Source organism: Leucoraja erinacea, unplaced genomic scaffold (genome assembly GCF_028641065.1).
Source record: "Leucoraja erinacea ecotype New England unplaced genomic scaffold, Leri_hhj_1 Leri_105S, whole genome shotgun sequence".
NCBI lineage: Eukaryota > Metazoa > Chordata > Chondrichthyes > Rajiformes > Rajidae > Leucoraja > Leucoraja erinaceus.
The window spans coordinates 168,680-240,768 of record NW_026575297.1 but is presented as its reverse complement, the minus strand read 5'-3'; the positions used below and the strand labels follow the sequence as shown (position 1 = coordinate 240,768).

Here is a 72,089-nt window from a genome sequence, read left to right as displayed (position 1 = left end):
ACTGCAAATGGTGGCTTGGGTGTTTTGACTTGAAGTTGAATGTCACTACTTACTGCAAATGGTTGCTTGGGTGCTTTGCTTGAAGTTGAAAGGCACTACCTACTGCAAATAGTGGCTTGGGTGCTTTGGCTTGAGGTTGAAATGCACTATTTACTGCAAATGGTGGCTTGGGAGCTTTGGTTTAAAGTTGAAATGCACTAATTACTGCAAATGGTGGCTTGGGAGCTTTGGTTTAAAGTTCAAAGGCACTACTTCAAATGGTGGCTTGGGAGCTTTGGCTTGAAGTTTAAAAAAATCACAATTCTCTCTGCTGCCCCTGCTGGAGGGAAGGGGAGAGACTATATAACCAGGAAGTGGTGTGCCTCACTCAGTCTCTCCAAGATGGATGAAGCCAAGGGTCATGTCTCTCTGAGCACTGAATAACACTGAACAAATGTTTACACAACTGTGAGTACCCGTAATGTGGTTTGAAAATTAAAATATGGTTTGTTTGAAGTAAAATGGCATTGCCTGCAAATGGTTGTTTGGGTGCTTTGGCTTGAAGTTGAAAGGCACTACTTACTGCAAATGGTGGGTTGGGAGCTTTGGCTTGAAGTTGAAAGGCACTACTTACTGCTAATGGTGGCTTGGGTGCTTTGCTTGAGTTGAATGGCACCACTTACTGCAAATGGTGGTTTGGGTGTTTTGGCTTGACGTTGAAAGGCACTACTTACTGCAAAAGGCCATTCCTAGTGAACACATCTATATTACTAAATCTCTGATCTTGACCGCTTTTGGCCCACTGTGCTGCAGTTTCCGACAGAAAGGCACTACTTACTGCAAGTGGTGGCTTGGGTGCTTCAGCTTGAAGTTGAAAGGCACTACTTACTGCAAATGGTGGCGTGGGTGCTTTGGCTAAGTTGAAAGGCACTACTTACTGCAAATGGTGGCTTGGGTGTTTTGGCTGGAAGTGGAAAGGCACTACTTACTGCAAATGGTGGCTTTGGAGCTTTGGCTTGAAGTTGAAAGGCATTTCTTACTGCAAATGGTGGCTTGGCTGCTTTGGCTTGAAAGGTTTTGCTTGAAGTTGAAAATTGTGGCTTGGGTGCAAATGGTTTGGCGGTGAAAGGCATTATTTACTTCAAATGGTGGCATAAAGTTGAAAGGCACTACTTACTGCAAATGGTGCAAATGCTTTGGCTTGGGAAAGGCACTACTGTGGTGGCTTGAGTGGCTTGAAGTTGAAAGGCACGACTACTTACTGCAAGTGGTGGCTTGGGTGCTTCAGCTTGAAGTTGAAAGGCACTACTTACTGCAAATGGTGGTGTGGGTGCTTTGGCTAAGTTGAAAGGCACTACTTACTGCACTTGGCTTGGGTGCAAATGGTGGCGACTTATTGAAAAATGGTGGTGGTTTTGCTTGAAGTGAAAGGCACTACTTACTGCAAATGGTGGCTTTGTGCTTTCGCTTGAAGTGAAAGGCACTACTTACTGCAAATGGTGGTTTGGAGCTTTGGCTTGAAGTTGAAAGGCACTTCTTACTGCAAATGGGGGATTGGGTGTTTTGGCTTGAAGTTGAAAGGCACTACTTACTGCAAATGGTGGCTTGGGTGTTTTGCTTGAAGTTGAAAGGCACTACTTACTGCAAATGGTGGCTTGGGTGCTGTGGCTTGAGGTTGAAGTTGAAATGCACTATTTATTGCAAATGGTGGCTTGCGTGCTTTGGCTTGAAGTTGAAAGGCACTACTTCCTGCAAGTGGTGGCTTGGGTGCTTCAGCTTGAATTGAAAGGCACTACTTACTGCAAATGGTGGCTTGGGTGATTTGGCTTTAAGTTGAAAGGCACTTCTTACTGCAAATGATGGTTTGGGTGTTTTGGCTGGAAGTGGAAAGGCACTACTTCCTGCAAATGGTGGCATGAAGTTGAAAATTACTTACTGCAAATGGTGGCTTGGGTGCTTTGGCTTTGAAAGGTTGAAAGGCACTACTTACTTACTGCAAATGGTGGCTTGGGTGCTTTGTTTGGCTTGAAGTTGAAAGACACTACTTACTGCAAATGGTGGCTTGGGTGCTTTGGCTTGAGGTTGAAAGGCACTACTTATTGGAAATGGTGGCTTGGGTGCTTTGCTTGAAGGTGAAAGGCACTACTTACTGCAAATGGTGGCATGAAGTTGAAATGCACTACTTACTGGAAATGGTGGCTTGGGTGCTTTGGTTTGAAGTTGAAAGCCAATACTTACTGCAAATGGCAGCTTTGGTGCTTTGGCTTGAAGTTAAAAGGCAAATTCACGTACTTCCTTTTTGCACTCTATATTGATTTTAGATAAAACACTACCACTTACGGCTGTTATTTTTGGCCATCTTACTCAGTCCCCCCTCCGCTGAGCAGGTGCAGAGTATTCTTCCCATCAATGAAAAATAAAAGAGTTATTAGTGTTTAAAAATGTTTGAGAATCGGTCTCCTGTCAATCACCCCCTGAAAGCCACACCTTTTCTGGTGGGTGGGGGAGGGTTATAAAATCTGGAAGTGTGGGTGTGGCTCAGTCTCTGCATGATGGGGGAGGGAGAGGTCATGACTCTGTCTGAGCTGTGAATCAACTGAACACACTGAATGTCTACTGAACTGAGTATGGTGTTTTGTGTGGTTTTATGGTGGTTTCACCCTGCATGAAATGTTAAGAAGCTGCATTTGAATTTGGTGACCTTGCACCCTGCTCATAGTGGTAAGAAACTGCACTTGAATTTGGTGGCCTTGCACCCTGCTTGAAGTGGTTGGAAACTGCACTTGAATTCGGTGGCCTTGCGCCCTGCTCATAGTGGTAAGAAACTGCACTTGAATTTGGTGGCCTTGCACCCTTCTTGTAATGGTAGGAACATGGATTTGAATTTGGTGGCCTTGCACCCTGCTTTAAATGGAATTTCAAGGAATAGTCATGAGTCAACTGCCAGCCCACCAGCCGTGAGTGAGCTGCCCAAGACCCAACCAGCACCATACCCCACCCCCCCCCCCCCCCCCCCCCCCCCCCTTCACTTGCCACTAAGATTGGAATTGGTGGAGAGGTGGGAATATTGCGTCGGGGGACCAGTCCTACCGTGTGAACATGGGACCCAACTGGTCCCACTTAGTCTAGTGGCCTATGTATTTCATCTCACTTACCCTGAATTTGCATTTTTGAGGGATAAGCGTAAGGTTGATGACCTTGGCGCAATCCAGGACCTTTGTCGCGTTAGCATTGTGTACTTTGATAGTTCGTTCAGCAACGAGGATGTCTTCCACTACAATGGAGCATGGGTAACTTGCAAACAACTGCTCCATAGTTCGTTGAAATACTTCACTAGCAGAGCTTATGTCAAAAGGCATGCAAATAAAACTGTATCGCCCGAATGGTGAGCTGAAGGTAGTTAACTTAGAAGAGTTGCGTTCCAGTGAAATCTGGCAGAATGAACTCTTGGCATTTAGTACTATGAATACAGTTGCTTCAGCCAGCTGCACTACAATCTCGTCCACAGTGCGCATGGGATAGTGAGGTCATTTAATGGACGTGTTTACGTACTTGGGATTGACACCTGGGATCCCTGGGATTATAGTTTCAATATAATTATGGAGAAGGTCAGAACTGGACCAAGGGTTCAGATTTTTGATTGGAGAAAGGCTAACTTTGAGGAGTTGCGAAAGGGTTTAAAAGGAGTGAATTGGGACATTTTGTTTTATGGGAAGAATATAGCAGAGAAATGGGGGACATTTAAAGGATTTAAAAGGAGTGAACTGGGACATTTTGTTCTATGGGAACGATGTAGAAGAGAAATGGAGGACATTTAAAGGGGACATTTTAAGAGTACAGAATCTTTATGTTCCTGTTCGGTTGAAAGGAAACAGTAAAAATTGGAAAGAGCCCTGGTTTTCAAGGGAAATTGGACATCTTGTTCGGAAAAAGAGGGAGATCTACAATAATTATAGGCAGCATGAAGTAAATGAGGTGCTGAGGAATATAAGGCATGTAAAAAGAATCTTAAGAAAGAAATTAGAAAAGATAAAAGAAGATATGAGGTTGCTTGGGTAAGGTGAAAGTAAATCCAAAGGGTTTCTACAGCTATATTAGAGCAAAAGGATAACGAGGGATAAAATTGGTCCATTGGAGAGACAGAGTGGACAGCTATCTGCAGAGCCAAAAGAGATGGGGGAGATATTGAACATTTTTTTTTCTTCGGTATTCACCAAGGAGAAGGATATTGAATTATGTGAGGTTAGGGAAACTAGTAGAGTAGCTATGGATGTTATGAGGTTCAAAGTAAAAGAAGTACTGACACTTTTGAAAAATATAAAAGTGGATAAGTCTCCAGGTCCTGACAGGATATTCCCTAGGACATTGAGGGAAGTTAGTGTAGAAATAGCTGGGGCTATGACAGAAAGATTTCAAATGTCATTAGAAACGGGAATAGTCCCCGAGGATTAGCGTACTGCGCATGTTGTTCCATTGTTTAAAAAGGGTTCTAAGAGTAAACCTAGCAATTATAGACCTGTTAGTTTGACTTCAGTGGTGGGTAAATTAATGGAAAAGATACTTGGAGATAATATATATAAGCATCTGGATAAACAGGGTCTGATTAGGAACAGTGAACATGGATTTGTGCCTGGAAGGTCATGTTTGACTAATCTTCTTGAATTTTTTGAAGAGGTTACTAGGGAAATTGACGAATGTAAAGCAATGGATGTTGTCTATATGGACTTTAGTAAGGCCTTTGACAAGGTTCCTCATGGAGCGTTGGTTAAGAAGGTTCAACTGATGGGTATAAATGCAGGAATAGCAAGATGGATTCAACAGTGGCTGAATGGGAGAAGCCAGAGGGTAATGGTGGATGGCTGTTTATCGGGTTGGAGGCAGGTGACTAGTGGGGTGCCTCAGGGATCTGTGTTGGGTCCTTTATTGTTTGTCATGTACATCAATGATCTGGATGAAGGTGTGGTAAATTGGAATAGTGAGTATGCAGATGGTACCAAGATAGGGGGTGTTGTGGATAATGAAGAGGATTTCCAAAGTCTACGGAGTGATTTAGGCCATTTGGAAAAATGGGCTGAAAGATGGCAGATGGAGTTTAATGCTGATAAATGTGAGGTGCTACACCTTGGCAGGACAAATCAAAATAGGACGTACATGGTAAATTGTAGGGAATTGAAGAATACAGTTGAACAGAGGGATCTGGGAATAACCGTGCATAGTTCCTTGAAGGTGGAATCTCATATAGATAGGGTGATAAAGAAAGCTATGCTAGCCTTTATAAATCAGAACATTGAGTATAGAAGCTGTGATGTAATGTTAAAGTTGTACAAGGCATTGGTGAGACCAAATCTGGAGTATGGTGTACAATTTTGATCGCCCAATTATAGGAAGGATGTCAACAAAATAGAGAGAGTACAGAGGAGATTTACTAGAATGTTGCCTGGGTTTCAACAACTAAGTTACAGAGATAGGTTGAATAAGTTAGGTCTTTATTCTCTGGAGCGCAGAAGGTTAAGGGGAGACTTGATAGAGGTCTTTAAAATGATGAGAGGGATAGACAGAGTTGATGTGGACAAGCTTTTCCCTTTGAGAATAGGGAAGATTCAAACAAGAGGACATGACTTCAGAATTAAGGGACAGAAGTTTAGGGATAACATGAGGGGGAACTTCTTTACTCAGAGAGTGGTAGCGGTGTGGAATGAGCTTCCAGTGGAAGTGGTGGAGGCAGGTTCGTTGGTATCATTTAAAAATAAATTGGATAGGCATATGGATGAGAAGGGAATGGAGGGTTATGGTATGAGTGCAGGCAGGTGGGACTAAGGGAAAAAAGTTGTTCGGCACGGACTTGTAGGGCCGAGATGGCCTGTTTCCGTGCTGTAATTGTTATATGGTTATATGGTTATAAAGGTGAAATTTTAAAGTACAGAATCGTCATGTCCCTGTTCGATTGAAAGGAAAGAGTAATAATTGGAAAGAGCCATGGTTTTCAAGGGAAATTGGATACTTGGTTTGGAAATAGAGAGAGATCTACAATAATTATAGGCAGCATGGAGTAAATGAGGTGCTTGAGGAGTATAAAGAATGTAAAAAGAATCTTAAGAAAGAAATTAGAAAAGCTAAAAGAAGATATCTGTATCTGAGATGGCCTGTTTCCATGTTGTAATTGTTGTGAACCGGAAGTGGCGGCGCGGCTCTGGCTGCAGCGGCTCATTGGCAGTCCTGTTTGTTTTGTGTTTTCACGGGGTGTGCAGTCTCTCCCTGCGGGGGAATGCGACTTTTCTGTCGTATTCCCCTTCTCTGCCTCCGTCGGCGCTGAGGCCTAATGGAGCTGGCGACCTCGAGGCTCCGGAGGCAGAGACCATCTAGACTCGCCCTGAGTTCGCTCCCGTGAGGGCGGTCTGGCACAGGAGAGGAGAGGCCAGCCCGAGATGGAACGAGGCTCCCGTTGGAGCGGCCGAGCTCGGGGAGGTGCGGCGCTCGCAGCCTGAGGGAGGTTCGGAGCCCATGTCGGGGCGGCCCAGCCGAAGGGAGGAGCAACGCCCGAGTTGGGGCGGCCCGGCCCGGGGAAGAAGCAACGCTCGAGTCGGGGCGGCCCGGCCCGGGGAAGAAGCAACGCCCGAGTCGGGGCGGCGCGGCCCGGGGGAGGTTCGGTGCCCGTGTCGGGGTGGCCCGGCCGAAGGGAGGAGCAATGCCCATGTCGGGGCGGCCCGGCCCGGGGTAGGTTCGGCGCCCATGTCGGGGCCGGCCCGGCCCGAGGCTGAAGTCGAGTCGACAGATACTCACGCGAGGGTGGCTGGGACGGTGTTCTGGCGGCGGTGGCCTGAGTCCGGGGTTCGGCGGCGGGCCAGTGGCTGCATCTGCAGGTCTGGGTGGGCGGCAGCTACGACCACCCCGGGCCGCGGTGTTGAGCCGCGGGACTGTTATAACATCGCCCGGGGGGGGTATCGCCTCAGCGCAGAGGGAGAAGAGGAGGGAAGAGACTGCAGACCAAAGACTTTTCCCTCCATCACAGTGAGGAGATGTTGGGTGGTCTCACTGTGGTGGATGTTAATATGTGTTTATTGTTGTTTTTTATTGTATGTATGACTGCTTAAATTTCGTTCAGACTACGGTCTGAATGACAAACAAAAGGCTATTCTATTCTGTTATATGGTTATATGAGGTCGCCATGGCAAGTAAGGTGAAAGCAAATCCAAAGGGTTTCTATAGCTATATTAATAGCAAAAGGATAACGATGAATAAAGTTGGTCCATTAGAGAGTCAGAGTGGACAGCTATCTGCAGAGCCAAAAGAAATGGGGGAGATATTGAACAATTTATTTTCTTCGGTATTCACTGTTTCGGCCGCCAAAATTAAATACCTCAAAGGCCAATAACATAATACAAAACCAGGTTCAAATGGAAAAATTATTTATTTTTCACTAACAAAAAGAACTAAACCTGGATCAAACAAACAAAAAGGGGTCGGATGGGCTAGTAAACAAAAGATAAAGGGTGCTCTGGCCGACCACTTAATGGGCCGTCGGACCAGAGACTCTAAACCTGCCTCAGTGTGAAAATAAACCTGAAACAAAACCACGAAAACAATAATGCCTGTCCCATCCTTCCCAAGCAAAATAAGTTAATACAGAATGAAGAGTTACATAAAGAACACTATGCAATCAAACAATCAACCAACTGCTGCCACCAGGCCACTAAACCAGCCACCCTCGCGTGAGTATCTGTCGACTCGACTGCTGCCACCAGTCTGAGGGGGAAGAGAGAGTCAGAGAGAGAGACTGCCAGTCACATGGTCTTTTTAAGCTGAGGCTCCATCATCAGGCTCACGTGATGCAGCTTGAGCCAGGAGCCTCCAATCAGGTCAGGAGCAGCCAGGCAGCAGGAGCTACTAATGGTAATCAGAGAAACGGGTTAGTACATAATTAACACCAGCAGAGGGAGCGCATAACACCCCCACCCTAAGTTACTGAATATGTTTCTGAAAATAAAATAAAGCCCACCACCAAATTTCAGAAGCTATTTAGTAGCTCAGACATCACTGGCGCGACAATGTGTCAGCCAAGACATTATCCTTGCCACGGATATGCCTGACTTCCAGATTGTAGCCTTGCAACTGTAAACTCCAGCTCATTAACTGTCGGTTTTTATTTCTCATCCTATTTAAGAACACCAGCGGATTGTGATCTGTGTATACGACGACGGGAACATTCGATGAACCAACATAGACCTCAAAATGATCTAGAGCCACTTACATCGCAAGAGTTTCTTTTTCGATGGTAGAGTACCATTTCTGATGGAGATTAAACTTTTTAGAAAAGTCTGAAACTGGATGTTCCACCCCATCAGAACCACCTTGGAGAAGAACTCCACCAACTCCACTGTCACTAGCATCAACTGCCAACTTAAACGACTGCGCTCAAAATCGGGTGCTGCAAGCACGGGTGCGCACACAAGAAGGCTCTTTGTTTTGTTCAAAAACAGTTTGATACACATCGGACCACTCAAAAATGACTCGGACTTAACAGATCCGTTAAAGGAGCAGCCACCACAGAGAAATTTGGACAGAACCCTCTATAGTGCCCCACCATTGCCAGTTAACGACGGAGCTCAGTCCTAGAGGTAGGAGCTGGAAACGCGACAATATGCTCTATCTTTGCCTGGAGAGTGAGAACCTGACCCCGGCCCACCACTTTACCAAGATACGTTACCGTGGCCTGGCCAAATTCACACTTTCCAAGATTGATGGTCAAGTTTGCATGAGCGAGTCGTTTGAATACCTCTGTCAAGTGGTCGATCCACGACCTGGAGCACACAACCAAATCATCAAGGTATGCCTCACAATAAGACAAACCAGACAACACTACGTTTACCAACCGTTGAAATGTTGCCGGCGCTTTACGCATACCATAAGCCATGACAGTATATTGAAGGAAATCATCAGGTGTAACAAATGCAGAGATTTATTTCGCACGCTCAGTTAGAGGGACTTGCCAATAACCCTTCAATAAATCCAATTTTGTGACAAAAGAGGCACTACCGACACGATCCACGCAATCCTCCATACGTTGGAGAGGATAACAATCGGTTTTGGTTACGCTATTAACCTTACGAAAGCCAGTACAGAACCGGTCATCACCATTAGCCTTAGGAGCCAACAGACAAGGAAAGCTCCATGAACTACAGCTAGGCTCGGCAATGCCATGCTGCAGCATATAGTCAACCTGACTCTTTAGACGGCGGCGCTTGTCTGGATTGATACGATATGGGTGTTGCTTAATTGACTTAGTATCAGCCACATCAATGTCATGTTTTAGAATGGAAGTTTGAGACGGCACATCAGAAAACGGCGACTTATTTGACTCAACCAAAGCAATCAGATCTCTCAGATGACTCTCAGTCAAATGAGACAAACGCAATGGAAGTGTTTTCAACACCTCAGAATTGGACAGTTTACCATGCGTCACAGCCACAGACAAACGTGCCTCACCCACTTCAGCACCAGTGTCAGGGGGCAGCACCATCGCAGTCAAAACAGGCTTGGACGATAGTGTGGGACACACCGTCTTCGATTCAAAACACACAGCCTTTTTCTCGTGATATCGTTTGAGCATGTTTACATGGCAAAGCTGATTTTTACGCCTCCGATCAGGAGTGGCAATTAGGTAATCTCGCTCACCCAGATAAGGGCCGCTATAACGAGCCTACAGACTAGACCCAGGAATGGGCAACAATACCAAAACTTTGTCACCTGGTAAAAAGTCTCTGGTCTTAGCGTTCTTATCGAACCATTCTTTCATTTTTCTCTGGGCAGTTTCAAGATTTTCCATAGCCAATTCACATGCCCGCCGCAGTCTAAATCTAAAGTTACTGACGTGTTCCAAAACATTTTGTTTAGTTTCTTCCTGTAACCACTTTTCTTTTAGGACTCTTAAAGGACCACGTACTGTATGGGCAAAAACTAAGTCAGCAGGACTAAAACCCAAAGATTCCTGCACGACCTCTGGTACTGCAAACATCACCAGATGAACGCCATCATCCCAGTCCTTCTCAAATTCCAGACAGTACGTACGCAACATAGACTTTAATGTCTGATGGAAACGCTCGAGAGTGCCCTGGCTCTTAGGATGATAAGCGCTTGAATGACAATGTTTGATGTCTAGTTGTTTCAACACTTGAGCAAATACTTTAGACATAAAGTTTGATCCCTGGTCACTTTGTATCACCTTAGGTAGACCAAACAAGGAAAAAAACTTAGTAAGAGCTTTCACTATAGTGGGAGCAGTTATCTTCCGTAATGGAATCACCTCTGGAAAACTGGTAGATGCACACATTATGGTTAACAAAAATTTGTTGCCAGCTTTCGTTTGAGGCAGTGGACCCACACAGTCTATCATAATACGTTCAAAAGGTTCACCAACTACAGGTATCTGGCACAAGGGTGCAGGAATGATAGTCTGGTTTGGTTTACCTGCTATTTGGCATGCATGACAACGCTTGCAATGCTGCACTACATCCCTCTTTAACCCAGGCCAAAAGAAATGTCGTAATATACGGTTGTATGTTTTATTAACTCCTAAATGGCCAGCAAGAGGATTATCATGAGCCAAAGTAAATATTTCATTCTGATACCTATGTGGCACTACAATCTGCTTAGCAACGCTCCAGTCATCCTGACCAGGTGCATCAATGGAGACCATTTACACATTAGCAAGTTATCCCTCAGAAAATATCCATTTGACAAGGAATCCACTTCCACCTCTGACACTGCGCTGTCAATCAAAGCAGACAAATCGGCATCACATTTCTGCTCAGCAACCAACTGGTTACATGACAACGACACCGGTTTAGTCTCAGACATTTCACCAACTTGTGATGCAGACACACCCTGCGCAACACAGGATCCACCATCCTGATCCACAAGGAGACACTCACTCAAGTCAATTTCATCATCAAATCTAGCTTGGTTTCTAGCCATAGCGCGAGTGACAGCACATGATGCAAAAACGTTTGGATGCTGCTCAGCAAGTTTATCTGGACACTGCAACATAGGAACAGGCGTCACTTCAGGAGTGACCAAAACTTTTCCCCCGCCCAAATCATTACCCAGAATCAACGACACTCCCTTTATGGGAAAACGTGGCCGTATCCCCACAGCTACTCGACCCAAAACAAGCTCAGACTCAAGGTTAACAGTATGCAATGGCACTCCCATGCCCTCCATACCAAACCCTACAACTGGGACACTAGAACCAACAGATGATTCAGCTGAAAATGGTAGCACATCTTCCAAAATGAAGGACTGAGAGGCAGCAGTATCACGCAAGATTGTCACAGGAACTTTACTGTCCCCATCCTCCATAGACACAAAACCCCTCATGACAAAAGGAGAAAAATCCACCAAATCATCAGTGTCAGGCACCATAGGGATTGCATGTGCCTTCTGTGTGTTGACCAAAACCACCAGCTTCGCTTTTTTCTTTCTAAGAATGGGACACGTTTTACAAATGTGCCCTCTCTCCTTACAGTAGAAACACATTGGACTGTCCTTAGCCCCCAAATCACTGTCAGTTTTATCAGGTTTGACTTCCCACTGCTTTGAAGTGCTGCTATCAACTGGCACAGAAAAAGATGTTATACTGTTACCAGCAACACCAGCATGATCAACTGGTCTCCCACTAAAACCAAAGGATCGCTCCCCAAAAACTGCCTTATGAGTGAGCACATATTCATCCGCCAATACAGCGGCCTTAGACACGTCTGAGACTTTCTGCTCATTAAGATATGTTGTCACTCTTTCAGGAAGACAGTTTTTAAAATCCTCCATTATCATCAAGGACTTTAACTGGGCAAAATCTTTTACCCCCTGAGAAGCGCACCAGCGTTCAAACAGAGCCTCCTTTTCACGAGCAAATTCAACATATGTTTGGTTATCATATTTTCTGAAACGCCGGAATTTTTGGTGGTACGCTTCGGGAACCAACTCATACGCTCTGAGGACGGTAGATTTTACAATTTCATAGTCAAGGCTATTGTCTACAGACAATGACGAATATACCTCACGCGCTTTGCCAACAAGAACGCATTGCAACAGCAATGTCCACACGCCCTTAGGCCATTTCAGTGATATAGTCACACGCTCAAACACAGTGACATATTTATCAACATCTTTTTCACTGAACGGTGAAACCAAACGTATATTTCTGCTCACATCAAACTCATGCGTTCTTAGAGCAGATACCCGACAAAGTACAGCTGATGCTAGCGGGAGCCGATTTCAGCAACCCACAGCGGCTCGCAGAAAGAGCCGACGAACTGTGGGCGCACAGACAGCGGGACGTTTACGCTGTCGCCCGCCCCCTGGTTACACAACGGGTGCAGTGAGCCAAGAAGAAGAGATCCAGCCCTGTGTCGAAGAGGAACCGCCACGGCCAGTGGTCTACAGTCAACGCAGATGGTGCTACTACCACCAACGATACGGGTCCGAAGCCCGAAGATGTCGGAGCCCTTGTTCGTTTCTGGGAAACGTGCCGGCCGATCGAAAATGAAGGCGAACGCGATCGGCCCCAACGTATGCCTCTTCGTCCGCGATTGCCTTTCCAGTCAACTTTAGTGGAATCCGGTGCTCATGCAAGTATCCTGCCTCCAAGTGCCCATGACGTTCTTGCTGATAAGGTGGGACCCGTCCTCTCGGCTGTCAACGGGAGTGATATTCGCACCTATGGTACACGGACCGCAAATCTAAATTTCGGCTCCCACCAGTACAGATGGAAGTTTATCGTTGCTGACATCACCCAACCGATCCTGCGGGCCGATTTCTTGCACGCGTTCTCCCTGTTAGTCAACGTGCGATGTGGTTGCATGGACCCTGTGTCGGGACCCACGCCCCGCCAAGCAGCGCAACCCATCAACGCCCCTACAGCAACTCGCTGAGGTAGCTGTGATCAAGCAATTTTTCGCAGCGCTGCTCGCTGACTTTCCAAGGTTGCTCATGCCCCGGTTCGACAGGGCCGCGCCCCGTCATGGCATGGTCCACCACATTCCCACTGAGGGGCCACCGGTACACACCAGCGCGCGCCGTCTCCCGCCCGATAAACTGCGCATCGCATGAGCCGAGTGCCAACTTATGAAGGACATGGGGATTGTACGGCGGTCGGATAGCCCTTGGCCTTCCCCATTACACATGGTGCCCAAAGCATCTGGGGCTGGAGACCTTGCGGTGATTACAGGTGTTTGAACGCAGTTTGAACAACAGCCGATCCATTCCTGAACATCCAGGATTTCTCGGCCCATCTGGAAGGTGAAACTATCTTCTCAAAGGTCGACCTTATCCATGGGTATAATCAAATCCAGGTGCAACCCAACGACGTCCCTAAAACGGCCACCATTACCCCTTTTCGATCTGTTCGAATGGCTCAGAATGCCTTTTGGCTTGAAGAACGCTGCTCAGGCGGTCCAAAGGCCAATGGATCAGGTCGGCCGCGGTTTGCCATTTATCTTCATATACCTGGATGATATCCTCATCGTCAGCAGCTCGCCGGCGGAGCAGGCCAAGCACATCCGCCTGCTTTTTAAATGGCTGCACAAACACGGGTTAGTGATCAACCATGAGAAGGGTCAGTTTGGATTGCGCTACATTTCTTTCTTAGGTCATAGCATCGCCTCTCACGGTGCGCAGCCACTGCCCGAGAAAGTCGACACTATCCGTCACTTCCCCAAGCCTCTATCGGTCAAGCGTCTACAGGAGTTTATCGGGATGATTAACTTCTACCACCGAATCGTCCCGTCTGCGGCCGCCATTGTGCGGCCATTGTTTAAATGCCTGGCCGGTAAGCCTAAGGACCTGGCCTGGTCCAAGGAGGCACAGAAGGCGTTCAAGGGTGCAAAGGCAGCATTGGCCAACTCCACCATGCTTGAACACCCTAGGGCGTCAGCCCAAATGGCCCTCACCATTGACGCTTCAGACGTCGTGGTAGGCGCCGTCCTCAAGCAGTGCGTAGGTAATCGCTGGGTGCCACTGGCATTCTTCAGCAGGCAACTGCGAGCCCCTGAAGTTAAATACAGCGCTTTCGACAGGGAGCTCCTTGTACTTTACCTAGCAATCCGCCATTTTCGTTATTTCCTGGAAGAGCATGCGTTCACCAATCACGTCACTAACATTCGCTTTGACCAAGGTGACTGACTCTTGGTCTGCCCGACAACAACGGCACCTCGCCTACATTTCCGAATTCACGTCTGACATTCGGCATGTGGCAGGGAAGTTAAATGTCGTGGCCAACGCATTGTCCCGTCCTATGCTGCCCGAAGTTTCAGCGTTTAGTCTTGATGCTGATTACCAGGTGCTGGCAGCCGCCCAACGGGTATGGAGATTTATTGCAATGCTGAATCAGGACTGAAGCTGGTTGATGTGCCATGTGGCGCCTCCGGCGTGCAAGTCCTTTGTGATATTTCCACTGGTAAAGCCCGTCCTATTGTCCCGGTCGCTTGGCGGCGTCGGATTTTCGACACCATCCACAGCCTGGCGCACCCGTCCATTCGCGCAACCTCTGCCTTGGTCGCGGCGAAGTTCATCTGGCACGGGTTAAGGAAGCAAGTTGCTGCATGGGCTCGTTCCTGTATCCCATGCCAGACCTCCAAAGTGCAGAGACATGTGCACCCGCCGGTCCAGGATTTTGCCATCCCAGACGGCAGGTTCCTGCACATCCATGTAGACCTGGTAGGTCCCTTGCCTTGTTCTCGTGGGGCTACCCACTTACTGACTATCGTAGACAGGTATACTAGGTGGGCGGAGGCAATCCCGTTGGCGGATACCTCTGCTGATACCTCTGCGCGAGGGCATGGTATCCCAGTGGTTGCTCGTTTCGGGGTCCACTCACATATTACCACCGATAGAAGGGCCCAGTGCACGTCCTCCCTGTGGTGTTGTATGGCGCAGCTGTACGGCGCAAAGCTGCACCAGACTACCGCTTATCACCCAGAGTTTAATGGGTTGGTTGAGCGGTTCCATCGGCACCTTAAGTCGGCGTTAAAGGCCCGACTTACCGGTCGTGATTGGGTCAACCAGTTACCTTGGGTCCTCCTTGGCATCAGGACAACGCCTAAGGAGGACCTCAAAGCCTCTTCGGCTGAGTTGGTTTATGGCTCGGCTTTGCAGGTTCCCGGGGATCAGTGGCGTAGGGTGGGTTTTGAGCGCCCGGGGGCAGTTTAAAGTTTTGCGGCTCCTCGTTAGCGGAGGGGGGGGGGGGGAGAAGGGGAAGGAACACGTTTTTGGTCTCTTCCTTCGGGGGATGAGACTTCTTTTGTCGTATCCCCCGTCTCCACCTGCACCGAGGCCTAATGGCGGAGCTGGCGGCCTCGGAGCTGGGGCAGAGGCAGCGGCGGCTGGGACAGCGGCAGCGGCGACCATAACACGGAGCGGGGACAGCGACAGCGGCTGCTGGCCTCGGTGCTGGGGCGGCGGCAGCGGCCGCCCGGCATCAGAATTGGGACGGCGGCAGTGGCAGCGGCGGCCTGGCCACGGAGCTGGGGCGGCGACAGCGGTGGCCTGGCCTCGGAGCTGAGACGGCGGCAGCAGCAGCGACAGTGGCGGCCTGGCCTCGGAGCTGGGGCGGCGGCAGCGTCGGCCTGGCCTGGCCTCGGATCTGGGGCGGCTGCAGCGGTGGCCTGGCCCGCGCTGTTTTTATACTCACAGCTCCAGGTAACCCCTCCTCGCTCCAACGGCTCCCCGGGCCTCTTAATTTTATTTAAAAAAAATTTCCAACAATTTTTTGCGCCCCTAAAAATTTAGCGCCCGGGGCAACCGGCCCACTGCCCACCCCCCCCCCCCCCACCCCCCCACGCTACGCCACTGCCGGGGATTTCTTGCCTGTCCCTCCGGACCAGGAGGTTTCCACCTCAGTTGTTGGTGGACCTTCGTGAGCAGGCACGCGCTTTGGTCCCGGTTCCCACTCCCCGGCATGGTTCGTCTTCGTTATATGTTCCTACTATGTTACGGGATTGTGCTTATGTTTTTTCTCCATATAGCCGCTCATCGCTTGCCGTTACAGAGGGTGTACGAGGGTCCGTACAGGGTCCTCAGTACTGGTGTTTCGACGTTCACATTGGACATGGGTGGTAAGGAGGAGTTTGTCTCCGTGAGCCGCCTTAAGACTGCCCAAGTTGAGGAGGATAGCCCAGTGACACTGGCTACTCCACGGCGTGGAGGACGTCTACCTGCTGTTTTGCCGCCCTCTGCACCTGTTACCTCCAGTCGCATTTTTTCCGGTCCCCTTTGTTACGCCCGTCCTACGGACCTCGGACTATGCGTTCCGGTCGTACCGTTCGTTTACCCGTGCGTTTCCATACCGCGGATTCTGGGGGGGGGGTGGTTTAGCGGCGCCTGCTAGCGCATGCATATATCGAATCCGGCATTCGGAAGCCGCGGTCATGTGACTCGGGAGGGGCTGTTGTTTTCGCGCGGGTTTTCCCTAGCGCGTGTTAGTTCATCGCTAACCACCAAAGATCCTAGATATGTATGCATATAAATGTATCCATATGTATGCGTGTATTTGTATGTGTGCATATGTATGTGTATACATATGTATGTATGTGTATATATGTATGTGTGTATATATGTATGTGTATATATATGTGTGTATAAATATATATATATATATGCATATATATATTATTACTATATAATTATATATATAATTGCCTTTATGGTTTATGTATATCATCTTACAAGACAAATAAATTAATAGTGATTATTTAAATCAAAGTTGCTTCTGATCCATGAGAATAAACTTAATTATCTCTAACTTGCCTCTCACACACAGACACACATTCATATAAATATATAAAATATGTATACGTTAAATTTAATTTTGTGCAGTGTGTGTTAAAGCAATACAATGCAAGGGAAACTACGCAAAGGAGGGGGCTGTTCCCGCTACAAGATACTCGAGGATCTTTGCTTTGGATCAAAGATTATAGCGGAGCTCTATAATCTTTGCTTTGGATCACAGCGGGTGGCATACCGGAAGTCGCGTGTCGCATTGAAAAATGGCGGCCGTGACGTTCCGTCACGTACTACACGCCAGTCCATTGGATTTCGGAGGAGTGGTCTATCTTGGTCCTCTAGGATCTTTGCTAACCACCATTGTGGGCAGATGTGTCTGATAAGCCTGTATGCTGCTGCAACTTGAACTTTCGAATAAAGATCTGTTGAAAACTTCAGTAGTCGTTTCTCAGACCACTAAAAGAGGGATGAATTTGAAAGGAGACTAGACTAAGTGCAGACCCGTTGGGTCTGTCCCCCAATGTGCGGTTAGGGGGGGGGGGGGGGGCGGAATGCGGTGTCACACACATTAACCACCACCCACACACACTAGCTACCCCCCCCCCCCCCACACGACCTATCTACTGACGCATAGCCCCCAACTCGCAGGCGCGTCTAGGGGGGGGGGGGGGGGGGGGGGGGGGGGGGGGGGGGCAGAGGGAGAAGGGGGGAGAGGGAGGAGGGGGAGAGGGAGGAGTTAGGGAGAGGGAGGGGTTAGGGAGAGGGAGGGGGAAGGGAGGGAGGGGCGGAGAGGGAGGAAGGGGAGAGAGGGAAAGGGGAGGAGAGAGTGAGGCGAGAGAGGGAGGGCGAGAGAGGGAGGGGGACATGGGGGGGGGGGGGGCAGAGGGGAGGGGGTGAAACAGGGAGGAGGGGGACAGGAAGGAGGGGGACAGGAAAGGGGGGGGGGGGGTAAGAGGGAGGGTGGGAACGGCCTCGCGGGGCTGGTCCCGAGATCGCGCGGGGCTCCAAAAGTCATGTACTCTCCGAAAATCCCACGCGCCAACGGCCTGTCGGCCCCGCAGGCACATTGAGGGTGTGTTGACGTCGTACACAGCGCCTTGACAGCGTACGCCTAGCGCGTGGCATCGCGCGATGACGTTACCGCCTGTCGTGCCGTTGTGTGATGATGTCGCCGTGCGATGTCCAAATTCAGTCGGCCCGCCTCCTGCCCAGCCGTTCGGTGAGTATGATTTCGGGACTATACGCCTCCGCGGTTCAAATTGGGACCAGCCTCGCGCGGCCGTACGCCTCAATCGACCACGTTTGGTCGCGAGGTACTGGGCGAGCGGGCGGACGTAGGAGTGCAGATGCGGGAGGTGCGGCGCGACTTTCCCTGGTGATGATGTTGATGTCCTCCACCGGTACTCCTAGCAGCTCCGTGCTCTCCAATCATGCGTTCGGCCGGGCCTGCGAGCGCGTCACCTTGAGTTGTTGATGATGATCAGATTCCGGGGATGTTATACTCTCTATCGGACCGGCCTCCTGCCCAGAGCCGGCTCGTGATGATTTTGGGACCATGCATTTCCGTCTTGGTCGCGCGTGTAACAGTCCGTCCTTGGGGACTGTACGGGATGCATTTTGGAGCGAGCGTACGCCTTCTCTGTTTGGTAAGTGGCAGAATCAAATTAGCGGCGCGACTTTTCCCTGTCATTGAGGTTGTGTTCGGTGTTATGATTTCGGTACTTACGCCTCCGACCGCCTGGTGCCTCTCTGTGGGGAGGGGCGTGGTTAAATTTGGAAAGCCTCCATGTGATGTCCTCATCAGAGGCGGACGGGTGGGCAGATTTTCACTTCTCTCGCGAGGTACTGGGCGAGCGGGCGGACGTAGGAGTGCAGATGCGGGAGGTGCGGCGCGACTTTCCCTGGTGATGATGTTGATGTCCTCCACCGGTACTCCTAGCAGCTCCGTGCTGCTGCAGATTACGTCCAATCCCTGCGTTCGGCCTCTTGGAGCGGCACCTGGCCCATTTCCCCTTGCCCCACTTATTGTACTTGAGTTTGGCTTGAGTGTATAGTTTTATCTGATTCTATAGTTTTATCTGATTTGACTGATGACATGTAAACAAAGGAATTCATTCAACACAATAGTAATACAAGTAAACCTAAATCAAAAATATAACCAATCCGGTATCCTAAATAATGTGGAGGGGTCAATGCTAATTTTGTCTCATCACCGGGCAAAAAACATCTACCTTGTGGTTTGTATTTATGCATTTTGACGTTGTTGGAGAAGCCTTTCTTTTGGCATCGATATTCCTTTTCTTTTCGAGGATAGTTGAATTTCAATATCTCGAGGCTCACCAAAGATTTATTTTAGGGTTTTTTTTTTCAATTGAAATCAATGAATTTGAACGCGGTTGTCATGGTAGATGAAGTTTTAATATGGATATTAAATAACAAGATTCTTCTCCGCCCAGTGTTAAAAGGAAACTGTTGTGATTGGTGCAGGTGAACAAGGAGCAATCAATTGAAATTAGCGATTACCCATTCCTCATCAGAGAGGTGACGGTGTGGCATTGACCTGATACTTCCTCGGGATTTGATTTGGAATTGGGCAGTCGTGAATACTTTGTAGTGGTGTCGCTGTTTCCACAAGTAACTTGGGAGTGAGTTCGAAATGCGTCATTTCAAAGAAGAGCCACCATGAGGTTGAGCTACCAGGTGCTGAAATAAGTCCACCCCACCACGTGCTTCTCCTCCAAGACCATGAGCAAAGATCTTTGACCATGAGTGCCATGAACTCGTTAGCCAGACATTTTCGAGCGCCTCTCCTTCAAGGCTTCTCGTCTGGTACATTACACCCTCCGCCAGACCATCCCCTCCCGGGAGATTCAGAGTTCCATCCGCCTCCTGCTGCCTGGGTAACTGTCGATATCCGCCGTCTCGGAAGGGATGAAAGCGGTCACAAAGTATCAGGTCCAAGTAGAGGCTCCGTCTAAAGCTGCCATTTGAGATTCATTCGGATCATAAATAAAACTAATTGATCAATAACTTTGTCGGTGTCAATTGGCTACAATGAAAGTCAAAACACTGAAAATTACAAAACGTTGGACAGTCGGGTCGGCAGCGTCGAAAAAGAAACAATCAACGCTTCAAGTCAAAAATCTTCCTTGGCTTGACATTCGATGTACAATCAATAGAATATAAATCTTGTCCCCGGTAACGTCAAACATTTCTTTGTCTGAAGAGTCTCGACCCGAAACGTCACCCATTCCTTCTCTCTATTGATGCTGCCTGCTCCGCCGAGTTATTCCAGCATTTTGTGCCCACCTTCGATTTGAATCTGCAGTTATTTCCTAAACATTTATTTGTGCTCTGCACATGTTGAAATTGGAACCATATCTAAAGTCACCCCATTGCGTTGCTGTTCTTCCATTCTGATCTTAACTCTTTAGTTTAGTATCAGTAATTCATGGATATAATTGACGTGTTAAATTAAGGGATGTAATTAAGGTCTTAAATAAAAACTGTAGCAAAGATAATCACCTAATCTTCAAATGCACCGGGCGAATAAAACAATGAATGGATTTGATTACACAATTTGATTAGTTGGTAATGTAGGTATGGAATCGAAGCTTTGCAACTCAGTGACTACTTTTAAATTATGTTGGGAGGGCTTTGTGGCGAAATTGATATTAAATCTACAGGTTGTTAGATCTTAGGCAGATAGAATAGAAGTTACATGTCGTCCTCTCCTGGAACGGATTTGCTGTTTCCTTGATTGTTTGGTGGCTCTGAAAAGAGCCGTTTTATAATAGAGCGGTACATTCAACCCCTTCAAGGCGACACCGTCAACAAGCGAGGGCGGTTCCTTCTACCGGCGCCTGGGTCCGGATTTACGTGGGCGCCCCGCCGGCCGCTTGATCCGTCCGCGGGCCGCCTTTCTTCCTCGACCCGACCGGTGGCGGCGGTAGTCCCGCGCTGGCCGGGGTCCACCTCTTCGGGGCTGGAGACGGGCCCGGGCCTTAGCGCGGGGACGGACGCCCGCTCTGGGGCGGCGTTTGAAGGGTCGGGCGACGGTCCTGCGCGTTTTAGTTTGGCGCTTCGGGCCCCTCCTCCTGGGCGGCGACCTCTTGGAATGGGCGGCGGTGGGCTTGCGCGACCTCGTTTTTTTCCTGGTCGTCGCCTTCCTGCGGGCCACCCCCGTTTTCTTCTCCCGCTTGGGCGCCGGTGTCCGGTTGAATCTGAAGGAGCCGGAGGCACCGGTGCCGCTGGTCCGCACCAGCGAGCCCCCCTGCACCAGCTGCCGCACCGTCCGGTTGACACGGTTGTTGTTGCGGCTCACGTCATAGCCCATGGCCGTCAGCGCTTTCTTCAGGGCGGCCAGCGAGATACCGCGTCGCTCCATGTTGGACGCCGCCACCGAGAGGACGCGCTCGGTAACGGTGGGGCGAACCAACACTTTCTTGCGCCGCTGCTCAGGCTGGGGCTGCGGCTGTTGTTGTTGTCGTTGCCGCCGCCTCTTTACCGCCGTTCCCTTATCCGGCGCCGGCCTCGCCTTAGGCGGGGTGGAGTTACTTCCCCCGCCTCCTCCGCCGGAATCGCCGACATCTTCCCCCTTCTGGTTCTCAGCCATGTCGGAGAGGCCCGGGAACCGCTCTTTTCTCCTCTCTCTGGCCGAAACTAGAGAAGTGAGGTGCAGCAGCAGCCGCTTTTATGCGACGGAGGCGGACGGTGAAGAGCAATCCCGGAAACTGCAAGAAATTCCTTCACCCGCCTTCAACATTCATGTCACTTTGTCCAACACGTTAGTCCAACAGCCTCTGGAAAATATTTTGGCTCATATTTTCCAAATCTCCTATTAACGTATTTGCATTGTCAATCACAATTACAAAAAAATGCGAATGCAATAAAGAGGGAAATGTACGAGTAAGTTTGAATGCTATTCAATTCGAACGACCCATGACCCGTACTGTTGTCAACAGCTAAGTTACAGAGATAGGTTGAATAAGTTAGGTCTTTATTCTCTGGGGCGCAGAAGGTTAAGGGGGGACTTGATAGAGGTCTTTAAAATGATGAGAGGGATAGACAGAGTTGATGTGGACAAGCTTTTCCCTTTGAGAATAGGGAAGATTCAAACAAGAGGACATGACTTCAGAATTAAGGGACAGAAGTTTAGGGGTAATATGAGGGGGAACTTCTTTACTCAGAGAGTGTTAGCGGTGTGGAATGAGCCTCCAGTGGAAGTGGTGGAGGCAGGTTCATTGGTATCATTTAAAAATAAATTGGATAGGCATATGGATGAGAAGGGAATAGAGGGTTATGGTATGAGTGCAGGCAGGTGGGACTAAGGGAAAACAAAGTTGTTCGGCACGGACTTGTAGGGCCGAGATGGCCTGTTTCTGTGCTGTAATTGTTATATGGTTATATGTTGTTACGCTACTCCAAATGGAGTACACGCGATGAACTGCAGGTAAACACTTACCATTGTTTCCAGCGTAGCGGACCCGTTAAAACCCGCTGAAATTGTCAATTTTTGCGCTGTAAATAATTATGGAAATCGGGATAAGCGTGAGAGACTAATTCAGAATTCCAAAAGTGAGGAGAAATTACGGTAGATAGAAGCGAGAGCTGAAGGGACAACAACAGCCAGAGTGCATGGCAAACATTGGCCGTTTGCTCACTGCATTCCATCAACTAAGGCATTATTTGTGTTTTTTCTTGATTCCTTTGTCATCTAAAAAGTTTCAGAAGTGATAAATCTGGCTGTAATTTTTTTAAATCGCCCATGGTTCCCAAATGGGTTTTTACATACAAAATGAAAACACATCTGAAGAAAAATTTACAGCCAGATTTATCACTTCTGAGGGTTTTTAGATACCAAAGGAATCAAGAAAAACCACAAATAATGCCCTCCTTGATGAAATGCAGTGAGCAAACGCGATAATTCCCAATATTTTCAATTCCGATATCTGCACGGCCAATGTTTACCAAGCACTTTAGCTGCTGTTGTCCCTTCAGCTCTCGCTTCTCTTTACCTTCATTTCGCTTCACTTTTGGAATTCTAAAGTTGGGTACATGTCTCTCACACTTACCCCGACTTCCACAATTTTTTTCAGCGCAAAATTTCAACATTTTGGCGGTTTTTAACAGGTAGGAAAGTACGCGTTTCTTGCATTAATAACATATACCGGAATTTACGGATGTCCTCCAGATGGATTGAGCGGCTCCGTGCATCAAACCCTATGACCCAGTGACCTTACGTGCAACCCCCTATGGAGCGAAGGAAATAGGCAACGTTTTCAGCCGAAACCCTTCGTGACCCATGTCTCAGATCTACATTAAATTTTGCAGAGATTTAGATAAAATATAATTGAGAAGGAAATCATAACTCGTCAGTGCCAAAAGTTGCACATTAATAAATTAAACTGATTAGAAAATGAGATAAAAAAAGTAAGCGTCATCTAGTGTCCAATGCCCATATTATACCATGGGGAGCCTATTTCCGTGCTGCAGTCTATTTAAACCATATTATTATACCATATTTATACATATGATGTGAATTTGACTGTAATCATATATAATTATGTTATTATATTATATAAAAATAATATAATTAAAATAATTGTGAGTGTGTAGTTTGAATGAGACTGCCATAGAGGTCTGGCTCCTGAACCAACCTAATTAATGGGTGAGGGCAGTTCCTGTGGGTTCTCCCATTTACTGAACCCCACTGACTGACAGTGTGCAGAGTGGAGGTCATGACAGTTGTGGGACTGGGCCAAGGCCAGGCTGGGGGGCAGACCTGCTAGGCATCTTCCAGTCGCTTTAATAGGAAATGTAATGAGACTGCCGCAGAGGTCCCAGGTTTTACCGGTTCATGAACCCGCCTAATTAAAGGGTCAGGACAGATCCTGTTGGTTCCCCTGTTTACTGAACCCCACTGACTGCCAGTGTGGGGATCACGGCCATAGTGGGTCTAGGGTAGCGCCAGGCTGGGGGACGGATCTGCAAGAGTAAAAAGTCTTATTTCTGATGTATGTGTCACATCCTGATCAAGAATCGAATGCTTGGATGTTTACTCGATGAGTATTCATTTTAAGTTACAATGAGCCTATATTTATGTTAGAGACCCCCCCCATGGCGCCTTTGCAAATAAGGGCTATTACCTTTAACCTAAAAGAACCGCAAAAGTGTTGCATTGTTTGTGTATCTGTAGTTTGTGTATGTGTGTACCTGTCAAACATGTATCTATAGCTGTGTGGATGTATGTGTGTGTGGATGGATGTGTGCATGCAGGTGTACATGCAGATGGATGTATGTGTGGATGGATGTATGTGTGTGTATGTATGTGTGGATGGATGTATGTGTGTGTATGTGTGCATGGATGTGTATATGGATGGATTTATGTGCGTATGTGTGGATGGAAGTGTGTGTGGATGGATGTGTGTGTGGATGTGTGGGTGGACTGAGGCACTGCCATTCACCAGCACGTCATAATCATAAGTAATTCACTCATTGTTTAAATAATTTGACCAAATAAACAGTAAAACACCTCACATTAAAAGCAATCTTTATATAATAATTTACTTCCCCAATTTTGTTGTTTACATTCCATCTAATCTTCATCTGAATATTCTTCATCAGATTACAAATCTTTTGCAGTAAGAGAGTTTCTGCAGTCAACACACACAAATCTGTACATGGCTCACCATGCTGTTGACATGAGCATCTTTCTCTCCCTGTACTTGATTTCTCACAGCTTGTTTTCTTGCATGAAGAGTATGTTAATCCTAGCAACGTGCTTGGGGCTGGTGGCAGATCAACCCAGTCAATTTCCAATTCATCACCTACAAAGTTTCACCCATGTCCCTTTGGACTGGGAATTTGTGGAAACTCTTCCAGACACTTTGAATGTACAGCAGCCTGGTAATTTGCTCTCATTACATGCATTCTGAGATAGTCTGCTGTTGGTGGAAGACGTGCCTCTGATTTTGTTCACATAAGGAACAGGTTGTATCTAGTTTAATCTACTTTCTCACAACCCTGCCCATACAACTTGCAAACAAATGTCTCTACACCTTTCACCAATTTATCACTGACTGTGAATGAGCTTCCCATTTCATGAAGGGTGGCCTGGGTAGCTGTGTCACTTACAAGCAACTTGAAGGCATTGGATTTGGATTTTGCATGAAATGAGCGAACTGAATCACAGCCTGTGAAACAGTGCAAAGATATCAAAGCTTTGCTGACAGCTGGTCCCAGATGTGAGCTAATCTTTGATAGACTCATTTTCCTTCTACTGTTGCCTCTTCCAGTATGCAATAATTGATGGTTAATGAATAGCAGCATACTGACAATGAAGGAAAAGACGAGTGTCTTGGTTGCACTCCAGTTCTGGTACCAGGCGAGCATTCGTTTGCCCATTGTCAGCTGTCAACTCGTGACATCTCACATCATGAGCAACAAACACTGTCACATTCTTCGGGTATGCAGATGGTTTGTTCTGCCAAGTTTGAAAAAGGAACCTGATAAGCTCTGATTTGTTGTCACCACATGCAAGAAATTTCTTCCATTGATGGTTGCTGATCTTCACTGTAGATTTTGGTGATTAAGCTTCCAGCAACAGAGCGTCTCCCTCTCTCAGCATTCTTGATGCTTTCGTTCTTGTAGGTATCAACTACAAAGTGAATAACATTACTCCAGACACCAAGAGCCAACTGAACGATTTGTTTCAGATGATGATCAGCAAGCTTGCCAAATGTTGATGGAATACTTCTCAGGGACAGTTATTGGACCATAGCCATGCCGTCTACAATCCAGATGCTCCCTGGCAGAATCTCATCTTGTGGAAATGGTTGTACTTGCGATTCGATGTAGTGCATCAAGGATGATTTTGCAGTTTTGTTAAATGACCCATCTGGATGTGCAAATGAGAGTGAAAGAGGGCCCAAGTTGTATGTCAGCATGTTACGGATATCGAGCTTTGATACATTAGCGATGATCACTAGTCTGGGAAACAGATTTCCGTCAGCCTTTAACACCACTTCCTTTCCTTTGATTTTAGACTGAGTTGACATTCATTGACTGGAAAGTCTTTGATTTCTCCTTCTTTAGTGGCTTGAACATTTCTTCACTGCCCTGGAGATAATCTTTGGAGTATGTGATGAAAGCTGCATCTCCCTTCTCCCACGCAGTGATGTAATCCTCAGCTACATCCTTGGATGCAACACATCCAGATGCTATGTGGACCAATTGGTCTTGGATGTCTTCAAATGGATTAATGATAGACTCAAGGACAGATATAACCTTGCAAACATCCTCTTCATCTCTCTTTATTCGCGACTGCTGCACGTCCTTGCGACATCTGGTCTTTTCCTGCCATTTCTTCACATCTCCTGGAAATAGCGGCTCTTTCGGGTTGTGACAAAATCCATCTTGAGACAGCTCCTTTGTGAGTTGAAAATCCCACTATGCCTCCTTTTGTTTTTGTGTCTTGGTTGCAGGTCTGCTCTATGGCTTGATCACATGCTACTTGTGAAAATCCATGATCAGCTTGCCTCTGTTCAGCAAAATGACCTTTCATGAACTCTTGGGGACAGCAGAATGAGATGATGGGAGGTCACACATCTCAAGCCAGTAAGCTGGCAGGTAATGGGCATAGTTCATGTGATCATAGGCAAACTACCATGGAAGAAATGACTTCACAGCCGAGAGATGCAAGTTCCAGTTCCCTTCTCTGGTTGCTCTGAGCAACAGTAGCATCACATCTACCATCTCAATGTAAGAAGACCATACATTGAATGTTGGATTATTCGCCTGACTGTTGTAGTCATCTTGTAGTCATCTTGTGAAATTCATCTGACGATACAAGTTCTGTGAAAGCCTCTTTTGGAAAGGATGCATTCAGTTGGCTCATCAATGTTTCTGCTTGATGTTTATCCTCTTCAGTAAGGGATTCAAGGAAGCTCTGCCAGCAGACACATTCCATTGCTTCCACCAAACACTTGTGCATGCGGACACTTCCTTGCGACATCTGGTCTTTTCCTGCCATTTCTTCACATCTCCTGGAACACTTGTGCATGCGGACACTTCGATTTTAGTGATGCCCGGTCATTGCGCCATTCAAAGATCCCTGTGTAACGATCCCTGCTTCTACCACCAAGTTCTCAAGACCTGCATCTCTGAATCGTTTACCAATACAATGGTTAAAGAAGTGTGAAAGGCACCAAGACGGAGAACTATCCGATCAGAAAATGTCTCATTACTCCATCTGATTGCTGTGCTTTTGAGTATATGGCTTGATCAAACACTAGAACCACTTATTCTTGCTTCAAGGCATCGGAAATTTGAAGAGACTTCTCAAGAAAGGTGAAGACTGTGTCATACTCATTTGGACTAGCATCTATAATTGGTAGATAGCGGATGTTACACGTTCCTGGAATATCATTCTGTAGAAGAGTGTTGCAGCCTGTCCATCCAGGAAAGATCCTCTTAGATGAATCCGCAATTTCATCACACGAAATGCCAGGTCAAGTGTTCTTGCAGAACTTTGGACTGATCGATAATGTCTGTCCAGAAGATCAACCTTTTTGCAGTAAGATTTTTCTTGATGCGAGGAGATGGCGGCTGGACAGATCGTCATCTATCTCTTGCACTGGGCACAGACTGCGATGACTGGGTTGACTCAGAGGTGGTAGAGGTGGGCTCCACTGAAGAAGAATGCCATTCATATTGTGTGTGGTTCCTTTTCCACTTACCGTTTCTTACCCAAAATCATTGATTTCCCATACAAACGCAGTGAAGGTTGTTAGAGCATCAGCTGGAAGTAGGCCAATCGCCTGTTCTATCTGCCTCTTTACCAGTGCAGTGCCATGTTCCAAGGTGAATGAATTTGTTATAAAGGCCAACATGCCATTCACTTTCTTCACTGCGTGCTGTACCTGCAAACTCACTTTCATTGACTGATGAACAAGGACCCCCCAGATTCCATTGTACATGCCCTTTTCCCACCTTGACACCATTTAGATAGTAATCTGTAGAGCCAGGATTATGCCATCAATGCCATGTGCCTTTTCATGCCTTTTTTGATGATTTCACCAAGATAATGCCTTTTTCACGATCGAGTGCCTAAATCTGCCTTTTGCCATTTTGCTAAAAGGTCATGCTATTTTACTTCGGAGTCACGTGAGTGACTTCATGAAGAACCCCGCTTCCACGCATGCGTGTCATATCGCTACACGCATTGCAACGAGTCACACAGGGGGGAACGACGTTCCCCAAGCGGGAGAATTTGAAAGTCGGGAACAGCAGGTAAGAGACTCTGCGTTCCTTTTTTCTACTTACCTTTTAGGAGGCTGCGGAAAGCTGGCGGGGAGACCCGTGGAGTGCGAGCAGCCGGCAGCAGCAACAGCACGAGTTTCCCTGGAGGGGAAAAACCTGTGCCCGACTTCGCTCCCGCACCGGCAAAATTCACTTCTCGGCCGGGCGGGAAGCAAAGCAAAGAGGTCCCGTATGCCAGTCTCAAGCGAGACTGGCTTGGGAGCAGTCGCTAGCGGCCAGCGCGGAGGCAGCAGGACAGAGAGCACGGACCAGCGCTGTAAGTACCCGGGGTACACAGCAGGGCTGGAAACGCTCAGCGAGTGCAGCGGCACTAATGGAGCTAAGGAACTGGGGACGTTCGGGCCGAAAACCTTCTTCAAAAGGTAAGCACCGGGGTTGGTCCAAGGGGTCCCTAGGAACAGCCGGATTTTACCGGCTGCGGATCTGCCACGAAGGACCAGGCCCGTGAACACCGGCGGTCCGAGCGGCTCGAAACCGACACGCAGGGAACGACGTTCACCAGCGGGAGAATGAAAAGTCGGGAACAGCAGGTAAGAGATTCTGCGTTTCCTTCCACTTACCCTTTAGGTGCACACATGGACCGGGTCCATGTAAGCTGCAGAATGCCGGCGGGAGAACCGCGGAGTGCAGGCAGCCGGCAGGAGAGCAGTAACGGCAGCCGGCAGCGGCAGCGGCAGCAGCAGCGGCAGCCGGCAGCGGCAGGAGCAGCAGCGGCAGCCGGCAGCGGCAGGGCAGCGGCAGCGGCAGGAGCAGCAGCGGCAGCCGGCAGCGGCAGGAGCAGCATGGGCACATCGATTCCCGGAGAGGGAAAACACCTGTGCCCAACTTCGCTCCAGCACGAGGGGAAAAATTCATTTCTCGGCAGCAGCACTAACGGCCAGCGCCGAGGCCAAGGACTTTGCAGTGCAGTTGACTGGCTGCAATCGACCACGAGGGACAAGTAATGTGAGTACCGGGGTCGGTCCCAGCGGGTTTTTTAGTTACAGATATCGCTTCTTGGGCCTTTTGGCTAAGATCAACTATAGCAGCTGTTATTATCAGTTTTAATATCTTATATGTCCCTGATCTAAGGACCATATAAGCAGGAGTGCCCAGAATTGAGGGCATTAGAGTGGGGTTGACCGGCTGCAACGACCGCAAGGGACCAGTACCGTCAGTACGGGGGTCGGTCCCAGGGGTCTGAGATAAAGGAGCAGCCAGGAGCGCTGAGAGCGTTGGAGCCGGGTTAAAAAAATGGAATAGATGGAATCAGCTGTGCCAGACGTCCTCCACACCGGCCATATCCACTCCACGGAAGGAAGAACAAAGCTGGAGAAGGAGGACCGTGGAACAGCGGGCAGCCAGCAGCAGCCAGCAGCAGCCAGCAGCACTTGGATCAACCGTAGTGGGATCAGCTGTGCCCGATGTCGGCCCCGCACCGGCCAGATCCATGCGGCCGAGCGGTAAGGCTAGACACAAATCAAACAAGGTAGTGGACTCAGAAGGGTCCGACTTTGCATAACCGCCGGCAACCAGCGCCCGAGAGCGCTGGAGCGGGAAGAAGCGGTGTATGGAGCCTTGCTCCAATGTGATAAACCCACAGCAGTACCTCTTTGAGGGCTGCACAATGCTTCTACCCCATCAGAGGGGAGCACTGTGGGTCAGTTCTGGGCTGACCTGCAAGAGGGGTCCGCAGAACAAAAGACAAGTGGGCAGCAGTTAAGCTCCACATGGGTACCCCGTGCGGGACCCTAGAGATCTCTAACTCTAAAAAAGAGTATGCAGGACCCTGATGGGCCAGAGCCTGGTAATACAGCATCCCATGATCCTAACACAGCAGGGACTCTGCTGGACATGGTGGCTGATTACTTTAACCAAGTCAAACATGGGTAGACTTGGATCCAGGATGGCAATAGTATTACTATATGTCTGGCCACAAACGTCAACAAGAAATATTTACAGAGACTGGCCAGACATCTGCCACCTGGCAACGGTGAGGCATTACAGGTGCCCAGCGTAAACCAATGCATTTGGCAACATATGGGGACAAACCTCAAGATCCAGGAAACCTTAACGGGATTGACGGAAGGGATCACAGCATACACCCGCACCCTGGACTAAACGGAGGTAACCAAAGACCATCAAGACGCACTATCTCTGTTTAGCAATATGCAATATGAGCGGAACTAGAATGTGGAAGGCTGCCATTCAGCCAGCACTGGGACCCTAAAAAAGGCTACCATTTGCAAACAAACAACCGTGGGTGGACGAAGCAAGACACTGGGGCTCATCAAGGCCAGCGCAAGGGCCTATTTTGGAGCACGATACCAGCCACGTGCAAGGCCATAGAAAATGTGGCTCATACCAGTGGCAGTGCCAGAAATCAATATAACCCGCAGTATCCTTTTTGGGGTATGGCCAGGGTGGCCACCCTGGAAGATGCGGAAGCCTCAACCTCACACACAACCCGAACAAGAGATATCAAACCAGAACCCTTTTTCAAAAAACCAAGGCAATAACACAACCACCGGTAACCATGGAGGTAGGTGGGTGTGGTTTTCTTCTGTTAAAAAAGGGACCCACGATGGTGGGGGAGGGGAGGTTGCATCAATGTATAGTATATAATCACTACAGATTCATATAATCTCAGCAGTATTCAGGATTATCTGATAGAATTTTCTCATCCCAATAACCCCAGTACAACATACACCAGAATGGCGTTTTGTCCTTACATAAACCAAACAATCTAAAGCCCACATGGTGCTACAAAAATTGTACACAAAAGGTGTGATTGAGCATACTTTTCATGGAACATTAGAATTTGTATCAATCATATTTATTAAAATAAAATAGATGGGGGTTGCAGGATTATCATTGACTTTTCAACCCTAAACACATTCGTTCAAGATATTCATTTTTAGATGGATACTCTTATTACTGATAAAGACTTGGTGTCAGCTGGGTTTTTTCTATATGGCAGGCATTGACTCAAAAGAGGGGGAACTTTGGCAATATAGAGCTTACAAAAGGGGCAAACATCAGCCCCAATATTATTTACTAAAATTCTAAAACCAGCTTGGCATTGTTATGTAAACAAAGCCATAGGGTGATGTATTTCCCCCGTTCGGCCCCATCAATGGGGTACTAGGGAAAATTCAACTACACTCGGCATCTGGAATTCTCAGAGTACCCGACTGGCCTACTAAATCATGGTATTCGGTCATACAGGGGATGGTGTTAGAACCATGTTCCCTAATGAACATAGCCAAAAATTATTAATTCATCCAGTGAATGGAGGCAGTCATCCATGCCATAAGACTATGGATTTATTGATTTGTAGAGTCTGAAAGACCCACTACACGGCATGGGGCTGTCAGACAGGACGATGAATCTCATCTCATCTGCACTAAGACTGTCAACAAGGAAGCAATACTGCTTGGACAACAACCTCGACCAAAAGGCCAAGAACATTCTGGCCGTATTGGAATTTTAACAAGCCTCCATTATGATAATCGATGGAGCTACAGTGCCATCAATAGTGTCACAAGTGCACTCTCCAATTACCTATCACAAGGAACGGAGCGGCACGCGGTGGGAACGCACCCCTGGTAAGAAAACCAGGTACTCCGAAATCTGGGACGTGGGTGTCGTTTCTCAACATGCTGAGGAGCTTGTAGCTCATAACAGCATTGTCACTTCAGTAACGGACCAGGAAGATGGTTATGCTCATGGTGTTATTTACCGCACAACGAGTCCAGCCATTAAGCAAACTGAGCCTGGACTCCCTGATCATCTCACCCGAGAAACTGGTGTTTGTCATACAGGATTTAATAAAAGAAAACAGACCAGGTTCATCGGGTCAAGTGTTTGAATTTATGGTATACCCATATGACAAACGACTGTGTATAGCAAGACACATCTAACAATACATAGAATATACTAAGAGCATTCGAGGTCAGAGAATGGCGTTGTTTATCTCTTACAAGAAACCGCATGAAAGGGTCACGACCCAAACTATATCAAGGTGGCTCAAATATGTCCTAAAGATGGCAGGAATAGACACTAATGTTTTTAACTCTCATTCCACCAGGGCTGCAGCAACATCCGCAGCAAAAATTCTACAGGTACCCACAGACCAAATCCTCAGAATGCCAGGATGGTCATCCAAAAGGGTTTTCCACAGGTTTTATAATAAACCAGTTATTTTTTGGAGCCATCATTGTATTCAGAAAACATTTTACGTTCAACAAAATAATTTGCCCGAAAGGTTACAGGGCTATGATTCTCAATTTTAAAAAAAAATTATATATTTTTTCGTTATACCACACAACTCTTTGTATAATTGTGTTTTAAAATTACTAATGATGCTCTCTCCCAATACCCAAGGCAGTTGTGAAGCATGGACTCGTTCCACGGCATGAGGTCACAGAGCTTTGAAATCTTCACGAAGTCACTCACGTGACTCCGAAGTAAAATAGTAAGATTAAACGAGAACTTACCAGTTTGAAGTTTGATCTGTATTTTATGAGGAGTTACGATGAGGGATTACGTGCCCTCCGCTCCCACCCTCTTATGATCATATCAAAAACTGGTATCTCTTTGATAATCTTACTATGTTAGATCATTATAGGTTCCTGTGACCTCACACCGCTGCTTTGAAGAATGATACGCATGCGTGGAAGCGGGGTTCTTCACGTAATCCCTCATCGTAACTCCTCATAAAATACAGATCAAACTTCAAACTGGTAAGTTCTCGTTTAATCTTACTATTTTCTCTAGTTGTACCATGATTACAATGACGTTTTCTAATGTTATTATTAACATGTTAACAGTATAAATTACAAGAAAATTTCCACCACCAGGGTGAAACCGGGGCGCTACTGTCGGTCGTTCATTCATTCGTTCCGCTGCCCGCTGGTTCAGTCTTCTCCAAGATCTATTTAAGAGCGAACTGCAGATGCTGGAAAAATCAAAGGTAGTCAAAATAAAAGCGGGTGTGGCAGCATCTATGGATAGAAGGAATAACTGTGCACAGTTCCCTGAAAGTGGAATCTCATGTAGATAGGGTGGTAAAGAAAGCTTTTGGTGTGCTGGCCTTTATAAATCAGAGCATTGAGTATAGAAGTTGGGATGTAATGTTAAAATTGTACAAGGCATTGGTGAGGCCAATTCTGGAGTATGGTGTACAATTTTGGTCGCCTAATTATAGGAAGGATGTCAACAAAATAGAGAGAGTACAGAGGAGATTTACTAGAATGTTGCCTGGGTTTCAGCAACTAAGTTACAGAGAAAGGTTGAACAAGTTAGGGCTTTATTCTTTGCAGCGCAGAAGGTTAAGGGGGGACTTGATAGAGGTTTTTAAAATGATGAGAGGGATAGACAGAGTTGACGTGGAAAAGCTTTTCCCACTGAGAGTAGGGAAGATTCAAACAAGGGGACATGACATGAGAATTAAGGGACTGAAGTTTAGGGGTAACATGAGGGGGAACTTCTTTACTCAGAGAGTGGTAGCTGTGTGGAATGAGCTTCCAGTGAAGGTGGTGGAGGCAGGTTCGTTTTTATCATTTAAAAATAAATTGGATAGTTCTATGGATGGGAAGGGAATGGAGGGTAATGGTCTGAGTGCAGGTATATGGGACTAGGGGAGATTATGTGTTCGGCACGGACTAGAAGGGTCGAGATGGCCTGTTTCCGTGCTGTAATTGTTATATGGTTATATGTTATATGGTTATATGGAATAGGTGATGTTTCAGGTCGAGACCCTTCTTCAGTCTGATGTGTGTGTGTGCGTGGTGGGGCAGGAAAAAGAAAGGAAGAGGCGGAGACAGTATGACTAGAAGGAGAGCTGGGAAGGGAAGGGGAGGATGGAGAAGACAAGGGCTATCTAAAATTAGAGAAGTCAATGTTGGTACTGCTGGGGTGCAGACTACCCAAGCGAAATACCCAAGCTTGTCTCCTCACTACATTTACTGCTGGCTCCAGTCGCAAATCTCAGTTTGAATGATCTGTGCAAGGCATTCATTGATGCTGGAATTCCACTGTGGAAATTGTAAAACAAATCTCTGAGGGTTTTTTAGAGAAATACGCAGAGGATCAAAAACCAAGCGAGTCATCATTACGGAAAAATTATGTTGACAGCAATTTCCACATTGTTGTGCAGAAAATTAGAGATGAAGTTGCATGCAACAAAATATGGATCTCAATAGACGAGTCAACCAATACTGTGGGGAGATATGTTGTCAATGTGGTCATCGGTACACTGGAGGCAGGTCAGCATTCAAAGGAGTATTTGTTGACATCGGAAGTATTGGAGTAGCCAAACAGCTCAACTATTACATAGAAAATAGGTGCAGGACTAGGCCATTCGGCCCTTCGAGCCTGCACCGCCATTCAATATGATCATGGCTGATCATCCAACTCAGTGTCCTGTACCTGCCTTCTCTCCATACCCCCTGATCCCTTTAGTCACAAGGGCCACATCTAACTCCCTCTTAAATATAGCCAATGAACTGGCTTCAACTACCTTCTGTGGCAGAGAATTCCACAGAGTCACCACTCTCTGTATGACATTTTTTTTCTCATCACGGTCCTAAAAGACTTCCCCCTTATCCTTAAACTGTGACCCCTTGTTCTTGACTTCCCCAACATTGGGAACAATCTTCCTACATCTAGCCTGTCCAACCCCATAAGAATGTTATAAGTTTCTATAAGATCCCCCCTCAATCTTCTAAATTCTTGCGAGTACAAGCTAAGTCTATCCAGTCTTTCTTCATATAAAAGTCCTGCCATCCCAGGAATCAGTCTGGTGAACCTTCTCTGTACTCCTTCTATGGCAAGAATGTCTTTCCTCAGATTATGAGACCAAAACTGTACGCAATACTCCAGGTGTGGTCTCTCCAAGGCCCTGTACAACTGCAGTAGAACCTCCCTGCTCCTATACTCAAATCCTTTTGCTATGAATACTAACATACCATTTGCTTTCTTCACTGCCTGCTGCACCTGCATGCCTACTTTCAATGACTGGTGTACCTTGACACCCAGGTCTCATTGCATCTCCCCTTTTCCTAATCGGCCACCATTATGATAATAGTCTACTTTCCTGTTCTTGCCACTAAAGTGGATAACCTCACATTTATCCACATTATACTGCACCTGCCATGCATTTGCCCACTCACCCAACTTATCCAAGTCACCTTGCAGCCTGTTAGCATCCGCCTCACAGCTAACACTGCCCCCCCTAGCTGCGTGTGATCTGCAAACCTGGAGATGTTGCATTCAATTCCCTTGTCCAAATCATTAATATATATTGTAAATAGCTGGGGTCCCAGACTTGTGGTACCCCACTAGTCACTGCCTGCCATTCTGAAAAGTACCCGTGTTTATCTGTTCAAGCCCTCTAGTCCTCGTGCAGACAGAGACACTCCAGAAGTTCTACAGAAGATCGATCTTGAGCCTCGTGATCACGGCCTTTTATATGTCCCGCGAACCTGAGGGCCGCACCACAAAGGGGATTCTCTTCCAATTACCCAATTACAGATATCCATTAACCCGATACATAACAGATCTCCCTAACACAATGATACAACAGCTCAATACATTGTATTCACAACGGACTTCGAGATGAAGTCAACTATTGAAACATTTACCCTGATTAAAGAATTCTCAGATAATGCCAATCCAATAAACATCCAGCAGTCAGATTCTGCAACATTATTTACAAGCTATTTACAAAATGTACATCTAGTTTGCAACCACCCAATCCATTCTATGCATTTGGTATCAGATTGACAAGGCTTGCAAAGTTCCCTACCCATTGCATATGTATTGTATCTAAGTTCCAGACTCTATGGCACCTCTCGCAGCTTGTCCCAGCTCTGCAGAGAGCATTCCCAATGAGATCAAATCTCCCAGCAAGCCCTGACACTTAACCCCATTTTGACGTCCTGACTGGCCCAATTTAGCCAGGATTATCATTCCTTCCTTTTATCATTTTGATAATCCATCATAAATAACTAAAGTGGCTTAGTCATCAGCTAACCAGATATACATATGTATGCTTTACATTTCCCCTCCATCAGCAACATAAGATGATGTTGTTTCTTCTCAGAATCTTCTAAAGCGTCCCAAGTTTGTATGGGCATGATTTCACAAGTCCTGTCTGAGGAATCTTCACCTCCGGAGTTTTCATGGGCACGAACTCCCTGCATCCGTGCTCCTGCCTATTCTTCCATCATCTTCCAGTTGAACCTAGATCCTACTAAATCTCTAAGAAACCTGGGATAAAGCAAGTTACCGTTATGCCTCACACTTGCTATTCCCATTCCACTGAAATATAACTAACCCTATTCTAATGTCTGTTGAACCTATTCTATTCCTCTCGCATTCCCTAACCTACTCTTTATTACTCTAGGATCGACCTGGAATCTCCTTCACCTTCACACAATATGCATACCTGATGACAGAAAATCATACAAATTTCAGCTGGGTTCAGTGTAGATTCTCCTAAAGGCGCGACTTTAATTTAAAGCAAATCTTAATAAATGTTCCAATTCAACCAAATTCAGTCTCAGCCTTCAATTTACCACTTTGAATTTCAATGCCCATTCCTTCTTCTTCATTCCACAGCATTGTAGCCGATATTACAATTCCTTTCCAATTCCAGTGGAATTCCCAGCTGTTCAAATTTAAACAATTTCTATATCACTAATTTCATACAAAGTCCAATCAAAAATGCCAAATCCAGGGGCAATTTCTTTCCACCTTGATATTATAAGCCTCTTTACCATCAAGGGTGAAACAATTCAAATCTATCGGGCGAATACACATCGGCTCTGATATCCCAATACAACACAAGTTTCCCCCCTGCAGTTAAACAAGTCTGTCCTCTACTTTCCCTTATCTTATATGCTCTTACTATGATAATGCTAACTCTTCACTCTAAAGGTTCTTTATTATCTCCACTCTTATTATGTCAGCTCTTACCATTATTCTAACTCTAACTAGGTTGGCTTTGTTCTCTGGTTCTAACTTCTATTCTATTGGCTCCTTTGTCTTTTATTTGATCACTTTTCCCTGGCCTCGTTGTCTTTTTACTCCATTGCTCTATTGGCTTTGTTGTCTAGGAGTTCCTGTTCTTACAATTTCCAACCACTGGATAATATCTTGGTCCGGTCTCCTAAAGGGAAGGCCTGTTGCTCAATTCCTGTTGCTCCGATTCCATCTCTTATTCTAAATCTCAAATTTTATTTCAATTTCCACTCCTACTTTCAATTAATCTCTCATATTCCCCAACTGCTCCATATTACCAGATGTTTTCCAAATCCATCCTTCTTGGATTTTTAAATTTTATTTTATTTGTTTTGGTTTATTTTTAACAGGGACAGTGGATATTGATAAAATTTACATGTAAATATGCAATATTATAGCCAGTAGCTAATTTCCATCTTTAGTCGCTTTGGCAGGTTGATGTTAAATAAACAAGTTAAACACATCGTAACACAATCAATCAATAAGAAAAGATAATGACAATAAAATAAAACAACAATAAAGAGTACAATAAACAAACAGACAAACAATGCTGCTTATGACAGACCAGATAGCGGTGGATAATTTTAAGGTAGATTACGAGTACAGTATTGATTTTCCAGTAACCATGTTTTTAGATGTTTGGTAAATGAGGTAAAGGTTGGCAGATCCCGTATGACACTAGGTATCATTTTCCAGGTCTGCGACGCTCGATATGAAAACACTGACTGCCCAAAAACACTTTTCCTAAATGGAGCTAGACAATCACCTCTGGAGCCTGCCCTAGTCGACCTATTTGTGTTTTTCTTTATAAAGTCCTTTAACGGAGATGGGGCTAGTCCATGGAAGATTTCAACAGGCTTTAGTATGGACTTACATGCCAGTGCCCAACTTGTTATACAGTAGGTCATATATGGCATAATCATTGCAATAAAATATAGTTTAGCTGAATCAATAGTTAAATTATTTCTAATATATCTAAAATTGGACAAGTTAAATTAAATTATATTTACTGTTGAACAATCCTTTCCATCCTTGTCTGCCTTACTGAGGACGAGATAATAACAAAGTCAATTAGTTATCAAAACTCCAATCAGTCCTTAGCCAAATTCTCCAAGCCTATTCCAAATCCAAATTTTTTTTAAAGTCTCCCCAATTCACCAGCACCAAATTTCGAGAACAAATTCAACATTTATAAATTTAGTTCTAAATCCCATAATTTAAATGCAATTCAGGTGTTCTGCCCCAAACCACAGAGAAATAATTTATTCAAAAACAATTCTTCAGAGTAAGGTCCCAAAAGTCATTGCAGGGCATTGATGTTATTCCCCTTCGAAAAATTGTAAGATGTTTCTCATCCTCCTTTCTTATGTCCTTCCTTTTATCGTTCTAGTAGCCAGGTGTAAAAGGGTGAGGCACTAGGGTAGGTTATTTTCCTTCTCCTTTTAACAAAGGTGTCTGTTGCTAAGCAGTGGGGATTGCTGGTTTCTGAGGTGTTTATAAGGGGCAGGACAGTATCAATTCTTCCCAGCTGATCACCCTTTCCCTGGGGAGCTACATTACCTTCCGTTGTTTTCCTCCTGCTCTCAGAGTGTGTTCATTTTACGTCACTCCCCAGGCAGTCTCTTGCTGACCCACTGTCCTGCAGGCACAAAACTCAGCAAAGCATTAGTACAGTATCTTCATTCCCCATTCCCATTTCTCCTGTGCAGTCAGTTTATTATTTCTCTCCCTAGTGCCTCTTGCATTCTTCAGCTGTTATCTTTCTCACCTAGCTACTATGTTATTTTCCATCTTTCCTGAGAATTTTCTGAGAGTCAGTTGAAGTGTCTTTCCCAGTCATGAAAGAGGAAATCTCAATACTTCACTTAAGGCAGAGGACGCCTTTTAAATTTTTAGATGGTATGGTCACTCACTGGCAGGTAAGAGCCACTGAAAAGGGTTAGGCGGTTGGTCTGTCTCTTCCCCTTGTTCTCCCTGATTCAACTGCCAGTGTCCCTGTCCTCTGCCTTCAGTGTCACCGGGACCTTGAATTCCTCAACCCCGTTGCCTTCTCCTTTGTCCCCTTCCTTCTCTGGGATATGCCCTCATGGGGCATGACGCACTCCAGTGCCCAAGTCCTCCACAGTTGAAACATTGATTAGGCCGAACTGTCCCACAGCCTCTCCAACCAAACTGGGGAAAGGATGGTTCCATAAATGGGAGGTCTATCCATGCCTTAAGATCCTCTTCTTTGTCCACACCTGTTCTAATCTCTTTCACCTGTACCTCCAACATTCTGTCTACTGCAGGACCCGGCTGCCTCATCACTGGATTGTCTGTGGCCTGGGCTCATTCACACCTGAAGCAGGGGTTCCCCTAAACAAACACTGTTTCCGGAGGTTTCTTTCTAAACTCTCCCCCGTGCTGATTCGCTCTGCTGCCATGATACTACTTATTCCTGGATCAGTCCATTCATATTCCCCCTTTATCTCGTCCCCTGGAATGCCACCCTTGTTGTTCTTATATTTCAAGAAGGCATCTTTTAATTTTTCACTGCTAGAATCCGTCACTCACAGCGCATAAACACAGCGTGCAGCCATTGTGATCAGCCAGAGCCAGCGGTTTTATTTCCTAAGTTCTTTCAGATTTTTGAACATTTTGATTAATAAATCAATTTGAAGATAGTAGTGAGGGAAACCTAGGAGCTAGAAAGAAAAATCCATCAACATGGGTGCCAAAGCCAAATAAAAATTCTAGCAGAATCCAAGAAATAATGCATGACATTTTCAGATAAGGTGATTCTTGACTTCACTGCATAAATCTCTATCTCTATTGGAATATGTAAAAATGTTACCTCTGGAGCATCGTTTTTTCGAGCAGATGTGATTATACACACAACCAAGATCAGTTTAAATAGTTACTAGACCAAGTGCAGACCCGTTGGGTCTGTTTCCCCAACAGCGTTGGCGGGGGGGAGGGAGGGGGGCGTGAGGTGTGAAGAGGGGAGGGAGGAGGAGGAAACGGGATAGATTTGGGAGGGAAAGGAGAGCGCGGTAGGGGGTGAGAGATGGGGAGAGAGATGTGGGGGAGGGGGGATGGGGAGGAGGGAGGGATGGGGAGAGGTGTGGGGGGAAAGAGGGGAAAGAGTCGGGAGAGAGCGTGGAGGGGAAGGGGGAGAGAAGTGGAAGAGTGGGGAGGGAGGTGGAGAGGGGTAGCGGGAGTGATGGAAGAGGGACAGAGGGATTGGGGGAAGGGGTGGGGGGAGAGAGGTAAGGGGGTGGGGTAGACAGGGAAGGGGGGTGGAGAGAGAGGGATGGGAGAGGGGTGAGGAGAGGGGGAGGAGAGAGTGGGAGAGAAGTGAAAGAGTGGGAGAGAAGTGAAAGAGTGGGGAGGGAGGGAGCGGTAGAGGGGTAGCGGGAGTGGTAGAAGAGGGATGGGGGAGTGGTGGAAGAGGGACAGAGGGGTAGGAGATGGGGTGCGGGAGAGAGGGGAAGGGAGGGGAAGAGAGAGGGGTGGGGGTGGGAGAGGCGTGGGGTAAGGGATAGAAGTGGAAGAGTGGGGAGGGAGGGGTAGTGGGGAGTGGTGAAAGAGGGACAGAGGGGTAGAGGGAAGGGTGTGGTGGTAGCGAGGGAAGGGGGGTGGGGGAGAGAGAGATGGGTGGGAGAGGGAGAGGGGTGAGGAGAGGGAAACATAGAAATTAAGTGCAGTAGTAGGCCATTCGGACCTTTGAGCCTGCACCACCATTCAATATGATCATGGCTGATCATCCAACTCAGTATCCTGTACCTGCCTTCTCTCCATACCCCCTGATCCCTTTAGCCACACGGGCCACATCTAACTCCCTCTTAAATATAGCCAATGAACTGACCTCAACTACCTTCTGTGGCAGAGAGTTCCAGAGACTCACCACTATCTGTGTGAAAAATGTTTTCCTCATCTTAGTACTAAAGGATTTCCCCTTTATCCTTAAACTGTGTCCCGCTTGTCCTGGACTTCCCCAACATCGGGAACAATCTTCCTGCATCAGACAAATGCAATTCAGGACTTTTCTCTTCACAAGCAAAGTCAGAATGACGGTTAGTGAAGAATTCGAACAATCGCTGAACGTTCAGATGCTGCGCGCGCCTCCTGCACCAAACGGGGGGGGGGGGGGGGGGGGGGGGGGGGGGAGCGTGTGTCGTCACGCACAAAGATCTTGTAGCGGTGAGCTCCGCTATAAGATCTTTGGTCACACACTAAGCTCGCGACTCCACAAACAGATGAGCGTCTTCTTGAATGGAGAGCGCGTGGCTGCCTCCACAAACAGTCACACACACTGTGGACCCGCCCCCACAAAAAATATTGTGTGAGGAAGGGGAGGAGGAGGGTGGAGAGGGGGGGGGGGGGGAGGGGGAGGGGGGGGGAAGGGAGGGGGGAGAGAGAGAGGGGAGAGGGAGAGGAGAGAGAGGGGGGGGGGGGAGGGAGAGAGGGAGGGGGAAGGGCAGAGAGAGAGAGAGAGGCTGGAACATCAACAAAAAAGCTGGATAAACTCAGAGGGTGCAGCGGCATTTATGGACCGAAGGAAAGGGGCAACGTTTTTGGCCGAAACCCGGAAGAAGGGTTTCGGCCAAAAACGTTGACCATTCAATTCGCTCCATAGATGCTGCCGCACCCGCTGTGTTTATCCAGCTTTTTTTATGTCGACCATCGATTTTCCAGCACATGTAGTTCCTTCTTAAAGGCAGAGACTGGGTGCACGTTAAAAAGGAATGAGGAGGGAGAGGGGGCAGAGTGTGGGAGGGAGGGGGGGAGAGTGGGATGGGTGGGGGAGAGGGGGGGGGGGAAAGAATGTGGGGGGGGGAGGGGGGGAGAGAAGTGGAAGTGTGGGGAGGGAGGGAGGGAGGGGGAGAGGGGTAGCAGAAATGGTGGAAGAGGGACAGGGGGAGTGGTGGAAGAGGGACAGAGGGGTAGGGGAAGGGGTGGGGGAGAGAGGGGAAGGGAGGGGGAGACAGGGGTGGAGGAGGGAGAGGGGTGGGGTAAGGGGAGAGAAGTGGGAGAGGGAGGGGAAGGAGGAGTGGTGGTGGAAGAGGGACAGAGGGGAAGGGTGCGGGGGAGAGGGAAGGGGGGGTGGGGTAGAGAGGGAAGGGGGGGGGGAGAGAGGGATGGGAGAGGGGTGAGGAGAGGGAGGGGGAGGAGAGAAGGGGGAGATAAGTGGAAGAGTAGGGAGAGAGGGGTAGTGGGAGTGGTGGAAGAGGGACAGGGGTAGGGGAAGGGGTGTGACAGGGAAGGGTAGAAAGAGGGTGAGGGAGGGAGAGGGGTGGGGTAGGAGGAGAGAAGTGGGAGAGTTGGGAGGAAGGGGGAGAGAGACTGGTGGAAGAGGGACAGAGTGGTATGGGAGGGGGGTGGGGTAGAGAGGGAAGGGGGGTTGGGGAGAGAGAGAGATGGGTGGCAGAGGGAGAGGGGTGAGGAGAGGGACACATAGAAACATAGAAATTAAGTGCAGGAGTAGGCCATTCGGCCCTTCGAGCCTGCACCGCCATTCAATATGATCACGGCTGATCATCCAACTCAGTATCCCGTACCCGCCTTCTCTCCATACCCCCTGATCCCTTTAGCCACAAGGGCCACATCTAACTCCCTCTTAAATATACCCAATGAACTGGCCTCAACTACCTTCTGTGGCAGAGAGTTCCAGAGACTCACCACTCTCTTTGTGAAAAATGTTTTCCTCATGTCAGAATGACAGTTAGTGAAGAATTTGAATAATCGCTGAGCGTTCTCTATGGCAACAATGTATTTGAGCATTGGGCATTGTGACATCACACGATGGAACATTCACCAGGGGGCTGGGGCTGGGGCTGGAGCTGCTTCTATGGGTGAGAAGCCTGTTTATGTTTGAAATATTGTGGTGCGGGGGGGGGGGGTGGAGGATTTGATTAAAAAAGTGTACTTAAACACAATGAAATGTAATGAGGAGCGCATACTTAGAAAGAAAAGCGAAATCTCTACCGAAATGGAAAAGACGTCGGCGATTCTGCGTCCGGTTTCGGAGTTGCGGTGAATCAAAGGAAGAAACGCGGCCGGAAGCCGTACATGCAAATGGTTCCATTCCGATTGGACGTCCGCGAGCGTCGGGCATCGCGATTGGACGTCCGCGAGCATCGGGCATTGTGACATCGCACGGCGGGAACGAATCGAAAGGCAGGAAGGGATCCGTACGGCAGGCGGTCGGATGGGGCCAGAGTTTTAAAAGTATACTAGACCAAGTGCAGACCCATTGGGTCTGCTCCCCCAATGGTGTGATCCCCCAACCCAATATTCCATCATGCACCCGTCTCCTCCAATGGAACTGAAGCTGTTGTCAAAAGTAAGATTTCAGCACTGCCCTGCCTCCCTCAGCAGTGGATTTAAAAAAAAATCCAATGGCACCTACCCTGCCTGCTGCAGCAGTGAAAAGTTCAGAGTGTTCCTGTCTTGCAACTTTGTTTCGAAGTGTGTTGGAAGCTGACATGTAAATGGAAAAGCCAGTTTATTTTTGAAATACTTGGGGGGGGGGGGGGGGTGGGGGAGAAGGATTTGATTAAAAACGTGTACTTCAACACGACGAAATGTAATGAGGAGCGGATACTTAGAAAGAAAAGCGAAATCTCTACCGAAATGAAAAAGATCTCGGAGATTGAGCGTCTGGATTGGGCGTGGCAATGAATCAAAGGAAGAAATGCAGCCGGCAGCCGTACATGCAAATGGATCCATTCCGATTGGATATCTGCGAGCATCGGCCATTCCGATTGGACATTTGCGAGTATCGGGCACGAATCAAAAGGCAGAAAGGGATCTGGACGGCAGCCGGACGGATAGCCCCAGAGTTTTATAGATATATAGATAGATAGATAGATGAGACCAAGTGGGACCAGTTGGATCCCGTTCCCTCAATGCATGTTAGCGTGGGTTGGGGGGGGGGGGGGGGGCGGGCCTTTGGCGTCACACACACTAACCACCCTCCACACACACACACACACACACACCCTTGATATTATATTAATATTATTCATTCGCTTCTTTTACCCCATCCCCTGCTGATAATTGCTTGTTTCTAAGCTTTCCCCAATCTAGTTTCAGTAAAAACACTGTTGCGTTGCAGCTGTCCAAATAACTGAAGCTTTACACCATAATAAAGGTCCAAAGACTTTATTAATGACATAGCATAGGTAACCATGCAAGCACATTTTTCTCATAATGCGGGAACCAGGCAGGGAAGGTTACTCTAAAGCTAGTGGGTGTAACTACAAAGGCATGACATTGATCTCCATCCTCCCTCTTAAAGAATCAACAACAGTACAAGCCATTAACTAAGTAAGGCATGCATAGCAATTGATAATAAACTGGAGGAAAGTCAAACATAGCCAAGGTACTTCACAACTAGCTTACAAACACCTGACCTCGTCCAGGCCGCTACACCAGCACATATACGATAGAAACCATCTGCATTCTTTCCTCCCGGGGACAGAGCAGGTGGCTGCACAGGTAAAGGAAACTGAACCAGCATTGCTTTTTGGGCGTAGGACAGTAGCATCAACGCCTGGTTGCCCTGCATGGACAGCACTAAAATACTGGTTGTGCAGCGAGCAGCAACCACAGCCTTGTGTCCTTTTAAAACAATGCCATCCTGCAGCACTAGCTCATCACGGACGGCAAGGAAAGGCCGGACTGGCAGCAGAACGTTGTAGTGTTTGTCTGGCCAGCCGCGCTTAATGACGGAGCTAAGTGATCATAGGGTACTGTCAGCAGCTGTGTGGGCAACTGAATCTTCCATACAGGATGATGGGATAAAAGACACGGCCATTACAATAAAGACATCATCTGGCGAGGGCGGATTCTCGCAGGTCTTTCGGGGTGCGAGCAAGACAGTGTCAGCCAGGGGCATATCCTTACCGCATTTGTGGATCAGAACAATGTCATATTTTTGAAGTTGCAGCAAATTCCGCTGTAGGTGTGCAGGAGAGGCGTGGATAGGTTTGTTGAAATTGCTGATCAAAGATTGGTGATCAGTTTCAATTGTGACCATGTGACCAAAGATGAAATCATTGAATTTCTTGCAGGTGAAAAAAACCGCCTACAGCTCTTTCTCAATTTGGGCATATCGTTGTTCTGTGTCAGTCATAGTGCACGAGGTATACGCAACAGGCTTATTGCCATTGCCACCATTTTGAAGACATGCTGCACCTAGTCTGTGTTGTGAGGCATCACAAGTCAGTATAACCGGTAGTTTAGGATCAAAGTAAACCAGAGTAGGAGCACTAGACATCTGCTGCTAAAGAGTGTCGAACACTTTCTGTTGTTGTTCGTGTAGTCCAAACAGTGTCTTTGTGTGTGAGCTGGTGCAATGGGGCTGATATTTCGCTGAAACCCAAAATGAATTTGCTCAAATAGTTAACCATGCCAAGAAATCTCTGCAAACGTAGCCTCGTGTTCTTCGACCATTCTTCCAGCAATTAGGATATAATTGACTACGATGGAGCGTGGGTAGCCTGCAAACAATTGCTTCATAGTATGTTGAAATACTTCACTAGCAGAACTTATTCCAAAGGGCATGCGAATAAATTTATTACGCCCGAACGGAGTGCTGAAGGTGGTCAATTTGGAGGAGCTATGTTCCAGCGAAATCTACCAGAATGAACTCTTGGCATCTAGCACCGTGAATACAGCTGCCTCAGCCATCTGCACAGCAATCTCATCCACAGTGCGCATATCATAGCAGGGTCATTTAATTGCTGTGTTTAAGTCCTTGGAGTTGATACAAATCCGTATCTCGTCTTTGTTCTTCTTGGTAGCCACGACCATGGTGGAGATCCAGTCCGAGAGGTCGGTTATGGGAGTAATCACACCTAGAGATACCATTTTGTTAAGTTCACTTTGAACACGGTCCCGCATAGCGTGGGGAATTTTATGAGCCGGATGACCAATTGGAATTGCCTCAGGGTCAATGGTAATCATGTATCTGACAGGCAACCTGCCCAGCTTATCGTCAAACAAAATGTTGTATTTTGTTAGGATTTGATGGTTAAAGTCACAGTCTGTAGTCGGAGGATAGACAGAAGGGCTGGAAGTAACCAGACCCATGCGTTAGATATGCTTTGGCACCCAGAAGAGATGGTACATTTTCATGTACCACATATAAATCTAGGTTGTGGGCACGTGTGTTAAGACAGTAGCGTAACTCAATTTGACCATTTGATAAGGTTCCACATAGGAGATTAGTGGGCAAAATTAGGGCACATGGTATTGGGGACAGAGTGCTGACATGGATAGAATATTGGTTGGCAGACAGGAAACAAAGAGTAGAGATTAACGGGTCCCTTTCAGAATGGCAGGCAGTGACTAATGGATTACCGCAAGGCTCGGTGCTGGGACCGCAGCTATTTACAATATACATCAACGATTCAAAGTAACATTAGCAAATTTGCTGATGACACAAAGCTGGGTGACAGTGGACTGTGAGGAGGATGGTGTGACAATGCAGGGTGACCTCGACAGGTTGGGGGAGTGGGCAGATGCATGGCAGATGAAGTTTAATGTGGATAAATGTGAGGTTATCCACTTTGGTATCAAAAACAGGAAGGCAGATTACTATCTATATGGCGTCAAGTTGGGAAAAGGGGAAGTATAAGGGGATATACTATTTCGTTGTAATGCATTTCGTTGTCTCTGTACTGTACACTGACAATGACAATTAAAATTAAAATTGAATCTGAATCTGATATGGGAGTCCTTGTTCATCAGTCCATGAAAGTAAGCGTGCAGGTACAGCAGGCAGTGAAGAAAGCGAATGGCATGTTGGCCTTTATAACACGATGAGTCGAGTATAGGGCCAAAGAGGTCCTTCTGCAGTTGTACAGAGCCCTAGTGAGACCACACCCAGAGTATTGTGTGCAGTTTTGGTCCCCTAATTTGAGGAAGGACATTCTTGCTATTGAGGGAGTGCGGCTTAGGTTTAAAAGGTTAATTCCCTGGATGGCGGGACTGTTATATGTTGAGAGAATGGAGCGGCTGGGCTTGTACACTCTGGAGTTTAGAAGGATGAGAGCGGATGTTATTGAAACATATAAGATTGTTAAGGGTTTGGACACGCGAGAGGCAGGAAACATGTTCCCGATGTTGGGGGAATCCAGAACCAGGGGCCACACACACACAGTTTTAGAATAAGGGGTAAGCCATTTAGAATGGAGACGACGAAACACTTTTTCTCACAGAGAGTTGCGAGTCTGTGGAATTCTCGGACTCAGAGGGCAGTGGAGGCAGTTTCTCTGGATGCTTTCAAGAGAGAGCTGGGTAGGGCTTTTAAAGATAGTGGAGTCAGGGGATATGGGGAGAAGGCAGGAACAGGGTACTAATTGAGGATGATCAGCCATGATCACATTGAATGGCGGTGCTGGCTCGAAGGGCCTACTCCTATATCTATTGTCTGTTGACTGATAGGGTGCATTCGACCTCCATCGAATCAAACAAGGGATATAGCTATTGGAGAAACAGTCTCTGTTTTTCTTAGCTTTTAGAACACAACCAGGCAAATTACATTGCAGCGAGCACCAGAATATACTTCCAGATAAAGAATGTTGCCATTAATGAGCAATGCCACCTTGGGATCCAGTTGTTTATGCACTAAATCAGACAAAGCATGTACATTGGCATCAACACCTTCGCCAGCAGCCTGTAAATTCTGGTTGGTTGTGGGAGCTGGTTGTGAGAATTCCGAGATAGCGTTTTCACTGCCAAGTGAATTAACAGATTGCCTTGTTTGAACTCTGTTGTTACGCGAGTGACAGCACTTATGAAAATAGTTTATTTTGTTGCCGAATCAATATAATTCTCCATATGCAAGGCAACGGTCACGAACAGCGGCATGTGAACCCCCACAGTTAAAGCAATTATTTAATTATATCAATTATTCTCAACTTGGTATTGAGAAAAACGAGAAGAGATTTGATAAGACATACAGGCAACATTAACTTCACGAGCAGTAGAGTGCTCCAGAACTTTGATGTGAGCATCAGTCATTTCAGCAATGCAACAGCGGTTTTCTGCAGTCTCTAGGGCGAGTCAGCATCCCGCAGTAGCTCGTCACTTAATTTGACATTGCAGATGCCATGGATCAAATGATCATGAATAAGGCTGTTACATATATCTCTGAAATTGCACCGACTTGCGATATGCTACAGTGAATTAACGTATAGCTCCACAGGTTCTCCCTGTCTTTGGCACTGTGAAAAAAACAGATGCCGCTCAATACTTAAATTAGTTCGTAACACACATAATTGTTGGAATTTGCACAGTAGGCAGTCAGGATCTCTAATGTACTCAGCATGAGTAATTGGACACCAGCCTCCACAAGTCTAGCCAGTGCATAATGAAACCTCTGGCATGACAAGCAGCTTCTGTGCCTGCCAAATTAAGAAGGATTGACACTCGAACATCAGGGTCAGCAGTAGGGTGAGTCGCATCCTATTGAGAAATCTTCAAATACACGCCATCGTTCTGTGAGATCCTCATCAAATACCAAGATCTCTAGTTTTCTGAGAGCAGAAGCCATTGCAAACAGTTGAAATACAATAAACTGAAATAAAAGCAATAGAATTAAGCAAGGAGTGAGTTTGTATACTCTGACACCATGTTGCGTTGCGGCTGTCCGAATAACTGAAGCCTTACACCATGATAAAGGTCCAAAGACTTTATTAATGACATAGCATAAGTAACTTCATGCTAGCACGTTTTTCTAATAATGCGGGAACCAGGCAGGCAGGGTTACTGTAAAACTAGTGGGCGTAACTACAAAAGCATGACTCATAACATGAGTGCACTGTTCTAAAAAACACGGAATCAAGCACTTGAATCAATTAAACTTTATTTTACCAAAAGTGCGTCACAGATCACACACTGTACCTATCCCCACCGCGGGTTCAATCCTGTGTCTATCTGTTCAAGCCCTCGCGCAGACAGAGACACTACAGAAGGGTACGCGGTCCCGAGCGTTCCTCTAGAAGATTGACCCTGAGCCTCATGATCATGGCCTTTTATATTCCCCGTGAACCTGATGGCCGAACCAAACAGGCGTCTTTTAATCATCCAATTAAAAATATCGATTAACCCCATATATAACAGACATTTCCCTAACTTTTTTTTTTTTTCATTTTTTATTTATTAGAAGTACAATAAGTTACAGTAGTACAAGCCACATATATCTTATTACATTTGTTGTACCCCTTCATTTTTTGAGCTTTAAGAAAAATAGAAATAAAGGAAGTAAAGAAAGCGAGAAAGTCGTGATAGTGCGAGAGAGTGTTGAAAAAAAAGCCCATTAGAAAAAGAGGTAGAGAAGAAAGTTAAGAAATAGACCCTAGAAAAGAAAGAAAGAAAGAAAGAAAGAGAAACAATTGCTCTATTATAAAAAAACACGCAAAAAAGGGATATACCAACTTCATATTTTTCGTCCCCCAATACCAGATCCTGGCCCCGTTATTTTTAAATTATTGTTGCACTTTATATTTGTAGTAAATCAATAAATACAGACCATGTCTTTTGGAAGTGGTCTGAGTTGCCTGCAAGGAGGAGCCTCAGATCTTCCAGGTGTAGTGTTTCGAACATATTTGAAATCCACATATTTATTGTTCGTCTTGCAGCGTTTTTCCAGAATTTGAGTATAAGCTTTTTTCCCGTTATTAGCCAGTAATTAAATAAATTCTTTTGAAACACGTTTAATTCAGGGCTACCTTCCATTTTTCCAAAGATAATCCATTCTGCTTTTGGTATCAATTTTGTTTTAAATAATTTTGTGAGCATTTCAAAGATTTTGGTCCAGAATATTTGAAAGGCACTACTTACTGCAAATGGTGGCTTGGGTGTTTTGGCTTGAAGTTGAAAGGCACTACTTACTGCAAATGGTGGCTTGGGTGCTTTGGCTTGAAGTTAAAAAGCACTACTGCAAATGCACTTACTTCCTGTTTGCACTGTATATTGATTTTAGATAAAACGCTACCACTTACGGCTGTGATTTTTGGCCATCTTACTCAGTCCCCCTCCGCTGAGCAGGTGCAGGGAATTCTTCCCATCAATGAAAAATAAAAATGTTATTAGTGTTTAAAAAATGTTGAGAATCTCTCTCCTGTCAATCACGCCATGAAAACCACACCTTTTCCAGTGGGAGGGGGAGGGGTTATAAAATCCAGAAGTGTCGGTGTGGCTCAGTCTCTGCATGATGGGGGAGGGAAAGGTCACGACTCTGTCTGAGATGTGAATCAACTGAACACATTGAATGTCTACTGAACTGTGAGTTTGGTGTTTTGTGTGGTTTACGGTGGTTTCACCCTGCATAAAATGGTATGAAGCTGCATTTGAATTTGGTGGCCTTGCACCCTGCTTGAAGTGGAATGAAACTGCACTTGAATTTGGTGGCCTTGCACCCTGCTCATAGTGGTAAGAAACTGCACTTGAATTTGGTGGCCTTGCACCCCGTTTGAAATGGAATTTCAAGGAATAGTCATGAGTCAACTGCCAGCCCACCAGCCGTGAGTGAGCTGCCAGCGGATCAGGCTTGAGGAACTGAGCTGGCACCACCAGAACCCATACCAGCACTCCAGAAAGACCAATTTTATCCCTCGTTATCATTTCGCTATTAAATTAGCTGTAGAAACCCTTTGGATTTACTTTCATCTTACTTGCCAAAGCAACCTCGTATCTTCTTTTGGCTTTTCTCATTTCTTTCTTAAGATTCTTTTTACATTTTTTATACTCCTCAAGCACCTCATTTACTCCATGCTGTCTATAATTATTGTAGATCTGTCTCTTTTTCCAAACTTCTTCAAAACTGCAAGTGCAACAATCAGTCTGGTGGAAGAATTACTATCTGCCACAGAGGGTGGTTGAGGCCAGTTCATTGGCTATATTTAAGAGGGAGTTAGATGTGGCCCTTGTGGCCAAGGGGATCAGAGGGTATGGAGAGAAGGCAGGTACGGGATACTGAGTTGGATGATCAGCCATGATCATATTGAATGGCGGTGCAGGCTCGAAGGGCCGAATGGCCTACTCCTGCACCTAATTTCTATGTTTCTATGTTTCTAACTGACTTGTACCTTAATTTATAGGATACTCGTTGAAATGAAGTAGATAAGTATATGGTTATATGGTTATAAGGGGCCCATTAACTTGAAGTCTGTCATAACCAGTTCCAGTTTTCGTGTGATTGCAATATTCAACCATCTTTTCCTATTGGAGCGATATTCAAACATGACTAATCTTTCACTTTCTTTGGACAAATAAATCCAGCAAACGCTGTGCAGCCAATAGTATACATCACCCACATTACATCTTACAGAAGTTTGACTGGTGGCCTTATATAGGTTTATAATATCATGACTAATTACAGTATTTCCCCCAGGGTAGGAGAGTCAGAAACTAGAGGGCTTAGGTGAGGCGGGAAAGATTTAAAAGGCACCCGAGGGCAAATTTGACAAAGAGGCTGGTGTGTATATGGAACGAGCTGCCTCAAGAATTGTAGAGGTGGGTACAATTGCACCACTTTGTAAGATATTTGGACAGACACATGGGTTGGAAAGGCATGGAGGAATATGGATCAGGTGCAGGCAAATGGGACCAACTCGGTTGGGCAACTTGGTATGCCACATACGTGTTGGAATGAAGAGCCTATTTTAATGCATACCCCAAGTACTGGAGTAACTAAGCGAGACAGGCAGCATTTATGGAGTTAAAGGATAGGGGACGTTTTGATTCCGGCCCCTTCTTCAGACTGGTTGCAATAGGGGAGGTGCGGGGGCTGAAAAGGGGAGGTGGGGCGCGCCAAAGCCTGGAAACTTGGTAGTTGGATGACTGAGTCATCGGGAGATACAATTGATCCCAATTTTAATAGCTTCTCCTGATGAAGATGCATGGGTGGCTCTGAAAAGAGCCTTTAGTTATGGACGTCCAAACGGGTTCCCTTCGTCTTTTTCTGGTTACTCGTTGTTGCCGACCTACAGCTCTGGAGGTACGACGTCCCTTGGACATTCTTGGCTGTTGTGCTCTTGCAGGGGCTTTGACCGCTGGCTTCTGAGCTGTTTCTGGGCGGCAGGCTTGATAACTGTCGCTCTTCTCAGGCCCACTTTCCCAGTAGGTGCTCTTATCTTTCACGTCTCCCTACTCGCCCTCTGACTCTTTTGGCTTCGGATACCGCTCCAGGCGGAGAGTGGCCGCTGAAATCCCGGCGCCGTCCTCTGCTGGGGCGCTCGTTTCCTTTCTTTCCAGCGCCCAGCTTGGGAACCTGACACTGGTTGGTAGCGGCCACCGCCTTCAGGATCTTCTCGCCAAGGCAGCCGCTGCGCTGTTCTGCGGCCAATTGGCCGCCATCTTCTTGGTGGCATTCATTGCGGCGGGAGGGGTGGAGGGAACGGGGCCACCGGCAAGTTCAGGAGAGGCGGGAATGGGGAAATCCGCCTCGATGGGGAAAGGTCTCGCTAAGTTCACTTTCCAGCTGATGGACACCACTACAAAAGTGGCAGCTCTGTGCAGGACCATGGTTTATTAAAGTGAAATGCGGACAGGGGAGAGACAATCGGTTGGGCCACGTCCACAACCCCAATGGAGTTGCCCAATCCGCTGCTCCTGACATCACTCGGCCACGTTCATGATCACCATCTCCCCACTCCCTTTCCCCTCATTGAGAACCTCGAGGTTTCAATTCAGCCATCATACAAAATAAAGCCCATTTCCCCATTCGTGAAAGTCGACGAGAAAGGATTTGGAGCACGTAAAATGTCGGATTTCGTGCTCGAAGAAATGTTAAACCATGTGTACTTTTTGGGGAACTTAAATCGATGGGGGAAATCATTTCGCACATGGAATTCATTTCGAAGAGAATGCCGCTTGTAAGAAGTACCGAATCATCTAATATATTCTGTTTTTATTTCTATAAATGACCCGTATACAAACTTTACAATTGCCCCAAATTTGCTTTAACTTTATAGGGTGATTGCACGAAAGGTCACTGGGTCATAGGTCTTCACAGTGGCGTAGGGTGTGTTTTGAGTGCCCGGGGCAGTTTAAAGTTTTGCGCCTCCTCATTAGCAGGGGGGGGGGCGGGGGCGGGGGCAGAGGTGGGGAAGGGCGGGGGGCGGCGGGGGCGGGGGGGGCGGGGGGGGGGGGGGGCAGAATCAGCGGCGGCTGGGACAGCGGCAGCGGCGACCAGAACTCAAAGCTGGGGCGGCGGGAGCGGTGGCCTGGCCCGCGCTGTTTTTATACTCACAGCTCCAGGTAACCCCTCCTCGCTCCAACGGCTCCCCGGGCCTCTTAATTTTATTTAAAAAATGTATTCAACAATTTTTTTGCGCCCCTAAAAATTTAGCGCCCAGGGCAACCGCCCCACTGCCCCCCCCCCACGCTACGCCACTGGGTCTTCACGCACGGAGCTGCAAAATCCAACTGGGGTACATATGTCACTTCCGGTACATGTTATTAATGCTAGAAACGCGACTTTCAAACCTGTTAAAAACAGCTGAAACGGTTATTTTTTGCGCTGTAAATAACTGCAAGTCGGGGTGTTCAATTGTTAGCTGTTAATTGGACATAATCAACTTCAGCAAATTTACAATATCTTTGAAAGGGAGTGGGTGTTTAAGCTGTCAGGACATTTTATTATTTGCCAAAATATATTTCTCAATGTTTCTTGTTTAAAGCCTGCACAATCACCCAAACTACTTATTTATTTATCATCTAATAACAGACAAGCCTGTGAGGAAAGAGTTAATAGACATGGTTGATATAGAATATGGATAGAAAAATATAACTTAGAAAGAAATAAGATGTCAGCAGAAGCCAGACTGCTAGTAGAATAGAAAGTAACGATATACAGAACAGAGAGAAATTCTAGATAAAAAAAGTAGCAAATGAACAGACTTCAGCAGGAGTTTTAAGAGAAGTGGGGCAGAGTTGAGAAGGGCAAGGGGTTAAGCATGCCTAATGAACTTACATGAATATGTACACGCACCTATGACAAGATGCCTAATTTAAATGCACATGCGATGCATGATATAAGGGATGTCTTTGATGTTGGGTGGGCATTCCAGGAACTTCTCATGGGAATCTGGGCTTTATGTTATGATTGGAAGAAGCTCAATGGGGAGGGATGAGGGTGTGACAATAGTAAAATGAAATGTATAAAGATAAAAGACATCCCGATCCTTGGTGTGCCTCTAGGGGACAGCAGAGGAGAGGCACCTATTCTGCAGAATATGATCTTAATTAAAAAAACTTCTTTGCCTGACTTTGTCTCTAAAGCGTTTGTGATTTTGAATCTCACAAGCCTGCAGCATGGAATGATTGTAAATTTGCTGAAGTTTATTATGTCCAATTAACAGCTGACAATTATCCCATTCCTTAGCTTGCATCTGAGTAAAATTTATTTCAAAACGCATTTATGGTTTACGATTATTTAAATGGTAAATTTAGCTTCAGAAGCGTTTTCTTTTTGCATGTTAAAACCCACCTGAGAACCATGGGCGATTTAGCAATTTTACTGATGGATTTTTCACTTTTAAAACTTTTTATATAACAAATGAATAAAGAAAAAACATCAATAATGCCTTACTTTTGATGAAATGCAGTGAGCAAACGCGATAATTCCAGATATTTTCTATTTTTATATCTGCACGGCGAATGTCCGCTAACCACTTCCGCTGATGTCGCCCCTTCAGCTGTCTCTTCTCTTTACCTTCGTTTTTCTTAATCTTTGGAACTCTAAAGTAGGATAGCTGTGTCTCACGGTCACCCCGACTTGCACAGTAATATACAGCGCAAAAACAGGTTTGAAAGTATGCGTTTCTAGCATTAATAACATGTACCGGAAGTGACGTATGTACACCAGTTGGATTTTGCGGCTCCGTGCGTGAAGACCTATGACCCAGTGACCTTTCGTGCAATCCCCCTATAGGGGGGTTGCACGGCAGTCACGTCACAACCCATGACCCGTACTGTTGCTACGCTACTCCAAGCGGATTACACACGATGAACTGCAAATAGGCACTTACCATTGTTTCCAGCGTAGCGGGCCCGTTAAAACCCGCCGAAATTGTCAATTTTTGCGCTGTAAATAATTATGGAAATCAGGATAAGCGTGTGAGACATTTAACCTACTTCAGAATTCCAAAAGTGAGGAGAAATGACGGTAGATAGAAGCGAGAGCTGAAGGGACAACAACAGACAGTGCTTAGCGAACATTGGCCGTTTGCTCACTGCATTTCATCAACTAAGGCATTTTTGTGTTTTTTCTTGATTCCTTTGGCATCTAAAAAGTTTCAGAAGTGATAAATCTGGCTGTAAATTTTTTTAATCGCCCATGGTTCTCGTGGGTTTTTACATACAAAATGAAAACGCATCTGAAGAAAAACTTACAGCCAGATTTATCACTTCTGAGACTTTTTGGATACCAAAGGATTCGAGAAAAAACACAAATAATGCCTTACTTGATGAAATGCAGTGAGCAAACGCGATAATTCCCAATATTTTCAATTCCGATATCTGCACAGCCAGTGTTTACCAAGCACTTTAGCTGTTGTGTCCCTTCAGCTCTCGCTTCTCTTTACCTTCTTTTCGCTTCACTTTTGGAATTCTGAAGTTGGGTACATGTCTCTCACACTTACCCCGACTTCCACAATTTTTTTCAGTGCAAAAATTCAACATTTTGGCGATTTTTAACAAGTAGGAAAGTACGCGTTTCTTGCATTAATAACATATACCGGAAGTTACGGATGTCCTCCAGATGGAATGAGCGGCTCCGTGCGTCAAGCCCTGTGACCCAGTGACTTTACGTGCAAACCCCCTATACAGCAAATTGTCGTGTTCAAAATACAGGTAATTATAATAACAATACATTTTATTTTTGGGCGCCTTTCAGACATCTCAAGGACACCTTACAAAGATTAACAGGAATAAAAAAACATATAATCAGAATAAAATAAATAATAAAGACATCACAGAAACACAAATTAAAAACAGAATTCAGTCCAAAAACAAAAAATCAAAAACACAATGTGAAGAGAGAGCAGCGGCAGCTAAAGCGCGCCAGTGTCCACTCTCTGTTCACGGCAGCCATCTTGGACAAAGACTAACAGGATTACGTACAGACAAAAAATCATCCCCCCCACAATAGATACATGCTTCCTGACTGGGTAATCCTCACTCGACCATGAAGCTGCCCACATTTATTCATCACTTTAAGATTATTTTCATTATTGCATTACTGCAAGACAACGTTTATTTTCGTAATTTACTTCATGCATTTTTTTCAGTGTTTTACTCTACTGTTTTAATCTATAATCATTTTGCTTTTTGTTTATTTTTCTGTCATAGAAAAACAGAAACATAGAAAATAGATGCAGGAGTAGGCCCTTCGAACCTGCACCGCCATTCAATATGATCATGGCTGATCATCCAACTCAGTATCCTGTACCTCCATACCCCCTGATCCCTTTAGCCACAAGGGCCACATCTAACTCCCTCTTAAATCTTACATTCTGTCTCTCTTAAACCTTTGTCCTCGGATTCTTGATTCCCTTACTCTGGGTGAAACACTGCATTGGCCCAATCTATTTACCTCATGATCTTATTACTTCTATAATAACAGCCCTCGGCCTCCTGAATTCCAAGGGATAAATACCTGGCCTGACCAGCCTCTCCCTGTAGCTAAGGCCCTAAAATCTTGGCAAAATCCTCATAAATATTCACTACACTCCTTTCCGATTAACAACATTCTTCCTGCAGCAAAACTGAACAGTGTTCCAAATATAACCTCAACAATTTCTTGCACAACTCTAACATAACATCCTATACTCAATATCCTGACTGATGAAGGTCAACGAAGAAGGTCTCGACCCGAAACGTCACCTATTCCTCCGCTCTATATATGCTGCCTCACCTGCTGAGTTTTTCCAGCATTTCTGTCTACCTTTGATTTTTCCAGCATCTGCTGTTCTTTCTTAAACAAAACGTCAATGTATCAAGTCTTTTTAACCACCAAATTTACCTTTGAAATAACTCAGTACCTGCACTTCTCGATCCCTCTGCTGTACAACACTCCACAGAGCCCTGCCATTCACTGTGATGGTCCTGCCCTGGTTGGTCTTCCCAAAATGCAACACCTCATAATTATCTGCAGTAAACTGCATTAACCATTAACAAGCCCAAGTGATCTAAATCTTGCAGTGATTCGTGATGGCTATCTTTGTATCTACGATACCACTCACTTTAGTGCCACCCGCAGACTTACTAATCATGCCTTCTGATTCTCATCCAAATCTTTTATATAATCCACAAACAGAAATGGGCCCTACACCTCCCTCTGCTCCATGATCATGCCGTTATGCAGCTCATTAACATCTCCCAGTATGATGATGCTCCTCTAGTATCTTTGGTTGGCAGACAGGAAGCAAAGAGTAGGAGTGAACGGGGCCTTTTCAGAATGGCAGGCAGCGGCGAGTGGAGTGCCGCAAGGCTCGGTGTTGGGGCCGCTACTGTTTACCATATATATTAATGATTTGTAAGAGGGAATTAGGAGCAACACTAGCAAGTTTGCGGATGACATAAAGTTGGGTGGCGGTGTGAACTGTGAAGAGGATGTTAGGAGGTTGCAGGGTGACCTGGACAGGTTGAGGGAGTGGGCAAATGTGTTACAGATGCAGTATAATATAGATAAATGTGAGGTTATCCACTTTGGCGGCAAAAACAAAGGGGCAGATTATTATCTCAACGGGGTGAGGTTGGGTAAGGAGGAGGTGCAGCGAGACCTGGGTGTCCTTGTACAACAGTCACTGAAAGTTGGCATGCAGGTACAGCAGGCATTGAAGAAAGCTAATGGAATGTTGGCCTTCATAACAAGAGGATCTCAGTATAGTGGTAAAGAGGTTCTTCTGCAGTTGTGTTGGGATTTGGTAAGATCACACCTGGAGTATTGTGTAGTTTTGGTCTAATTTGAGGAAGGACATCCTTGTGAATGAGGCAGTGCAGTGTAGGTTCACGAGATTGATCCCTGGGATGGTGGGACTGTCATATGAGGAAAGATTGAAAAGACTAGGCTTGTATTCACTGGAGTTTAGAAGGATGAGGGGGATTCTTATAGAAACATATGTAATTATAAAGGACTGGACAAGCTAGATGCAGGAAAAATGTTCCCAATGTTGGGCAAGTCCAGAACTTAGAATAAAGGGGAGGCCATTAAGACTGAGGTGAGAAAAAACGTTTTCACCCGCAGAGTTGTGAATTTGTGGAATTCCCTGCCACATAGGGCAGTGAGGCCAAATCACTGGATGGATTTAAGAGAGATAGAGCTCTAGGGGCTAGTGGAATCAAGGGATATGGAGAGAAGGCAGGGACAGGTTATTGATTGGGGACGATCAGCCATGATCACAATGAATTTTTCACACAGAGATTGATGAACCTCTGTAATTCTCTGCCACAGAAGGTAGTTGTAGATGGTTTATGCATGCAACCTATAATGTAGCTACCTCATCACCATTAACACGCCCTCTCATATCAGTATAACTATGATCTCCTCCCCTTCCTTCCTCCCATTTTGTCCTGGTACGCCTGAAGGCTGGATGCAGCCAGTGCTGGGACGTGTGTGCCATGTGTTATAATAAAGGCTCTAGTAAAGGTTACAGTGCGTCAGACTAAGTCCCTTTACATGGTGTCAGATAGTTAGTTAGACTCGCGCCTCCCGTTTACCGGTTTTCTTTGATTCTTGCCCGGTATTTCCTGTCAGTTTTGATGGCCTCCTCGTGCAGGAAACCTTCTCCCCTTGTCTTTGATGCAGACATTGCGGAGCGATGGGCTACTTTTATAATGGGCTACACCCACTTCATCAATATTGCGCACAGAAATGACCCAGCTGCGGTCCGTGCCTCTCTCCTGCTTAATCTAGCAGGTCCCGATGCCATGAAGAGAGCTCAGGCTTTTGTCTATGATCCAGCGGTCCTGGATGACAACGGCCAGCTCATCGTGCCAGCTGAATCTGCCGACGACCCGGTATGTCTTTTGCGTAAATTTGCCGAGATTTGCGACCTGCCCTCTAACCGCAAATTGGAGCGGGCTAGGTTTTTCTTGCAGAAGCAACAGCCAGAGGAACCTGTCGAGTGTTTCATCGCTGACCTGCTCTACCTTGCTCAGCGGTGCCGTTTCGAGAATATGAGTGACCAGCTCACCAGGGACATTCTAGTTACTGGCATGTTAGACCAGAAGTTACGTGCTGATTTGCTGCAACGACCTGACCTGACCCTGACTCAGGCAATGCATGCGTGTCGCATCGCCGAGGTGGTAGCCCCTACGTATGGGGTGAGGGGATCTGACAGCCGCGCTGTCCATCTGACTGGTGTAACTGGTGTTACAGGGCCACGACGTTTACAGGACAGCTCCCGCCCTGCACCGCGGCCCGCCCGTACGTCTCGGGACCCGCGGGCACCCAAGTGTCCCAATTGTAACTATGCCCACCCCGTGCAGTCTCCGTGCCCGGCTTTCGGAAAATCCTGCAATTTCTGTAAGAAAATGAATCATTTTGCTGAACCAGACCTGCCAGGATCTCGGTCTGGTGTCTTTCGACTGGACAGTTCACGAGGTTCAAGCTGTGATGGATCCGCTATCCGAGTATCCAGACCTTTTTGACGGTAAGCTGGGGAAGCTGCCGCTAGTGTATAAGATTGCAACTGACCCCTCCGTGGTGCCTGTAATTCGCCCGCCGCACAGAGTGTCATTCGCCATGAAGGGCAAGGTGGAGGCTATGCTAAAGGACATGGTCGATATGGGTGTTCTGGCGTCAGTCAGCGAGCCCACCGAGTGGGTCTCCTCCATGGTCGCCACGATGAAGAAAGGAAAGATACGGGTGTGCATCAACCCCAAGGACTTGAACTTGGCGATCAAGCGGCCCCACTACCCAATGCGGACCGTTGACGACGTCGCCGCCCAAGTCGGGCAAGCAACGGTGTTTTCCGTCCTCGACGCCAGGAGTTCATTTTGGCAAATACCCCTGGACAAACGCTCCTCTGACTTAACAACCTTTGGTACACCCTTCGGCAGGTTTAAATTCTTGCGGATGCCGTTCGGCATCAACTCCGCTAGTGAGGTATTCCAGCGCTCCATGGAGCAACTGTTTGCAGGTCTGCCCTGTGCGATTATTGTGGACGACATTCTGGTCTACGGCAGAGATGTGGCTGAGCATGACCGCCACCTCCGCAGAATCCTGGACCGCGCCAGGCAGGTAAATCTCAAGTTGAACCCGTCAAAATGCCGTTTCCGTGTACCTGAGGTCCTGTACATTGGCCACATTTTCACGGCCAAAGGGTTGAAGCCCGACCCGCAAAAGACGAATGCCATCTCTGAACTGCCTGCCCCCACGGATATTGCCGGTCTACAGCGCTTCCTGGGCATGCTCAACTACCTGGGCAAGTTCATTCCTGACCTCAGCGAGCTGAGCGCGCCCCTAAGACAGCTTACTAAAAAAGACATTGCCTGGTCCTGGTTCCCACACCACCAGCAAGCTTTCGACCTGTTGAAGAAAAAGCTGATCAGCACACCCACTCTGAGGTTCTTTGATTTGCAGCGTCCGGTGGTGGTGACGTGTGACGCCTCACGTTTTGGTCTGGGTGCTGCTTGTCTGCAGCCGCACGATGATGGCTCCCTACAGCCGGTCTCCTATGCCTCTAGGAGCATGACGGACACGGAGCAGCGCTACACGCAGATTGAGAAGGAGCTGCTGGCAGTTGTGTTCGCTTGTTCAAAGTTTCGAGACTTCCTTTTTGGCAACAGTTTCACTGTCGAGACGGATCACCAACCTCTGGTGACGATCCTAAACAAACCTATCCACGTTGCTCCCGCAAGGCTGCAGCGGATGATGCTGCAGCTGCAGTGCTTTGACTTTAAAATCGTCTACAAAAGGGGCACCGAGATGCATGTGGCTGACGCGCTGTCCCGGGCCCCCCGGACCTCACGCGACCAGCACCCCTTCGAACAGGATGACCTACAGGTGCTGAACGGGAATTTCATCCCTTCCAAGCAACTCCAATGCCTGGCTGCACACACCGCCGACGACCCCGATCTACAGCAGCTTGCCGCTGTCATCAGGCGTGGATGGCCTGTCAAAGCGCACCTCTTTACCTACTGGCGTTCACACCTTCTTCCTGGTTCATGATGAGCTGGTGCTCATCGATGGCATTATCATCAACGGCCACAAAGTAGTCGTCCCTGCCTCACTATACGACCTGTACTTCAATGCTGCCCACATGGGGCATCCTGGGGCTGACGCCACCGTCTCGCATGCCCAGGAACAGTACTATTGGCCTGGCATGGCGAAGTACATCAAGGCCAGAGTGGCCTCCTGCCCGGACTGCAACTCTCTTGCCCCGCATCAGCAGCGTCAGCCGCTGCTACAACAGCCTGCCCCTGACATGCCATGGTCCTCGCTGGCTGCCGACATTTTTGAATGGCGTGGAAAGCAGTACCTCGTTTTGGTAGATTCTTACTCAAAGTGGTTCGAGGTGGACCTTCTCCCTGCCATCACCTCGGAGATGGTCATCAGCAAGCTCCGTCGCCACTTCGCAACGTTTGGATCTCCTGTCCGGTTACAGACTGACACGGCTGGCAGTTCACTAGCGCTGAGTTTAAAGCCTTCGCTGCAAAGTGGAACTTCGATCATTACACCAGCAGTCCAGAGTACCCGCAGAGCAATGGCCTGGCTGAGCACGCTGTGCGCAGTGCAAAGCACCTGCTTGAACAGTCCTATCTCTCTAATGGTGATTTCTACCAGGGGTTGTTGAACCTTCGGAATATATCCAGAGACTGTACCATGAAATCGCCTGCCCAATGGCTCATGTCCCGCGTTATTCGCCCTCCGATGCCGATTGCCCAGCAGTCTCTGGTGCCCAGGGTCCTGCAGCCTTCTGCCGTCCAGCAGCGAATTGCTCAGAAGCACGAAATCCAGCGCCGCTCGCACAACAAGTCCAGCCGTCCTCTCTCCCCACTACTGCCAGGCCAGGTCGTACGGTTGCAGACGTCTACCGGTTTCTCCAGGCTCGCTACCGTGGTGGGGGTCGACGATTTGCCGCGTTCCTACTTGGTGGACTATGAGGGCACTGTCTACCGGCGTAGCCGCCAGCACCTGTTGGCGGTCAGAGAGCCGAAACCTCCTCCTGCTGTTCCTTATTCTCCTCCGCCTGCGGTGCCCCCCTCCAGTAACATGCCCTCTGCCCGTAACATGCCTCGGTCGGTTCGCGTCCCTCGCCTTCCTCCCTCTGCCCTTCCCGGTCTCCGCTCTCCGGTCCGCTCGCCTCATGCCCGTCTCTCTCTCTCTCCACCTGCCGCTCGTTCCTCCCCTTCTCTCTCACCTGGTTCCCCGGTGCCTGCCGGTTCCCCCTTGCAGCTGGGGTCCCCGCCGGCCTTCTCCTTCCCCCCTGTTCCTGTTCCCGTTCTGCCCTCTCTTCTTTCGGGTGGGGAGGGTGAGGGTGCTGTGCGCACTCGCTCGGGTCGGATTGTCAAAGCTCCGGATCGCTACGGAAACTTCGCTTAGTTTTGCAGGTCCTGTATAATTAACCTGCTATTCTTGCAACTTTGTTTAAATTGTATGGGAAAGGATGTAGATGGTTTATGCATGCAACCTATAATGTAGCTACCTCATCACCATTAACACGCCCTCTCATATCAGTATAACTATGATCTCCTCCCCTTCCTTCCTCCCATTTTGTCCTGGTACGCCTGAAGGCTGGGTGCAGCCAGTGCTGGGACGTGTGTGCCATGTGCTATAATAAAGGCTCTAGTAAAGGTTACAGTGCGACAGACTAAGTCCCTTTACAGTAGTTGAGGCCAGTTCATTGGCTAAATTTAAGAGGGACGTGTGAGAAAAGGGTTAGTAGGGATGGTTGATTTATACTAGAACTGAAAAATATAACTTAGAAAGAAATAAGGTGTCAGCAGAAGCCAGACTGCTGGTAGAAGAAAGTAACAATATACAGAACAGAGAGAAACTCTAGGGGACATCAGAGGAGAGGCACCTATTCTGCAAAATATGAAATTAATAAAAATACTTCTTTTTCTGAATTTGTCTCAAGAGCATTTGTGATTTTTTGAATCTCACAGACGTGGCCTTGTGGCTAAAGGTATCAGGGGGTATGGAGAGAAGGCAGGTACAGGATACTGAGTTGGATGATCAGCCATGAACATATTGAATGGCGGTGCTGGCTTGAAGGACCGAATGGCCTCCTCCTGCACCTATTTTCTATGTTTCTACAACATGGCTGTAATCTGGAATGCACTGACTGAGGTGGTGATGGAGACTGAGATTGTTACAACGTATTTTGACAAGCAGTTAAATGAGGTAGACAAAATGCTCATAAATGGGGTTCACTGCATGGAAATGAGATTTCAGAATCTTGTAGAATTTTGGACAATATTACCCATTGTCTCCAGAGCCACCTGTTTCCAAACTGTGGAATGTAATAGTCATACATAGGGTCATAGAGTGATAAAATGTGGTCTTTCGACCCAACTTGCCTACACCGGCCAACATGTCCCAGCTATACTCGTCCTCCTGCCTACGTACAATCCCTATCCCTCCAAACCTGTCCTATCCATGTACCTGTCTAACAGTTTTTTAAAAGATGGGATAGACCCAGCCTCAACATAGACAGGATGTGGAGAGGACGTTTCCACTAGCGGGAGAGTCTTGTCGAGACTTAAATAATGTTCTTTTAGGAAGGAGATGAGGAGAAATTTATTTAGTTGGAGGGTGATGAATCTGAGGAATAATTTGCTACAGAAGCCCGTGGAAGCCAAGTCAATGGATATTTTAAAAATGGAGATAGATAGATTTTTGATTAGTACAGGTTAGTAAGGGAGAGCCAGTGGATGTAGCGTACCTGGACATTCAGAAAGCATTTGATAAGGTCCCACATGGGAGATTAATGGGCAAAATTAGGGCACATGTAGGGATTAACGGGAGCCTTTCAGAATGGCAGGCAGTGACAAGTGGGCTCGGAGCTGGGCCCGCAGCTATTTACAATATATATTAATTGTGAGATTCAAATTCGCAAATGCTCTTGAGACAAATTCAGGCAAAGAAGTGTTTTTATTAATTTCATATTCTGCAGAATAGGCGCTTCTCCTCTGATGTCCCCTAGAGGCACACCGAGGATCGGGATATATTTCAAAGTTATATTTTTCAGAGTTCTAGTATAAATCAACCATCCCTATTAACCCTTTTCTCACATTAATGATTTAGATGAAGGGATTCAAAGTAACATTAGCAAATTTTCAGATTACACAAAACTGGGTGGCAGTGTGAACTATGAGGAGGGTGCTATGAGGATGCAGGGTGATTTAGACAGGTTGGGTGAGTGGGCAGATGCACGGCTGATGCAGTTTAATGTGGATAAATGTGAGATTGTCCACTTTGGTAGCAAAGGCAGATTATTATCTAAATGTTGTCAAGTTGGGAAAAGGAGAAATACAACGAGATCTGGGGGTCCTTGTTCATCAGTCACTGAAAGTAAGCAGTCTGAAGAAGGGTTTCGGCCTGAAAAGTTGCCTATTTCTTTCGCTCCAAAGATGCTGCTGCACCCGCTGAGTTTCTCCAGCATTTTTGTGTACCTACTGAAAGTAAGCATGCAGGTTCAGCAGGCTGTGAAGAAAGCAGGCCCGTACGACGCTTTTCAAAAAGGGGGGTGGCATGACAGGATTACAAAATACTTAATGTGAAATAATGTGCGTGCTGCGCACATCACAAGCGCGAAGCGTGAAGTCCTTCGATGTCGGGGTCCAGGGCCCGCTTAAGGGCCCTGGAAGCTCAGGGGTTTTAGATGTTCTCTGATGCATTCTGAGCCTTGTTTTGGGGGCATTTTTGTACCAAATTTATGACCAATATTTCAGAAATTAACAGGAATCTGAGGTAGCTTTTTCACGCAAAGGGTGCTGGGTGTATGTAATGAGCTGCCAGAGGAGATAGTTAAGGCTGGGACTATCCTAATGTTTAAGAGACATTTGGACACGTACACAGATAGGACAGATTTAGATGGATATGGGCCAAACGCATGTGAGTGGGACTAGTGTAGATGGGACATGTTGGTCCGTGTGGGCAAGTTGGGCTGAAGGGCCTGTTTCCACACTGCATCATTCTATGAATAAAAACTGAAGAAGAAAAATGCATGTAGATAAGTAGAGCAGATTTGAAAGAGGAGTGAAATGTAAAGGCAGAGAGAGGTTTATGGGTGGAAAGGAACATAGGAAAGGAGGGGGAGAGTGGGCTTGGGCAGATGGATAGGTGACATATCACAGAGTGCTGGAGTAACTCAGTGAGTCAGGCAGCATATGTGGAGAACATGGATAGGTGACATGTCACAGAGTGCTGGAGTAACTCAGTGGGTCAGGCAGCATCTTTGGAGAAAAGGTATAGATTATAGTTCGGGTCAAGACCGTTCTTCAGTAATATTCATGATGTGACATGCATAGACATTCCTGAATGTTACCCAAATCATCGTGAGCTACTTTGTTACAGTGCTTGCCCTCTCCTATAACATCTCTGCTGCCTTGGGTGATGCAGGACAGGACACAAGCTTTGGGAAATGGTGTGAAGCTGTTGCCGTCTGTCCCAGCCTGGTAAAAACCTGGATGGAGTGGATTTGGAGAGGATGGTTCCACCAGTGGGAGAGTCTGGGACCAGTGGCCACAGCCTCAGAATTAAAAGACATTCCTTTAGGAAGGAGATGAGCAGGAAATTCTTAAGTCAGAGGGTGGTGAACTGTGGAATTCATTGCCACAGACAGCTGTGGAGGTCAAGTCAATGGACATTTTTCAGGAGGAGATTGATAGATTCGTGATTGATAGGGGTGTCAGAGGTAATGGGGAGAAAGCAGGAGAATGGGTTTGAGAGGGAAAGATAGTCATAGAGTGATACTGTGTGGAAACAGGCCTTTCGGCCCAGCATGTCTCATCTGCACTAGTCCCACCTGCCCACGTTTGATCCATAACCCTCCGAACCTGTCCTATCCATGTACCTGTCTAACTGTTTCTTAAATGTCACAACTACCTCCTCTGGCAGCTTGTTCCATACACCTACCCCCATTGTGTGAAAAACATACCCCTCAGATTCCTATTAAATCTTTTGCCCTTCACCTTAAACTTATGTCCTCTGCTCCTCGGTTCAATTACTCTGGGCAAAAGACTCAACCATATCTATTCAAATCATGATTTTATACACCTCTAATTAGATCATCCCTCAGCCTCCTATGCTCTGTGAAATAGTCCCAGCCTACTCAACCTCTCCCTATAGCTCTGACCCTCTAGTCCTGGCAACATCCTCATAAATGTTCACTGTACCCTTTCCAGTTTGATGACATATTTCCTATAACATGGTGCCCAGAACTGAACACAGTACTTTGAATGCGGCCTCACCAACTTCTTATGCAACTGCAACATGACCTCCCAACTTCTATACTCACCCGACCCGCTGAGTTACGCCAGCACTCTGAAACGTCACAGAACAGGGCAAGATTAGCAAGTTTGCTGATGATACAGAAGTGAGTGGTTCTGCAGATAGTGAAGATGGTTGTGAACGATTGCAGCAGGATCTGGATCAATTAACCAGGTGGGCAGAGGAATGGTTGATGGTTGCATGGTTCCTTGAAGGTCGTGTCGCAGCGATATCAGGTGGTCAAAAAGTATTTTGGCACTTTGGCCTTCATCAGTCAGAGTATTGAGTATAGAAATTTGGAGGTCATGTTGAAGTCATATAAGACATTGGTGAGACCGCATTCAGAATATTGTGTTCAGTTCTGGGCACCATGTTATAGGAAAGATGTCAAACTGAAAAGAGTACAGAGATCCCCTTCCTGGATCAGTCCAATCAGGGTTTTGTCATCCACAAACTTGAGAACCTTGACAGAGGTGTCTGTGGAGGTGCAGTGGTGATTGGAGTGGAGTGGTGATTGGAGTGGGGTGGGTGTAGAAGGGCCCAGTCTTTGCAGACTGAGGTCAGACTGTGAGTGGGTGTGAAGTGGATGAGTGGGGTGGGAAAGGTTCCACTCTTTTCATACTGGAGTCTTGCCTTCAGTAGGTGTGAAGTGGTGAATGGGAAGGAGAGGGTGCAGGGTCCATTCTTTGCAGACTGGCTGTGTTTGTTGGGAAGGGGGTTTCAGGGTTAAGTTTCTGATTTTCAAGCCTGCAGTAATACTCATTCAGGTTGTTCGTCAGCTGACGATTGTCCAAAGAGCGGGGGGCTTTCCTCTTATAGCTGGTGATTTCTTGCATGCCCTTCCAAACTGAAGAAGAATCACTAGCTGAGAACTTGCTCCTCAACTTCTCAGAGTACCTTTCCTTGGCAGCTCTGATTCCTCTTCTCAGCGCATTATCGATTAGGCTATCTTTTAACTCTTTTTTTTTTTTTTTTGAAAATATTTTTTATTGGAGATAGGTACATAACCTATTACATCATTACAGTCTTACATTTTTAAATTGATAATATTGTCAGTTATTATTACATTGTCTCCAATACCTTTTGCCTTTTTCTTCCTTTTTTTAAAAAACTAGATAGAACTAAAGAGCTAGATGAAGTAAAGAAAGAAAAGAAAGAGAAGAAAAACAAAAACAAAAAAACAAAAAAACAAAAAAAAAAAAAAAAAAGGAAAGAGATAGTTAAAGAAGAATGGAAAAATTTATTAAAATAAAAAACTTTGTTCGAGATATGTTCGTACATTTCAGAGTATAGCATTTCATCCATTCTTTAGCCCGAGTGCTAGTCAGGTTCCTGTGCTGAACTATTCTGACCCTTTAAGTAATCAATAAAAGGAGACCATATTCCAACGAATAATTCCTGTTTGTCCAACAGGGAAAATCTGATTCTTTCCACGTTTAAGGTCTCCGTCATTTCTATAATCCACATTTTGATTGTGGGGGCCGTAGGGCCTTTCCAAAATTTTAGAATTAATTTTTTTCCTGTTATTAAACTATAATCAATAAAGTTTCTTTGTGTTATTCTAAATGTTTGATTTAATTCTAATATTCCGAGTATTATTAATTTTGGATCTGGGTCCAATTGTGTGTTGGTTACTTTAGATATTATACTGAAAATATTTACCCAGAATTTTTTAATTTTTATACAGTTTGCAAACATATGAGATAATGTAGCTTCTAAATGTTGACATTTATCACATATAGGTGAAATATGTTGAAAAATTTTATGTAGTTTTGTTTTTGAATAATGTAACCTATGTATTACTTTAAATTGTATTAGAGAATGTCTGGCGTTTAGTGAACACTGATGTATGTGTTGCAAACTTTCTTCCCAAGTATCTTTCGTTATTACTTGATTTAATTCTTTTTCCCATGTTTGTCTGTGTAAGTCCGTCGAAGGAATGTCACTGTCTAATAAGATATTATATATATAAGATATTAATTTTTCTGTATTAGGATGTTTGTTCCAACATTCATCAAGAATTTCTGAGTTTCTAATTCGAAAATTTTGAGAGTTCGATTTTACATAATCTCTAAGTTGAAGATATCTGAAATAATCATTTCCTCGAAGTCCATAAGTCTGTTGCAACTCATGAAATGTCAGAAAAGTGCCTTCCTTGTAAAGTTGTCCCATATTTTTAATTCCATAATTCTTCCATTGTGTAAAACCCCCGTCCAACCATGAAGGCTTAAACAAAGGATTATTCACAATTGGAAGAAAAAGTGATAAATTATCTAATTTTAATGTCTTTTTTAATTGTTTCCAAATTCGTATAGCACTAAATATTATAGGGTTTTCCCTATAAATTTTTTTGTTTAATTTAGACGTAGCAAATAATATCGAACCGATATCAAAAGGTAAACAATCTTCCTTTTCCATTTTTAACCAGTCTGGTTGATGATCTATTTCTTCCAACCAGAAATTCATATTTTTAATATTAACTGCCCAGAAATAAAACAAAAAATTAGGTAAAACCAAGCCTCCATTTATTTTTGATTTACACAAGTGTCTTTTGTTTATCCTATGATTCTTATAATCCCAGATAAAATCATTAACAATAGAGTCCAATTTAAAAAAAAAGTTTTTTGCCAGATATATCGGAATTGTCTGAAAAAGGTATAATATTTGCGGTAAAAAAATCATTTTTATGGCATTAATTTTGCCAACCATTGAGATAGGAAGTGTTTTCCAGTATTGAATATTCTTATGTAGTTTGTTCAGTAATGGGGGGAAATTTGCTTTAAATAATGATGTATATATCTTAGTTACATAAATACCTAGATATTTAAATTTTTCATTTACTATTTTAAATGGAAATTGTTGTATTATCTGTTTGTTATGTTCCCTTATTGGCATAATTTCACTTTTATTCCAATTCATTCTGTATCCTGAAAGTGAACCAAATTGGGTTATTAGCTTTAATAAGTTTGGGATACTAATTTCTGGTTTTGTAATGTAAATTAATACATCATCTGCGTATAGAGAAATTTTATTCATTGTGTCCTTTGTGTTATAACCATGTATTTCCGGATGCCCCCTAACTCTTTCTGCCAGTGGCTCAATAGCAAGCACAAATAATAATGGAGATAACGGGCATCCTTGTCTACAACCTCTAGATAAGCTAAATTTAGATGACAACCTTTGGTTTGTAAATATTCTAGCCGTGGGATTTGTATATAACAGTTTTATCCATGTACAGAATTTCTCCCCTAGCTGCATCTTTTCCATCACCGAAAATAAATAAGACCATTCGACCTGATCAAATGCTTTTTCAGCGTCAAGTGAGATTATTGCTAGATCTTCATTAATAATTCTCTTGGAATATATAATATTAAATAATCTTCTTAGATTATAATATGAGTACCGTTTCTGAATAAAGCCTGTTTGGTCAGGGTGTATTAATTTATTCATCACTGTACTTAATCTATGCGCTAGTATTTTGGTTAATATTTTCTGATCTGTATTTAAAAGTGCAATTGCTCTGTATGATCCCGGGTCTTCCGGATCTTTATCAGCTTTAGGAATAAGTGTTATTATAGATTCATTTAAAGTGTCTGGAAGTTTCTGTTGAGTATAGATATACTCATACAGTCTTTGTAAACGTGGGCAAAGCAAATCATAAAATTTTTTGTAAAATTCGGAGCCTAAACCATCTGGTCCTACTGCTTTACCATTTTTTAAAGAGCCAATAGACTCCTCAATATCCTTTATCGTAATCTCCCTTTCTAATAATTCTCTATCGTTTGAATCTAAACCTTTTAAATTACATTTTATTAAAAAATCTGCTATTCCTTCTGATTGTGCTACGGTTTTAGTTGAATAAAGGTTATGATAGTATTGGAGAAATCTATCATTTATGTCCTTGGGCATTTTTAATAATTCTCCTGTCTCTGTTCTAATTTTATGAATTATTTTTTCCCCTTCCATTTTTCGTAACTGCCGTGCTAATAGTTTTTGTGGTTTGTCTCCAAATTCAAAATGTAATTGTTTGGTTTTTTGATAAAGTTTTATTACTTGTTCTGAATACATTTTATTTAATTTATATTTCAATACAGCAATTTTATTATGTTTTAACGTAGATGGCATTCTCGCATTTTCTATATCTAGTTGCTTGATTTCACTTTCCAATGTTTGTTGCTTAATCCTGTTCTCTTTATTATAAAATGCTTGAGCAGAAATTAATGTACCTCGAACATACGCTTTGAACGTTTCCCACATAAGAGAAGTAGGTGTGTCAGGGTTGTCATTTACCTCAAAAAAAATTTGAATCTGTTTAATAATATATTCCTGGCATGATCTTTCGTTCAAAATGTGTGGGTTAAATCTCCAATATGCTTGTTTCTCGGACATTCCATTTAATTTAATCATGAATGTTACAGGTGCGTGATCTGAGATTATAATGTTATGGTATTTTGAATTATAAGTAAATGGGATAAACGTAGAGTCAACTAAAAAATAATCTATTCTTGAGTATGTTTTGTGTACTGGTGAGTAAAATGAATATTCCCGTCCAGTTGGGTTTTCTATTCTCCAGACATCCTTAATATTAGTGGTATTAATAAATGAATTTAAAAATACACTTGATTGAGATTTTGCTTTTTTTTGCCTTGATGATCTATCTAAGTATGAATCTAATGTACAATTGAAGTCTCCTCCAATTATTAATTTATATTGTGTAAATTCAGGAATTTTATTAAATGTTTTATTAAAAAACGTGGGGTTATCAAAATTAGGCCCATAAACATTAAGAAGGATCACTTTTTCTCCATTTAACTCTCCAACTAATATAATATATCTACCATCAATATCCACTATTGTTGAAGAGTTCGTAAAAGGTATTCCTTTACGAATTACTATTGCAACTCCTCTGGACTTGTGGGAAAAGGAGGAATGATATGATTCAGCGATCCACTTAGCTTTAAGTCTATGTTGAGATTCCTTTTTAAGGTGTGTTTCTTGAAGAAATATTATATCTGTTTTGATTAAATTTAGATGTGCCAAAACTTTACTTCTCTTAATTGGTTCATTGATTCCCTTGACATTCCAACTACAAAATGTTATTCCCTGACCCCCTCTTGTCATGTTAACATCTTGCATATTGTTTCTAAGGTGGTCTATAACCGAGCAGAAGGTACAACACATAGAACCTGACCCTGCTCCCGAACCTCAAATAGATGAATTTAAAATCATATACATCGCTCTTCCGAACACATCTCCTTGTATTAGTCTTATTTTTCCATTCAAACATTAAGTTATAAAAATATTTAAAGTGAAAAAAGTGATAGAGTTGATTAGTGTAGAGTGAAAGAAAAGGAGCTACATCTACAATTAGTGTAGTTAGTAATAGCCACACTAACGTGGCTAGAATTCTAAAGACTTCCGTAGCCTTTGTAAAAAAATAAAAAATTCCCAGCTCCGTGCCCGAAGAAAAAAAAAGATTATTTCTAACATTCAAATAACTTCTTTGGGAGTAACAAACTTATTTACATACCCATACATACACACACACAATATATATATATATATATAT

At 45.8% G+C, this 72,089-nt stretch overlaps 1 protein-coding gene and 1 pseudogene across 1 annotated transcript; one reads left to right on the top strand and one right to left on the bottom strand.

The window, feature by feature from the left end:
- Positions 1–18,997: 18,997 nt before the first annotated feature.
- LOC129715219 (histone H1.11R-like) lies at positions 18,998–22,950 on the bottom strand. Its single transcript, XM_055665080.1, has one exon. The coding sequence runs from the start codon at positions 21,365–21,367 to the stop codon at positions 20,606–20,608; it is 762 nt and encodes a 253-aa protein (XP_055521055.1). The 5' UTR covers positions 21,368–22,950; the 3' UTR covers positions 18,998–20,605.
- A 6,112-nt stretch (positions 22,951–29,062) lies between these two features.
- On the top strand, positions 29,063–29,167 carry LOC129715222 (U2 spliceosomal RNA; annotated as a pseudogene).
- The last annotated feature ends 42,922 nt before the right edge of the window (positions 29,168–72,089 follow it).

What these genes read in the sequence shown, in the direction of transcription:
- LOC129715219 (XM_055665080.1), bottom strand. Translation starts at nt 21,367, where the DNA reads ATGGCTGAGAACCAGAAGGGGGAAGATGTCGGCGATTCCGGCGGAGGA.